We start from the raw sequence: 72,089 nt of genomic DNA, 5'->3' as shown, positions 1-72,089 counted from the left end.
ATCTCAATACCTCAATCATACCTCTTCAATACGTCGATATATATAAACCTCATTGCCAATATCATTTCACTTCCATAACAACTCTTTCCTCTAGTCAGTCTCCTCGAACAAGTACAGACAAAATCCTAGTGCAAACTTCAATTCAGCATCCCATACAATCCGAAGACACACTGTCCACACACAACCTCTGTGTAATCCATCTGACCCAAATTTTCTACTCATTATAAATTATAAGATACATTTTGGTTCCTTGTCCATCATTAAATAAAAGAAATGCATACATGACCTCTAACAGCCTTTAGTTTGAATAACTTTCAGTAAGTAAGTACGATTACGAAGTGTTAATGATCATAATATTTCACAGTGTGTACACCACTTCAAGAATTATGGCAAACAGAAGCAAACATGTGGAGTATTTCTTGTGTCAAGTGTCACTTCCTATTTCAATTACTCACGAAAAATGCAGTGTAATAACTGTCAATGGTCTAAACCTAGTGTTGGTATGTCATGTCATTAGCTTCCTTCCTATTAGCATACATTTATACAGCTTCCATAAAACATCCAGCTCATGTGACTTCAATGAAGTTTCTTGTAGCAACGTCGTTCGTAGCATTATAGCAGTTCATTTTCTTATCTTAAAAATATCAGGCACTGAGCGTAAGCAAAACATGCAATAGTGAGTAAATATACCAGTAGAGAACAGAATGTCAACAAATGGATACAGCACAATTAATCAGGTGACAATTATAATTTAAATAAATAAGCACAGCAGGCACATAATTAAAAAAATGTGACATCAGTGAAAAAGCATAGCAGCCAAGCGATGCATAATATACGCAAGTAATAACACTGTTCATTAATAAAACATTGTCAAAATCAGTAAATGTACACAAGCACGTTGCTTCACAAGTAAATTCATAGAACATGAAATGTAGCACAAAGTATGAGTCACGTAATCGCAAGCAGCAAATTACGTCTAAAGTACGTACCTAAGTGGAAATATGTTACCTGAAAAATAAACTCAATTAATAGTTACCCTTTTTAGTTTATTAGTTTCATCTTCGAAATTACATTCTTCCTGAAATTTTCTCGATAGTAAGTCCTCTTAACGTCGGACACACACAGAATTTACCTGAAGGTCTTAAATATTTTACACAACCGTATCCTGAAAAAGACTGAACGTTAATAACATAATTCATAAAGTCACCATAGCTTTATACAGAATTTAGTCGGAAAAATTAGACTGTGTATTTGTTTACGGCTGTCAGTGCATTCACACTGTGCGCTCGATCAGCTGTAGGCGCGTGACGTATGAAGTAATTGTTTGCGGTCAACGACTGCCTTTTGCGGCGCGCAGACTTCACTGTTGCTTTGAGTATCTGCCGCCGCCGGAACACGGCGCGGTATCCTTGCATTCTCCACCTGTTTACGTATAACTGTTGGTTTCTCAAAAGTATGTCATTCCACAAAAATTTTTACGTTCGATATATGATGTATTCCCTTAGAGCGCCGAGATTTAAGAGTTTCTACTTCGACAGCGTTATCATGAATAATTTTGCGATTCTGTACGGACCGTTATAAAGCAGAAAAATTTGCGACACAAGCCTTTTCTTTTATGAGACAAACGATGAGACTTAATTAACACCTTTTGACCAACTGACAAAATTTTTAAACGACCAGGACGTTTAGCTGATTTCTCTCTTCTAGCAGCCGCAGATGCAATATTTCGTAGAGCCAGGTTGACAACTTCAGAATGCCGCAGTTTCCGTGAAGGCGGAAAAGGAACGATTTCAGAAATGCGATTTGTTGGTACTTTATTTTTTAATATCAATAGAGGCGGTAAAGAGGTTGAATCATTAGGGAGTTCATTCAGAATGTTTTGAAAAATATGAAGATACTGATCCCATGTTCTGTGATTCTGATGACAATAAAGTCGACACAATTTATTGATTTCCTTCATCCATCTCTCTGAAGCGTTAGATTGAGGGTGAAAAAGTGAAATGAAAATTGGTTTAATCTTACGACGCCGTAGAGTACGAAGCCAAATTTTAGAGCGAAACTGTGATCCATTATCTGATATAACCTTATCAACATGACCCACTTCTTTAAGAAAATGTTTGATGAAAGCATTAGATACTGAACGAGCTGTTGCTTTGCGTAAAGGTGTAAAACACACATATTTTGATGTCAATTCCACTGCTACGAAAATGTATGCAAAACCATTAGTAGAACGAATCACTGGACCGAACAAATCGACTGCAGCCATCTCCTTTAATTTCGCTGGAATGATAGGAAACAACGGTGCTCTGTGAGAAATCGTTGGCGGCTTAGCTTTTTGACATAATTTGCATTTGGCAAGAACAGATCGAATACGTTTTTCCATATTACTGAAGTAACAATTTTCTCGTAATTTATGAAAGCATTCTCTGGGACCAAAATGTGCATAACTGAAATGTGTAAACGAGGTGTGGCCAAATCATACAATCTAACAAAGCGTCTAAGAAAATTACAGACACAAAGGAAACTACGAACATTACGTTTTGTGGTAGGAACAGCATAATTACGAATTGCGTCTAGTTTCTCTGGATCAGGGAGAATACCTTCTGTAGAAATAATGTGACCGAGAAATTTCACCTGAGAACGACCAAATTCCGATTTTTTCAAGTTCTCTGTAATGCCAACTCCTGCAAAAATACGTAATAATAAATCCAAAATTTTGTTATGCTCACTCCAAGAACATTTAGCAACAAGAATATCGTCAACATATGAAGTAATATTGTCACGAAGATAAACAGGTAAGATTTCGTTTAAACTACGAATGAGTGCTGCAGAAAATATAGTAAGTCCAAACGGTAATTTCCGAAGTCACTTTTGAGTAAAACAGTCAAATCCGGTTATTGTTTACCTACTGTCTAGATAGATGGATAGTAGAAGAGTTGTTTTTATAGATGCAAAGAATAGTGAAAGAGTAGGCAGCGGTGCAGAAAACTAAAAGGGAAATAGCACCACTACAGCTCGGGGCCCTGTGAACGCTACGCACATATTCACTTAGTGTAGTGAATCCCCTGAGGACTTTAATAGCTGCACATAAATTTCAGTTTGTGACTTAGTGGCAAATTCGGCGGGAGTGCGTACGTAAATTGATCTAACCATGAACATGGATGTATGTCGTTCTTAGAATTGCAAAAGATCTTAAATTTCCGAACAGTCAAGAAGTGTTTACAGTCAAAGCTTCCGCCTCGCGGCGACAAAGACCTACCGCGTCTGTTCCAGTCCCAATGTTGATTATTGTCAAGTTCGCGCGCCTGGCGCTCTCTTGTTGCTTCTCGTAAATGAAATAAATTACTTTCTTCAAAGCCCTCTGCTATCTGTGATTCCAAATTTCTTTTGCTGTCTTTTCCTACGATTTCGCCTTCAATTTGTTTGACTTGCATTCGTAATGCCTCAAATTCCCTTTTAACGCGTTCATTAAATTTTCCCTGATTTTCAACATGTTTATTTATGTTCTGGTACTCTTCGGTTTCTGAAAATGGTAATGGAGCTGTATCATCCGAATCTCTGTCCCCATGTAAACTAAGATTTGTCAATTTATCTGAAATCTCCTCAACTCTTTCCGATAAGTCACCTATTTTTTCTTTCTGTTTACCTACGTCTTCCGTAAGTGTCGCGACTCGGGTTTCAGTGTTGACACATTTCGTAGTTAACTGTTCATATTGTTGTGTTAGGTTATTTAATCTGTCATTTGGTACGGATTCCTCGATTCTCTCAAATATTTCTTCCTTATCGTGTGCACGTCGTAAATTTAACTCTGAAAATTTTTGTACTATCACGCGATCTCTTTCTTCCTGTTCTCTATCTTGTTCCCTTTGTCTAATCTCTACTGCAATTAATCTATTATTGTGAGAATTCAAAATCGGTTGTACTTCTTCTCTAATTTCTTTCTTTAACTCATCTTTCATGTTTTTGAAACATGTCCCTATTCGCGAATCTAACCGTGTTTCCAAAGTTCCCATCTCTGTTTTTAATTCAGATCCAAACCGTGTTTCCATTGTTCCCATCCGTGTTTCCATTTGTGAGTCTAACCGTGTTGCCAAAGTTCCCATCTCTGTTTTAAATTCAGATCGTAACTGTGATCCCATTGTTCCCATCTCAGTTTTAATTGTTCCTATTTATGAATCTAACCGTGTTTTTAATTCAGATCCCAAATTTAATATTGCACCCATCAACTGCTCCATAATAGCCGGTTCGAAATTCTTTTCGCCCCTAACATTTCCCGCGAAACCAACTTCTTTCGTCATGGCTGTAAAGCTATCTGAGTTCGATACTATTTCAGAATCTTCTATCGTTAATCTCGGATTCTGTGAATTTTCTGATTGAGAAAAATTTTGAAATGGTTCCGGACTATTTTCCCGACTTATTACATTGTTTTCAACTCCATTATTCATCATACTGTTGTCCTGTGTTGGCGAGTTCGCCATGTCAACAATTTTGTCATTCTCACTGTCCATCATTTTTGCCTTTTTCATCGACCACGTAATCATTTACAAAACATACAAAACTCGTCACTATATGAAAATTACAGACAATGACACTTTATCTCCAACAATACCATTCACACGAAATGTTTCCCTCAAACACGATTAATCGAACAATTGAAATAATTGCACTAATTGTCAAACCCGTAGACAAGACAACAGAAATGAAATTTGCAAAAAAAAAATACCATTAGAAGAATGACAATTACCAAATCTACACATGCAATATAGACTACAATTACTAAACTACAAATTACTACAACAATCCTACTGTCTACTATTTCTACAATCAGAATAATTCCAAGGGACGATCCTGGCAGGGTCGCCACGTGCATGGGGGCTTAATTAAAATATAAAATGCAAATAATTTTTAATTTTTTGTTTTAGTAGCTGTCTGTTCGGTTACGAAGTCTCGTAAACGGTTGGCCCTGACTAGTATTATTACGCAATCTGACTGCATAGAACAACAACAAAGAATGAAATGGAAATTTTCATTAACACAATTAATTAATTAAGTCCCCAGCAACTATAAAACCTACGAAACCAAAGCACAAGTGTAACTGTTCTGTGTGTGGAAGTATGACTCAACGTACGCATCTGGCACGGTTCTTCTTCAACAACACAAGAAATTTTAAATATCATTTATACTGAATTAATTAAAGAAAATAGAAATACCATAATTACTCAAGAAAACCAGAATTACACTCTAATACAAGAACACAAGCCAGATGCTTTGTTGACTGAACCTGTAATGACGCATTATTCAGGACATTGAAATAATGAGAAAGAAAAGAAAAGTAGTTTGTTACCTTAATTTATATTGATGAAAGGCACTCTAGACATTACAATCTCTTCACACCGACTCGCTACTATCACATCTCAACAAGAACTTTTCAGTATCACATCTCAGCAATCACTGCCTACTAGCTCATCTCAACAAACACTCCTCACTACGACATCTCAGCACTGACTACCACGAGTTCTCCCAAAGCACTGCCCACTACGAGTTCTCAATAATCACTGCCAGTGGAGGCGGCGGAACAATACTCTCTAGCGCGATCTCTGGCGCTGTGGCTCAGTGTAGCCACCTTTCAACGTTTGCTGTTCTTTGTCCAATTTGTTGCTTAATAATTCAGATTCTAAATACCTTACCTCCCAATTTCAAGTTGCAATGAATTGCTTCTATCTTTCTCAAATGGGAGTTGTTTGACATTTCAAAAGGGATTCCGATTTCTAATTTCTGACCACGTGTGCATTTATGAATTATTCTGCCGTTATAAGTTGTGAAGATGCTAGTTTTCGATACATACTGAGGCAGTCGTTTGGGTGTAAGGAATCGAATTTTTTCAGCATTTCAAACATTTTTGTTCCAACTCTTGGAAGTTTCTTAGAAGTAAGTTATCGGGTGAAAACTTCATTGGAATTAATGATGGCAGTCCATTAGTTCTGTAGTAAAGAGTTTTGTAGTAGTGGTATGCACCACAACAAGAAATATTTTTAGTTATCCGAATTGGGACCTACCTCGTTTGAACAGTGTCTTTCTGGAAACAATCAGACGGAAATTTTACTACCGATCGAAGTATGAAGTTCAGGGAGTACTAGACTGAGCTTTCCACCAATTACCAGCTATTTTTACCTTAACGATTTGTTTACAATACATTCATTGTGACTGCTCTATGTGGTATACAAATCAGAAATCTCGTCCAAGAATTTTACTTTCTCTCTGACTGGAATCAATTGTCTTCTAGACATATATAATGGTCTGAATGTGGTATGAAATGGACTTTTAAATGACATTTTCATCATCGCTAAGAATGTCCTTTGGCGTTGTTGTCGCCTTCGATCCAGAGACAGGTTTGATGCGGACCTCCACGGTACTGTATACTGTGCAAGCCTCCTCATCTTCGAATAGCTGCTGCAACCCATGTTCACTAGAACCTGTTTACATCCTTTGGTAAATCTGATAAATTTCTATAAAATAGTGAGATCTTTCGTTAAGTGGCACGGCCGTGGTTCTTCCTCAAATGTTTCAACAGAGAAAATGTACACTTAGTTTGTAGCTGGAATTTTAAATTTAATTTAAATTCATTGTATACCCACTTCAGGTTTCGTGAGACAACATGAGCCCAATCTCCTTACTCATGGATCGAATCACCACACAAATGGCACAAAGTTGATAAAACAACTTTAAAAGATAAAAAGAGAATATAAAAAAAAAACACAAAGAAGATTTGCAATAATATACGGAATGTGCATATACGTAAGATAGCAAAAACGTTCCAGTAAACGTTTGTCCGAAAGTGAGCCATTTTGTAGATAACTGCGAATGAATGCTTGAAAGCTGCCACTGAGTTCAGTATGGAATAATTACGTAGTCAGTACAAATGGACCTGAAATGTAAACTGAAAGGTGCTGCATACGAAAGGACTACCAGTACATTTTGCTGCTGACGTATGACAACACTAACGCGCCAATATCGATAGAGTGAGCGAGGCCTATACCTTGGCCTACATGATTATCTGATCTCAGTCCTCTGTTAGGCATCACCTGAAAAAAAAAAAACTATGCAGCACTCTCTTCCATGCAACTGGAGAACTGGAGCTACGAATTGTACAATCTTAGCAAGCTGTAAGAAATGATCTAGAAGTGTCTGAAAGATTTTTTAACCCCTTGCACAGACGGGTGCAGTATGTGGAACACCTCTAACAGGTACAAATATACAGTAAATTGTAACATATGAGTGGCTAAAGTAATACTATATGTCTTCTAATGAAAGTTATTGGAAAAATTAAATACCATTTAGATAGAGATTTAACGGAAAAATTTACATTTAAAACACATTTGTACTGTCTAGGACAATATTTGACACTGAAGTCAGTGGCAACTCGTAAACATACATTCGCAATTATCTGGCAAATCTTTCGTTTGTGGACCAATACTTAGAAGAATATTTTTGGTTGGTTGATTGATTCGGGGGGGAGGGAGTCAAACATCTAGGTCGTTGGCCCCACTAGAACATTTTGTTTGCATTATGATACAGGATGTAATGGGCGTAAGTGCAAAAAAAAAAAAAAAAAATGGTTCAAATGGCTCTGAGCACTATGGGACTTAACTTCTGAGGTCATCAGTCCCCTAGAACTTATAACTACTTAAACCTAACTAACCTAAGGACATCACACACATCCATGCCCGAGGCAGGATTCGAACCTGCGACCGTAGCGGTCGCGCGGTTCCAGACTGTAGCGCCTAGAACCGCTCGGTCACTCCGGCCGGCGGCGTAAGTGCAGATATTTCTATAATTAGTACCTCAATGTGCACATGCACCAGTGCGTCGGTTGTTTTTCCCCAGCGTCGAACAGTCTTGCTACAAGTAAGTCAAAAATTTTACGCCCTGATGTTTTCTGCAGGGCCATAGCTGCACCACTAAGTGGACTGCGCCTGCCATATAGACTAACAATTTTGCGTCTACTTGTCCACGCTCAACACCAAACCTGCTGGCCAGGGGAAAATGAGCATTAATGGCTTTCCCTTGCCACATGTACTTGGAGGCATTGTCCTTCCTAAAAATTTACGACTTGTAACAGCCAAAATTATGTCTGTAAATGACGTAAATACTGACGTAATGTTGTTCAGGACACTGTCCTCAGTCACCAATAGAGATATCTGAAGTTACACCCATTACACGCAGTATACTTTCACCTGCGCTACTTTCCACTATTAATTATGATACACCCTGCGAAACCTGAGTTAATCCTGGTGTATAGAATGTTCAAACAACTTACGGGAATGCAGTTAGGTTACGTTTCCGGCAACCGCTGATATTTCGACAAGCGCAAACCGTCTCATTTTCAAGGCAAAAATGCGGGAAGGAAGCGCAATAAAAGGGAATTTAAACCCTCTGTTTCCAGGCTATATCGGGAATGATAAAACACACACACACACACACACACACACACACACACACACACACACACACACACACACTATACATTTTAGCGTCATCATACAATCAAAGATGACCGACGTCAGAAGTTATCAAATGGTTCAAATGACTCTGAGCACTATGCGACTTAACTTCTGAGGTCATCAGTCGCCTAGAACTTAGAACTAATTAAACCTAACTAACCTAAGGACATCACACACATCCATACCCGAGGCAGGATTCGAACCTGCGACCGTAGCGGTCGCTCGGCTCCAGAATGTAGCGCCTAGAACCGCACGGCCAATCCGGCCGGCCAGAAGTTATCGATAGTGAATATTAATACCCAATGTGTGAGACAGCAATAACTCTGCCCCTCTGGTTTTTGACAAGGGAGAGAGCAGGATTCTACGCAGTAAGTAAGTGAAAACCGGCACCTCTATTTATAAGATCTTGCTAATTTCATTTCAACCGCTTTCTTAACAACACTACCCTAATAGCTTGTAGGTCATGCCAAAATCTCCTTTCGTTGTACGCTATAGGATGACCGGCGCCAAGGCAATTTTCTGCAACAACAGATTTGCTTGACTGATGTAAGCGTGTGTGACGCTTATGTACAGTACAGTAGTCCTCCACGGTCGATTCTGATGATCTGCCACAGCTGCAAGGAATACGACAGACACCCGCATTACGGAATCCAAGATCATTCTTTATGAATCCTAAAAAGGCCCTAAATTTAGATGATCGTCATAAAACGCATTTCACATCACATTTTCGTATATTATGACCAGTCCTATTGGAAATGCTCCCTGTGTAAGGTAAAAAGGCCCCAGACTGGTGCCATCTCGGCATTATATAATAAATATTGAATCGTTATTACTAACAACGTATTCTAGGAAGGGCAAATGTAATACTGTTCCTTTACAAGAGCTGTAGCTCTTAAACTAACTTCTTGTACCTATCATAAGGCGTTGTGACTAATCTGTTTTATGCCACTATCCAAAGCAAAAATAGATTATTGGCTAAAGATGTTGATGCAATAAAAAAAATCAGTTTAATGCAGTACTTTTACTCAAAAACGGAGATTTTCTGCTTTAAGATATAAGCAGAACAGCAGAAATTACATAATAGCTGTGTTTCTAGAAGTAGTACCTCATTCGCGTGTTTCAGGCAATTTCAGTGGGGTGAAAGCCTCAGTCCACTTACATCCGCTCGCATTTGACCTGCTTCGTTAGTCCGCTTTCAATACAAATAACAGAAAATTACTGGCAGAGAATAGAATCGACGTGTGGTGTTAGCGTAGCACGGTTCGCTCTGTGGCGACTGCCTCGCTCCTAATGCCGCCCGGCCGTGCTGTATTGACTTTGTAATCGAAACTGCTGCGCGAAGCTGTGAAGCGGCCGCCGCCGCCGCCACTTCCCTGATTACTAAACCAAACAAGCGCTGGGGGAAGGGGGGATGGAGGGGGGGGGGAGGAGGCGCTGAGCTGCCCCGTGTAATGTCTCCTGGGCATTGGCTCTGTCCTCGCCTACTAGCCGTACGCTCGATTCTCGCTTATTTACAGAGGAGTACGAGTAGTTGAAAAATATTCCTTATCACACTAAATCAGGGGTATTTTCCCAAGTGTGGTAAGGTTGCTCAAGTCTTACCCCTTAAGGCAGACTTGCGGTATTTGGCAAGGTAATTTAAATTACACAATCTGTTTTGTTCGCTGAATTCTGTTTTTTAAGCTATTAAAATACTTTTGTTAAAATGAGTTTTCAAACATTTTTAAATTGTAGCGTGTCTGATTTTCTTATCCGTACCCCCTGAGCCTAAGCTGTCAGCGTCGACATAATAAATCCACGGAATAATGTAACAAAACGCCACAATAACAAACTACAAACTAGAAACGTAAGGTTACTTCAATAGTTACACGTAATGAAATTACACACAGGAAACAAATATAAATTCTTAACAAATTAAAATCCTTAAATTGGCATATCGAAAATCGGTTGGTATGAAGGGAGACACCACAGAAATATTTCTTAACTTTACCTTCCACGGCAGCGCATAGGTCATGTACCAAACATTTAGTTTCTATACGCTGAATCCCTCTCGATCTTCCTTACATAGTTGACGTAACCATTTCACTCAATCCTCAATTTTTTAATTCTTGTCAAAATTTTCATCTATCTGTCTCTTTACCATACACTTTTGTACAGGTTTCTTCTTTTTATTTGCCTTTTTTCTTTGGCTTCTATTTCCTTTCTGTAACAACTTGACATTAATTCCATAGCTAGTTTGGGTCTTTTCGTATTTTTCTTGATAAATTTTGTTATACACGAGACAAATGATAAAATTTTGAAGTAAGACTTTATTTGTTGATGGTAGTTTCATTAGCTGTTCCATATCGTTTTCGGTTCGACACTCTCGAAGTACCGTAAGGATCTAGACTGATCATTAAATGGTGTTGCAAATTTAGGCGGCCTTCCAGCTTTTCACGTTGATGCTTTAGGTCCATCAGCCAGTTCTCCGTCTGACTGATCAACAAGACGTACAGTCGTAGCTAACAAGTCCTGTTCTTTGACGACTTTTCTATCACACAGCCACAAGCCTGTCGCCTGAGAGTCTTTTATTGCTATGTCTTTAAAAACTGATCTGGGGCGTGCATTACCCAGGAGTTGTGCAGTGTTACCTTGTTTCATGACACTGCTAGGACCAGGACGCAGCCACGAAGATGCCTCTACGTTTTAGCTGGTTTTTCAAGTTCTAAAGGAAGATCTGTCCAATGGCAGTGTACGATGAGTCGTATGAGCAGGAAAGGATAGGATTATAACATAATCACAAGCCAGCTAAACTGCCTTTAAATTTTAGGTGTGTGTGATGTGTCTACCCAGTAAAAGCAAAATTTGTTTCTGGTACCTTTTTTCTACTTTTGTACGTTTTATGAAATGTCCTAGCGGTTGGACAAACAGTTCTGTTGTTCCAGAATGAGATTTTCACTCTGCAGCGGAGTGTGCGCTGATATGAAACTTCCTGGCAGATTAAAACTGTGTGCCCGACCGAGACTCGAACTCGGGACCTTTGCCTTTCGCGGGCTGTGGCTAAGCCATGTCTCCGCTATATCCTTTCTTTCAGGAGTGCTAGTTCTGCAAGGTTCGCAGAAGAGCTTCTGTAAAGTTTGGAAGGTAGGAGACGAGATACTGGCAGAAGTAAAGCTGTGAGTACCGGGCGTGAGTCGTGCTTCGGTAGCTCAGATGGTAGAGCACTTGCCCGCGAAAGGGAAAGGTCCCGAGTTCGAGTCTCGGTCGGGCACACAGTTTTAATCTGCCAGGAAGTTTCATATCAGCGCACACTCCGCTGTAGAGTGAAAATCTCATTCTGGAAACATCCCCCAGGCTGTGGCTAAGCCATGTCTCCGCTATATCCTTTCTTTCAGGAGTGCTAGTTCTGCAAGGTTCGCAGAAGAGCTTCTGTAAAGTTTGGAAGGTAGGAGACGAGATACTGGCATGAGTAAAGCTGTGAGTACCGGGCGTGAGTCGTGCTTCGGTAGCTCAGATGGTAGAGCACTTGCCCGCGAAAGGCAAAGGTCCCGAGTTCGAGTCTCGGTCGAGCACACAGTTTTAATCTGCCAGGAAGTTTCATATCAGCGCACACTCCGCTGTAGAGTGAAAATCTCATTCTGGAAACATCCCCCAGGCTGTGGCTAAGCCATGTCTCCGCTATATCCTTTCTTTCAGGAGTGCTAGTTCTGCAAGGTTCGCAGAAGAGCTTCTGTAAAGTTTGGAAGGTAGGAGACGAGATACTGGTAGAAGTAAAGCTGTGAGTACCGGGCGTGAGTCGTGCTTCGGTAGCTCAGATGGTAGAGCACTTGCCCGCGAAAGGCAAAGGTCCCGAGTTCGAAACTCGGTCGGGCACACAGTTTTAATCTGCCAGGAAGTTTCAGTTCTGTTGTTATCCAACAATTTGTCAAGCATCCAGATGCTGTGTTTGGTGGAGTTCCACTTTTTTAAGACATCGTAAAGTCTGCTGTGCTTGAATGTTAACATTGGAATGTATGACTTCGACTACTGCATTCATTGCACATACACATGTCGTCGTAAACCCCTTTCTCCGCTTGTGATTGCTCCCACTTGGTGTTTGCCTTTTTGGGGAATTACTTTAGACGTTTTGTGAACTGTGGATAACATGGTTTCATCCACGTTACATATCTGCTTAGCAGAAAACTCATGTTCGTCTCGAATTTCCCCATATTTATCAAAAAAACCCATTAACACGCTTTTTATAAACCCTTTCTATCGTCCCATCGATATTGCTTCGGGAACTCCCAAGGACAAAGTGGAATGATATTCCATAAACCTGGAATACCATTTATTACCGAATACCTGTTTTTTCTTTACTGAAACGAGGCGGTAGATGATATTTCTCAGCAACTTGGTAGTCAGATTTATTTAATTCGTTAATAGTTACTCTGTAAATTATTCATGTGCTATGTTAATTCATCTTCTATCTCTACTGCCGTATCATTACGTCTTCCAGATTTTGATATTTTATTTAATTGCTTCAAATGACGACGCAGTGTAGACTTTTGATATATCGTTGCGTCTTCTACTTGCTTCATTAAATCCAATTTCACCATTCCGCTCCGCCCGTATCCTCTTGATTCCACTTATTGTACGCTCTCTTCGTAATATTGGTGATATTGAAACACACAATTTTTAATTGGTACGTAATTTCCAAAAACGCGGAAGTCGTACCAGTACAATTAACGAATTCTCCACAGGTACGACGTAGGCAGTGCGAACTCTGTGGATTCAAACCAGAACAACAGACATAGCCTCAAAGTTTTGTGCAGTTTGATTATGCTCAAATAAATGGCAAAGTACCACGAAAATATACAATAACAGAAAACAAGTACCTTATTATGTTTTTCTCTGAAATTGCTTACAAATGAACGAGTAAATGTAATAGAAATAGTCAAACAAACTTACCCGTTAATTCTTTTTCTGCCACGACAGCCAGCGTATCGCTGAGTTGTTTTTCGTTACTCGCACGGCTGTTCATTTCAGATTTACATCATTTTATGTCGCAGTTTGTAAATATGGAATCGAATATTAATGGAGTACGAGTTGTGCTGTAGTACGATTGACGCAACTTTACCGTATGCGATATGCTCTAAGTGTGGTGTCACTGCCAGACACCACACTTACTAGGTGGTAGCTTAAATCGGCCGCGGTCCATTAGTACATGTCGGACCCGCGTGTCGCCACTGTGTGATCGCAGACCGAGCGCCACCACACGGCAGGTCTCGAGAGACGTACGAGAACTCGCCCCAGTTGTACGACGACGTTGCTAGCGACTATACTGACGAAGCCTTTGCTCTCATTTGCCGAGAGACAGTTAGAATAGCCTTCAGCTAAGTTAATGGCTACGACTTAGCAAGGCGCCAATTGTATCAGTGCATGTATCTTACGAGTCTCATTTGTATAGTCAAGAGAGATGTACCAAAGGAAGCATTAAAAGTTAAGTATATTCCAAAGATACGTATTTTCTTTATAGCAGTCATAACGTATCCTGTTCCAGACTTGACGCCAGTCGGCGTGTGTGTACGCGTGCCTTTCGGCTTCCTTCTCAGTGTGGCGTACTGTTACGTCACAACAGATTGGCGACGAGGATTACAGGATCGTGTTCTTTCTACTTGCTTTGCTCTGCATTATTTGTGTCATGGTTTCGCCACAATCTCCAGATGTACTGTCAGAATTTTATCGCTTGCAGAATCAGCAGACGCAGGCGTTATTGGATGCCCTTGGACAGCTCGTCCAGGGTCAACGTGCACTGCAACACGATGCGGCCGCCGCCGCTTCATCGCTACCGCAGCCACACCAAGCAGTTGCACCGTCCTTCCGTCATTTTGATTGAACCCAAGAGTCGTGGACTGAATGGTCCCGACAATTTGGATTCCATCTAGCCGCCTACAGAATTCAAGGTAATGAGCGGCAGCCGTTTTTGCTTTCGTGTGTCGGTGTGTCCACCTACCGTGTGATAGTGAAATTGTTTCCCCGACGCGACATAGCAACTCTGTCCTACGAAGAAATTTTGTCTGCTTTAGATGCCTATTTCAAAGAAACAGTTAATGTAGTTGCAAAAAGGTATACGTTCTTTCGTACCAAACGTACGGCCGGTCAGACTAATAGGGAGTGGGTTGCAACATTGCAAGGACTTACTAGGGATTGTGATTTTGCATGTGAATGTGGACTTCCGTATTCAGATACTATGGTGCGTGATGCTATAGCACAGAACGTTTCTGATGTTCGCATACGGGAACAGATTTTGAAACTCGTTAATCCCTCCCTTCAACAAGTGATAGACATATTAGATAGGCAAGACACACTTGACTTTGCTCAGGAATCATTTGAAACTTCGCCAGCAGTGTGTCACATTGACCGGCCCGCCGGGCGCGCGGCTCGGGACGCTAAACGGCCCTCGCGCACGTCCGCGCAGCTGCAGCCTAGCTCGCAAACACGTGTGCTGCGTAAGCATGCCAATGCAGTTCTAAAATCATGCCCGCGGTGTGCAGCTAGACATTCGCGTGACAATTGCCCGTCACGCCAAGCTATTTGCTTTTACTGTCATAAGAAAGGACATGTTCAAAGTGTTTGCCAGAAAAAGCTAAGATCAGACAATCAAAACCATTCCAGGCCCTTTGCTTCGCGCCGGAATCGAACCAGGGACAATCAGGCTCGTGGACCTTCGCCCATGGACATTCATGTAGTTAATTCCACCCCGTCCAGTGCCACTTTCTCTAACAGTGACTGTGTTCGTCCCACAAAATGTGTGCGTCGACGTCGCCGGAACTCCCGTAAAGTCGCAAGTGCTTCTGTACCTGTATCAGTTCAAATTGCACGTGAAAGTCGCTCTTGTCGTCAGCAGGACAATAAACTTTTTGTAGACTTAGACTTTGGAGGCAAAGTGATACCATTCCAGCTCGATACCGGAGCTGCAGTTTCATTGCTCAATCAAGACACGTACAAACAACTGGGCAAACCTCCGTTGCGTGCCGCGAATGTTCAGCTCAATAGTTATTTAGGACAGCAGATATCTGTGTTAGGACAGTGCAGCCTTCTTGCCACATACAAGGGACAAACAAAACTTGTGTCATTTTACGTTCTTCGTTCTTCTACTGCAGTGAACTTGTTTGGTTTAGATTTATTTCAGTTGTTTCACTTGTCAATCGTAAATCAGGTCCTATTAGTGAACCAGACTGTGCCTTCAGCCAGTGTTTCTAGTCTATGTGAAGAATTTGCAGACATTTTTGCACCGGGCCTTGGTTGCGCTAAGAACTATGAAGCACATTTGGAACTCAAAGTGGACGCGCAACCGAAATTTTTCAGAGCGCGCAATGTTCCCCACGCATTGCGTGATGAGGTCGCAAGAACTTTACACTATTTAGAATCTCAAGGTGTAATTGCACGTGTGCAGGCTTCTCTCTGGCCCTCACCCTTAGTAATTTTGCCAAAACCTTCCGGAAAATTGAGACTTTGCGTGGACTTCAAGGCAACTGTGAATCCACAACTTGTGACTGCAACTTTTCCTTTGCCCCGCCCGGAAGATCTTTTTGATAAACTGTGCCCGGGTAAATACTTTTCGAAATTGGACCTAGCAGATGCGTACTTGCAAATACCAGTGGACGAAGAATCACAGCGCGTCTTGGTGGTTAACACGTATCTTGGATTGTACCAATTAAAAAGACTGCCATTCGGGTGTGCATGCGCCCCTGCATTGTTTCAGCAATATTTACAAACTGTTTGTGCGTCGGTCCCTACTGCAGCAAACTATCTGGACGATATTGTGATCTACGGAAAGACAGAAGCCGAACATTTAGCCAACGTACGAACGTTATTTCAGGTCTTGCGACACAATGGTCTTCGCTTGAGGAAGGACAAATGTGTGTTTTTTGCTCGTGACTTACCATATCTGGGCCATGTCATAAATGCACAAGGCATACATCCGAGTCCCGAGCTCCTCCGTGCCATACAGGAGTTGCCTTCGCCACAGAACTTGAAACAGCTCCAGAGTGTGTTGGGAAAAATTAATTACTATGCCAGGTTTGTGCCGCGCGCTTCTTCCATTTCAGCTCCGCTTCATCGCTTACGCCGTAAAGGTGTTCCGTTCGTCTGGACGACGGAATGCGAACGCGCCTTTCGCCGGTTGAAATCGGCGTTGCTTTCAAATACTTGCCTTACGCCATTCGATCCCCAGAAACCCCTTTTGTTGATGGTCGATGCATCGGAATTCGGGATCGGTGCTGTGCTTGCGCACAAAGATGGATCGCATGATTGTCCTATTGCCTTTGCTTCAAAATTGCTCTCGTCTGCGCAACGCAATTATTCCCAGATAGAGAAAGAAGCTTTAGCTCTCGTCTTTGGTGTTACTAAGTTCCATGATTTCTTGTATGGTCGTCACTTTACCATCATCATAGACCACAAACCTTTGACATCGCTTTTTCATCCGCACAAGCCTGTACCTCCACGTACAGCGCAGAAATTCATTCGCTGGTCTCTTTTCCTCTCGCAGTACCGCTACGATATCTTGTATCGGTCCACTGCTAAGCACGGAAACGCTGATGCGTTGTCCCCTTTGCCTGTTGCTGAGGATAAAGCATTCGATTCTTCCGAACTTGCTTGCATGTTCATTGATTCGGAAACCGATGACGTGGTCGAATCGTTTCCGATTGATTTTCGTCGTGTAGCTACAGCCACAGCTGCTGACCCTGTCCTTGCTACCGTTTTGCGTTTTGTTGCTACGCAATGGCCCTTGTCAAAGTCACGGATCGAGGATCCGTTGGTTCGCCGATTTTTTGCTCACAAGGAAAGACTTTTTGTATGACGTGGTGTTTTGTTGTTGCGTTCTGATAATGATCAGTCCAGAGTCGTGGTCCCACGTTCGTTACAGTCCTCTGTCTTAAAGCTTCTTCACCAAGGACATTGGGGTATAGTGCGAACGAAACAACTTGCTCGTCAGCACTGTACTTGGTTCGGAATCGATGCTGCGATTACGAATATGTGCTCTTCTTGCGTGGCATGTGCCGAACAACAATCCGCCCCGCCGCGGAAATTCTTTGCATGGCCGACAGCCACTTCCCCTTGGCAACGGTTGCACATCGATTTTGCTGGTCCATTCTGGAATGCTCGATGGTTGGTTGTGGTGGATTCCTTCAGTAATTTTCCTTTTGTTGTCCGGATGTCTTCCACGACGTCATCTGCCACCATCCAAGCGTTGTCCGCTATTTTTTGCATTGAAGGTCTTCCCCAGACTATTGTTTCCGACAATGGCCCACAATTCATGTCCGCAGAATTTCAGTCATTCTGCAAGGCCAATGGTATTCAACATCTGACATCCGCGCCGTTTTCGCCTCAGTCAAACGGTGCCGCTGAACGGTTGGTCCGGACTTTCAAGTCACAGATGTTGAAGTTGAAAGAGTCGCATTCTAGGGAGGACGCATAGTTGCTCTTTTTGTCTTCGTATCGCTCTCAGCCCCGCGAGGGTCGCTCGCCGGCTGAGTTGCTCCATGGTCGTCCTCATCGAACCTTGATGTCTTTGCTGCATCCGCCGCATCAGGTTCCAGTGCAGCGGCAGACTACTGCTTTTGCTCCTGGCGACATTGTCTTTTATCGCACCTATCGAGGTTCACGGCGTTGGCTAGCAGGGCGCATTCTTCGCTGCCTCGGCCGCGCGATGTATTTGGTTTTGGGGGCCTCTGGTGAGGTGCGTCGGCATCTCCATCAGCTGCGCCTCTGTCGTCGCACGGGTTCTGCCGCTTCCCGTCTGCTTTCTGCGACGGTGCCGTCCGGTCAGCGCCCTGGGGACCCATCTACTGGCTCGCCTCATCCCCAGGTGTTACCGACGCTGCCTTTCATTTTGCCCCATGGCGACGCGCCGCCGCCGCCGCCGCCGCCGCAGCCGCCGCCTGTTCTCCCGCCGGCGCCGCCCGCAGTGGACGCTTCGCTGCAGCCGCCCAGCGCCTCCCTGTGTCCCGCGCCGCCGAGAGCTTCCCGTGACCAGCTGTCCTCCACCATGGAACTCTTGTCCGCTCCAGCCCACATGGCGTCATCGCGCGTCGGATACCCCGACGCAATGGAGGTCGACCCTTCGGCCCCTTCTGTCTCATTACGGGCGCATACACCGCATGTTGACGTGCACCCTTGACCAGGTTTTCAGGCGTTTCCTAACTCCCCTCGGACCGAATGGCCGGGTGCGGGTGGCACAGCCTCGCCTGTTGTTAGGCTCCCCACCTCATCGCATACGTCAACATGGGGTCCTCCCCACGGCGGGCGGAAGCCTTATAACACGACCGTTCGCCGATTTGCGGGGGAGGAATGTGGTGTCACTGCCAGACACCACACTTACTAGGTGGTAGCTTAAATCGGCCGCGGTCCATTAGTACATGTCGGACCCGCGTGTCGCCACTGTGTGATCGCAGACCGAGCGCCACCACACGGCAGGTCTCGAGAGACGTACGAGAACTCGCCCCAGTTGTACGACGACGTTGCTAGCGACTATACTGACGAAGCCTTTGCTCTCATTTGCCGAGAGACAGTTAGAATAGCCTTCAGCTAAGTTAATGGCTACGACTTAGCAAGGCGCCAATTGTATCAGTGCATGTATCTTACGAGTCTCATTTGTATAGTCAAGAGAGATGTACCAAAGGAAGCATTAAAAGTTAAGTATATTCCAAAGGTACGTATTTTCTTTATAGCAGTCATAACGTATCCTGTTCCAGACTTGACGCCAGTCGGCGTGTGTGTACGCGTGCCTTTCGGCTTCCTTCTCAGTGTGGCGTAGTGTTACGTCACAACACTAAGAGTTTCTTTGCTCATGCAGGGATACTTGATGGCGAGTGTCCATCCTAAAATAGGATCAGAAGGACTCTGAAACCGTGTGAAACTGTTCGCTGACTAAGGGATAGGAAACTATCGTTGCTAGGTAAATAGATAGGAAGTTGTATATTTCCGCCCCGGACTTGACAGCCGCCTGGATTCCGTTAGGATGTCAGTCCAAAGGTTATTCAGGTACGTCGCATCGAGGTGAAGCCAAACTCTGAGGAGCTGATCGCTCAATTTCACCAAACTGCGAGGTACTAATGTCGGCGTTTTACCCGCTGCTCCATGTCCCACATATTTTCCATCAGGTTAATTCAGGTGATTTTCCAGCCCATTCTAGATATAGAGGTCTAATAGGTAACCAGTCACATATTCTTCCAGCTCGATGAACTTTGCTGTTGTCGTCATTATGTGCATGTGTGAGCAACGGCCTCTTGCGAGGTGACCGACTACAAATGGTCATTGCATGTACTTCAGGTCGCAAAGTTCTCTCGCTAACGGATGAGGAAGGGCCTTCGTTCATTGCCTGCAACAATGCCTGTCGAGTTTGGAAGCGACTTTGACTCGCAAGCCGTGAAGTGCGTCTCTGGTCCTTCTCCGTCATGACTTTTTCCAACCACAATTCTGTCGTCGTGTTTCGAGGCTACGTGTGTTACATCAGTGATTGCAGACACGTTGAAGAGTCCGCCGCGAAACTCCAGCAAATGCAGCAACTATACACACCGTATGGCCGTGGTTACGGCCAAACACCATTGCTCCTTTTTGCCACTAATATTTACCCACGTTTGGTACAATGTCCGCTTGAAACATAAGTGTCTAACTGGTCACTATTACCTTATGCCCACGTAGAGGCAGGACGGAAGTGGCTGAGCGCGTGACTCAACCGCTGTTCCATCTGTGAAGGTTTAATGATTCATCTGTGCGTACACACTGGACTAACTAACTTTTGTGCGGTAAGCTTACTTCTTTAAATAGGTCTACAGAGAGGAGGTCCTCAAGGACGTCGAACATGCCATAGTGACAAAAATACGTAGCACATACAAAACATTTTATATGCTAATGGTGCTTCCACAGATCCAGAGTGAAATGGATGTGAACATACAATTAGTCAAAATCCTGAACGTATTCTTATCATAAAGGTAGTATCATAAGCGTCACAAACGTATAAATGTCGCTACAGTAAAGCGCACAAGATAATTCTTAGGCTGTTTTCTCCACAGATAGTCAAACAGAACACAATTTGCAACACTTAACTTACGCACATTGCATTACCGCAACGAAGATCTGCTAAATGTCTGATTTTACGTAACATTCAAGTTATTTGACATTAATAAAGCTATAACCATCAGTTGGTTCCAGCAATAAGTTCTTCAATGGCGTCTGTAATATATCGACACCTCAACTCATAGCCGGCCATTGTGGCCAAGAGGTTCTAGGCGCTTCAGTCAGGAACCGCGCAACTACTCCGGTCGCAGGTTCGAATCCTGCCTCGGGCATGGATGTGTGTGATGTCCTTAGGTTAGTTAGGTTTAAGTAGTTCCAAGTTCTAGGGGACTGATGACCACAGATGTTAAGTCCCATAGTGCTCAGAACCATTTGAACCATTTTTTTATTCGGGGCTGAATGCGTAGCTCTGCGTGTGCAGCCCTGTGCTGACACGTTCCTACTGGAGGAGATCGATGTGCATACTCAGCATCGATTCGGGTAGGCCAAAAACTGATTTCTCAGTAGTTCATAAAAATCGAAAGCAAGATAAATGCTCTACCGGGAAGGAAAAATGTAGCACCCACAAGCATGAATTCATGTTATTGACAAGTTACGTCACGGGTAGTTCATCATTGTAACAAATTCGTACCAAATGAAACGCACGTCACAGTAAAGAGTGCCCAAACACTTGCAAATGGTTCAAATGGCTCTGAGCACTATGGGACTTAACATCTGAGGTCATCAGTCCCCTTGAACTTACAACTACTTAAACCTAACTAACCTAAGGACATCACACACATCCATGTCCGGGGCAGGATTCGAACCTGCGGCCGTAGCGGTCTCGCGGTTCCAGACTGAAGCGCCTAGAACCGCACGGCCACGTCGGTCGGCAAACATTTGCATCAATGTATAATTTACCCCCTCTGGCAGAAACGTAGGCGTGTATTCTCGCATGCAACGATCATAAAGCTGCCGAATGCTTTCCTACGATAGACTGTCCCAAGCATTTTACGCCTTTTGTTGCAGTGCGGCAATGGTTCTTGGAGGCACGGGGAAACGAGCAAGTTCCTGCTTCACTATGTCCCGTACGTGTTCGATTCGCGAGAGATCTGGTGATCATGCCGGTCAGGGCAGTTGTTGTACACCACGAAGAAAACATTACTTCCCAGCAGCCGGATGTGAAATTGCATTGTCCTACTGAAAAAAGCACATTACCTTCCAGTCGAAAAACTGGTAGCAGCACGGAGAAAATAACTTGCGCAATTTAACGGTCACTAGTTACATTAGCCTGTAGAAATGCCAAAAGTGACCGAGAATAGTAAGTGATGGTCCTTCACACCATATGAATTGTGTGAGTCGTGAAAATTGCACTTCGGAATGGGCCGCCGTGTACTTGTACGTCCATCATTCGATCAAGACCGAACTTACTCTCATCACTGAACCCAACAGAGAGCCATACCGCTCTTCAGTCGACTCTTTCAAGACACCAGAGCAGTCGCGCTTGGCGGTGACGTAGTGTGGATGGTAGCTCGCCCAGAGGCACACGCGACCTTTATCCTGCCGCAAGGAGACGGTTCCCAATGGACCCTGATGATACGGCAGGTACGACTTGTACCCGGGTTTCGTCCATGGATGACGTTCGGCCACCGCTGCTCGCACAATGCATCGATCTCGACGTGCGACTGCACTATACAGACGTCCAGAACCTGGTCCAGAGGTGTGGGAGTGTTCCACACACCACTGCTGAAAGCAACGACACACTACCAATACATTGTGCCCAACATGGGCAGCAGTCCGTTGATACGTCCATCCAGCTTCATGCAGGCCCACAATGTGACCCCATTCAAATGGCTGAAGCTGTTAAACTGGAGTGAGGGGCATGGTTGTACCCTAGTATGGATGTTCCAAACACTGTTCACCTCTGAACTCACACAGTCACTGGCTGCAGAGTGAAACCAGACGGCGCCATCTGACTGCCTATGACCACCACAAATGGATTACTGACATTACAAGCCCTCGGTACCCATACATCATACCCTGGAATCACTGTACCCTTGAGTGTGTTGCATTTTTCTGGCAGTGTGAATCACACATTTAGCTATTGTCGATATTTTGGTAGCTTTCTTGAACAATTTGTGGGTAAATTCTTTGTAATTTGATAGTAAAGAATGCCACGTGGTTCATGTATGCATAATTATGTTTTTCCTTCCACTATGAGTTGTTTCTGGAGTTGGAAAAAATCATTAACTTGAATAAAATCTCTCTGAGTTTATGTACATTTCCTGTTTAGTTGGTAGTTGAAGCATTAGGATTCTAAGCAGCATGGCATGCGTTCGCACAGTTTGCAGTCAAGCTGTAGCAGAGGTTCTACAATGATCGTCTGCCTTCAGCAATCATGTTCAGTCATACGAGCTGCTTTCCCAACCAGCATTTATTTCTTCAGCAGTACTATTAGTTCAACATTTTCTGCATGATCTTTTACCTGCAAATATAAAAGTATTCTGTATTAAACATACATAAAGGGAAGGAAGTAAAAGCTGCGCGAAAGGAAGAGAGAGAGAGAGAGAGAGAGAGAGAGAGAGAGAAATTTGTCTGCCGAAAACCCTGATATCGTGATAAATTTAATACAGTAACTGACAAACTAGGATTTGATTCCTGTGACAGAAATTAACAACATGTTCACAAGATATTTCTGTCATACTGAAAGAAAGTTATAAGTTTCCATATCCCGGTTCGATTAACGAGGAAAACACCTTGACAGAAAGTGAAAGTGTAGTTTTATACTTGATTTGAAAAGTAAGTGTTCTTAAATATTTACACTACTTTTACTCACTTAACAATATGTTGCATTGTGGTTCTTCTCTGCTGAAGGTATATTGTGTGGAAATCATTGTGCCAAAGTGAACCTTGTAACGACAGAAGTGGTTTTAATAGTAAGTTTTCATTTCGTGTATTGAGATTTTACTCTACATAGAAGGTAGGCAAATATGCCGACTATGGTATTAGATTTAGTGACTGTTCAAGAAATTTACCTAACCGCTGAGATGCGAATGATATTTGGTCCATACAAATTTATTGCAGGGTGCTACACATTTAATCACTGCTTTATAGTAATTTCTACTATCGTGAGAAAATGTGCACTTTGTTTTTAATTACCTTACAGTTTAACATCAATACAGAGTTCCAAACCTTTCAAATCCCTAACCATTAGGCTAAACGCAATTTGTTAATATCATTGGTAGATTTATTTTTAAAGTGGCTACATTTCAGTTAACAAATGAAAAACTGAAAAGCTTTCTCTTGAATTCTGAACAAATTCCATGTGCGCAGTTCAAGTTCAAAGAGTAATATTCAGGTGACCAGTTAGTCACAGGGATCTATTTGTTTTTGTTACAAATTAACTTCAGCAACAACTATAACAACAAATTATTTGCACGGAGTAGATATTATTACAAATCGAAAGATTTCGTCACCAATAAATTCTTAACCTCCTTTTAAACTGTTTTTCATTAGTAGCTATACGTTTTATGGCACCTGATAACTTAATGAAACAATGGATATTTTTCTGGACTAAAGTAAGTGACTTAAATTCTTTATGTAGATCATTCTTATTTGTGGCTTAGATTCCACGAAGTGGTCTTGGTTTATAAATGATTTATATTATTTACGATAAATTTTATTAAAGAATAAACATAGTGGGAAGATTTAATTAGTATTCACAGTTCCTTTAACAGACCTCTGCATGTCGTTCTTGAAATCGCAAACAAATAGATGTATTATCCGCATTTTGACTCAGAAAACTTTAGTTTGGGTTATTTATGTGCCCCAAAATATGATTCCATACGACTGAGAATAAGGATAAGAACTGCAGAACTCCTTAGTATTGGCGTGATGAATGGAAACTCTCATAAGAAGGAAATAACTGGAATATAATATCAACAACACAGAGAGAGAACTTGAAAACGTACAGTTACACTATTTATAAATGAGGAAACAGGGTATACGATTATTTTATAAATCATTTATTTATTGCTATTTCTCACAGTTTTGCTTCCGCCATTACCTCGTCTCCTACCTTCAAACCTCCACAGAAGCTTTCCTGTGAAACTTGCAAGACTAGCATTCCTAGAAGAAAGAATATTGCCAAGACATGGCTTAGCCATAGCCTGTGGGGTGTTTCAAATCAGCGCACACTCCACTGCAGAGTGAAAATTTTTTTCTCAAACATTCCACAGGCTGTGGCAAAGTCATTTCCCCACAATATCCGTTCTTCCAGGAGGGCTAGTCGTTCAACTTTCACAAATTCAAATGGCTCCAAGCACTATGGGACTTAACATCTGAGGTCATCGGTCCCCTAGACTTAGAACTACTTAAACCTAACTAACCTAAGGACATCACACACATCCATGCCCGAGGCAGGATTCGAACCTGCGACCGTAGCAGCAGCGGTGTTCCGGACTGAAGCGCCTCGAACCGCTCGGCCACAGTGGCCGGCGCACAGCGCGAAGAGGTATTTTATAATATGCAGTGTTGGCGCAAGTTATCATGTCCATAACCTAGACTGCCCTCTGCAAAAATGTCACAATGTGTGCCGAATTTTTTTTTTCTCATCGACGAACACACCTGGATAGCTTCATACATTATTTCTTTTTATTGAAATGCCATGCTACCTAACAGCATGGCTTTTGGTTACAGTGAGGCTACCTGTAAGCTGCGGGTAAGTAACTTTTTCAGCTATTCGTAATTTATTGTCCACAAACCATTGTTTCATCTGCGTGAAAGTCTCATTTGCTCTCTCCGCTCTGGAATCAGCAGACACTACAAAAAGAAAACGTCATCACATCAGAAATCTGTTTAGTCGACTGAATTAACTCCATCTAATAAACCAAAGATAGGTTCTATCGTTTGGTCTCAGAATACAGGTACGTATATTACTCCTAAGGACAGCATTTTGTGCGTGTCTTGATCACCTTAAGCTTACACCATAAAGTGAGCCGTTTATTTGTTCAGCCTCTTACGACGATCCATCAACGTGACCTAACGCTCTCAACCGAGTGTGATGTAAATTAATATTCAGTGCGAACGCGTTTTTGCGAATCTCTCCTCTGTATTATCACAGACTGTATGAAACTGTCCCTGTGTTACCACAGATTGCACGCAACTGCCTCTGTGTTCCCATAGATTGCATGTAACTGTCTATTTGTAGTGGAATAGAAGGACGTGTGAGGGTCTATTTGTGCCTTGCTGCAGCGAACCAAAACACTGAACTTCTGAAGTGTCTTCAAGTGACGCTCTCGTCCATGCACAGAAGTAGCACTTAGGTGATGAGTCCGTTGTTCTTTCAGTGAGGCTGTAAATGAATTACTAGTCAACTAGCTAGGGCTCACTACGCTATTAAATGAAAATACAAAGTTTATCGAGATGCCAGTGGCTTTTTTTAGTGACACTTTCATCAGAGTGAGCCACAAACTGATCAAAAAAAGTTGTAGTTTATCCATATAGTTCACTAAAAAAATTATCGTAAAATTTAAACATTGTAGGAATTGCAACCACACATTAAATTGTACTTCTTAAGCTGCAGTGGATACACCGGTTCCCGTGAGATCACCGAAGTTAAGCGCTGTCGGGCGTGACCGGTACTTGGATGGGTGACCATCCAGGCCACCATGTGCTGTTGCCATTTTTCGGGTACACTGAGCCTCATGATGCCAATTGAGGAGCTATTCGACCGAATAGTAGCGGCTCCGGTCAAAGAAAACCATCATAACCGCCGGGAGAGCGGTGTGCTGACCACACGCCCATCCCATCCGCATCCTCACCTGAGGATGACACGGCGGTCGGATGGTCCCGATGGGCCACTTGTGGCCTGAAGACGGAGTGCCTTTCCTTAAGCTCTATTCCTCCCTTCTTTTCTCGCATCGACATCTATTCGAACTATCTGACGTGTAGCTGGTCGCCCCATATCACGGAGCCACTGTAGTGACTGGAGTGTGGAACAGCACTACCAAATTAATCAGTACAATGTACATCAACATTCATTTCTTGCAACATACACAAACCATAACATCCAGTTTAAGATGGACATTAAAATGAATCTTTCCAGGATGAGACTAATACACAATAGAGTCACTTCCCAGAAATAAGCGCCGACCAGAGTTAAGTCCGTTACCAACATCGCTGAGAGCTATCAGCTGCGGCGGCTACTATCCTCGTTGACTACGTACTGTAGACTGCTGACTCCAGACTGGGAGTTCCTCTCTTCAGGCTGCTGCTAACACTCCTACTTCATACGAAACACTCACAGACTAGATACGAACTGCAACTAACTCACTGGGGCACGAGTTAAATAGCCGAGCGAATTGATACTAGGAATCTGCACGCCGAGGGATGGGCGCTGCGCGATAAAGTGTGTCCCACTCGTTGGCTTCTCAGACGTGGCGATGTCGTCCCTCCGCCCGACTGCTGAATGCGATGAGGCGTGCAAAGCAGTGCGGCTGCCATTGGTCGCATCTGTGGAAAACCGCCGAAGTACAAGCAGCGCTGGCTTTGCCTTGATGTGGGCAAAGACTGCACGCCGGCCTGATGGACGGGCAGACTACCCAGCAGGGATAGTGGTGTGGGACACAACACTCATGTATGGCACCTCGTCTAGAATTTATTGTACAGCCCTTGTATAGAAATGAACTGGACAGCCCGAATCATTTTGCTGGGCGTACATTCAGAGGGAATCTCAAAACACGTGAACGGATTTCTCTCCACTACGTTATTCAAATGTTATTAAAATATATACTGGCCATTAAAATTGCTAAACCACGAAGATGACGTGCTACAGAAGCGAAATTTAACCGACAGGAAGAAGATGCTGTGATATGCAAATGATTAGCTTTTCAGAGCATTCACACAAGGTTGGCGCCGGTGGCGACACCTACAACGTGCTGACATGAGGAAAGTTTCCAACCGATTTCTCATTCACAAACAGCAGTTGACCGGCGTTGCCTGGAGAAACGTTGTTGTGATGCCTCGTGTAAGGAGGATAAATGCGTACCATCACGTTTCCGACTTTGATAAAGGTCGGATTGTAGCCCATCGCGATTGCGGTTTATCGGATCGCGACATTACTGCTCGCATTGATCGAGATCCAATGACTGTTAGCAGAATATGGAATCGATGGGTTCAGGAGGGTAATACGGAACGCCGTTCTGGATCCCAACGGCCTCGTATCACTAGCAGTCGAGATGACAGTCATCTTATCCGCATGGCTGTAACGGATCGTGCAGCCATGTCTCGATCCCTGAGTCAACAGATGGGGACGTTTGCAAGACAACAACCATCTCCACGAACAGTCCGACGACGTCTGCAGCAGCATCGACTATCAGCTCGGAGACCATGGCTGCGGTTACCCTTGACGCTGCGTCACAGACAGGAGCGCCTGCGATGGTGTACTCAACGACGAACCTGGGTGGATGAATGGCAAAACGTCATTTTTTCGGATGAATCCAGGTTCTGTTTACAGCATCATGATGGTCGCCTGTGTGTTTGGCGGTATCGCGGTGAGCGCACATTGGAAGCGTGTATTCGTCATCGCCATACTGGCGTATCACCCGGCGTGGTGGTATGGGGTGCCATTGGTTACACGTCTCGGTCACCTCTTGTTTGCTCTGACGGCACTTTGAACAGTGGACGTTACGTTTCAGATGTGTTACGACCCGTGGCGGTACCCTTCATTCGATCCCTGCGAAACCCTACATTTCAGCAGGATAATGCACGACTGCATGTTGCCTGTCCTGTAATGGCCTTTCTAGATACAGAAAATGTTCGACTGCTGCCCTACCCAGCATATTCTCCAGATCTCTCACCAATTGAAAACGTGTGGTCAATGGTGGCCGAGCAACTGGCTCGTCACAATACGCCACTCACTACTCTTGATGAACTGTGGTATCGTGTTGAAGCTGTATGGGCAGCTGTACCTGTACACGCCATCCAAGCTCTGTTTGAGTCAATGCCCAGGCGTATCAAGGACGTTATTACGGCCAGAGGTGGTTTTTCTGGGTACTAATTTCTCAGGATGTATGCACCCAAATTGCGTGAAAATGTATTCACATGTCAGTTCTAGTATAATATATTTGTCAAATGAATACCCGTTTATCATCTGCATTTCTGCTTGGTGTAGCACCTTTATTGACCAGTAGTGTATATTAAACTGAAATCTGGTCTTAACAGAGATTAGCCTATTATCGGGAGGTTTTACTTATGATTACTAACGAAATATGAATTACACTTTAACAAACATTAATGAATGAAAATGTTACTTTTGGCTCGCTGGCCAGGGAGTCATTCTATCATAACTGCCAATCATGGTCCATTCCTCATGAAAATGGTAATCGTTCAACCATCTTTGTATGCACCCTAATCCACTTTCCGATGTCGTGCGTCAGCTAATATATTTTCTCTCAACTGAGAAGTGTGGGGCTGACTTTTCTGGCTCCCACGAGATGTTACATTCTGGAAAAGTTTTCAAGGGTATTGTAGAGTGATTTAGAAACCCAGAGAACTTTAAAAACTCCTGTACATTGCAGACGATTATACAGGGTAGAGAACATCAAAACAAATACATTTAGTTATGGTATATATATAGTTCCTGGCGACAATTTCTGATGCTACGGACGATTTATACAGAAGATAGTTTAGCATGATAATTAAAGCAGTAACATTCACAGAAAGCGCACGAAAGTGCACCCATTTTCCTGTATGCACGGAGTACATCGTCGGATAATTGATTGTCGTATTGTTCGAAATTACTGGCATGCATCCAGTGGTACCAGCAGCGTCGGCAATTCTAGCGACGAGGTGTTCTTCAGTTTCCATATCGGTTTCATACTCCATATGCACCATTTGTTTCTTATGTCCAGAGAGTAATAAGTCTGACACATGAATTCAGATTACGTGGGTGGCCAGGTCACGTGGCCACCTAGGCCGATCCATCGATTCCGAAAGGTAGCTATTAGACGATTCCTCACGGCAATGCTGAAATAGGCTGGTGCCCCATAATGTTGAAGTTCATCCTTTGTCTAATATTCAGAGGTACATCCTCCAACAGTTTTAGGAAAATATATTGCACGAAGATGCGATATCTCCGTCTGTTGAGTCGGAATGTAAGAATGTATGGTCCATTCAACCTATCACCAAGAATGCCGTCCCAAATATTAACCTCTATGTACTTGGAGAAATGCATGATACACGCTGTGCTACCTTACAATATATTTATTCACTACCAGTTTTGAGCAATACTGACAGTGCTAGCACGAAAATAGAAATAAGAGTGAAGACTGTGGATATCAACACACATTTTAATCGGAATTATTAGTCGGAAAAATTAAATATACTTACGAAAAATATCTATTGTGACAACTTCACATGCCGCACATGCTATTTAAACAGAAAAGTATACTCCATTATTGACATTAAAACGTTAAAATCATACTTAACGCCATATTACCGGCTCAAGCAAACAGAAACGTTGAAGACAAGAGAACATGTAACAGCAGTAAGTACACAGTACCATTGCTCAGGCACAACAACACCGAGTAGGTTAACACACAAGGTTTGATCAAAGAAGCTACAAGCCAAATTCAAACATAAGGACAAAGAACAAGTTCACAATCACAGAGAGATACATATGCACCCAAATTACAATAAACCAAATAGAACAAAAGAAGATACAAATGTTTAAAAATTTTTCTTTTCTTTTTCATCTTTTTTTTAAAATAATTTGTTTCCTTCTTATTATGGTTATTTTTCTATTTTCTTCTTCACTTCTTTTCAATACAATGTTATGTAATATAATAGTCACATGATACTATTACAATGTTACATGATATAATGTCACACGATAAAACAAACCAACAGTTTGGTGAAAACCACCAGATACAAAAACGTACAGAGACACATACAATAATATGGAATACAACAGTCACGTGATACTGTTGCAGTATAACATCGTACTACAATGCCACTTGATAAAAACAAACTGACCATTTGGTAAGAATTACATCATATAAAAATTTACATAGTTATGTAATACTGAACAGTTATATTAGGCGATCCAACTATCATGAATCATTCAGACTGGCAGTAGCAAAACAACTCAAACTCAAAATCATGTCAGAGGTCTGATGATACAAATAGTGTAACCAAATGAAGAACAGCATTCTGCATACAATATTATGTAATTCAGTAATAGCATGATACTATTAAAGAATCCAGTTATGTTACAATATCTTAAGAAACCAACGATTTGGTGAGAACACCATTATAAAAAATTAATATATACATGTAATGTTGAAACATTATAAGACGCAAGACCACTAAAAACAGAACATAAAAACCATACAACAACCTAAACAATTCCAATGTCAAGTCCATATCACAAGTTCAGGGATAAAAACAGTGTAAGCAATTGGGACAACCAACACTACAATCATTCGTAATAGTGTCATACGAAACTGTAATTATTCATATTCTTACAACATGTGTGACCTACTGTTCATAACTAACCAATTTTATTAAACTAATTTACCAGTAACTTGAACCTGGTGTATGCCTAATAGACTTTATATTATCCGTCAGCATCTAATATGTACACATATGTTATCATATCCAAACGACCCAACTGTGAAGTTATTCCTACTTCATGAAACTCTAAGAGTTTCAAAAGAGGGGGAAGGGGTCAGAGATATAAGTAAAGTATACTCTACATCTCCACGGCCTATCCCATGGTGTACACACATATTACTAAATATTTATACTATGTGTGGGGATACATTTTTGTAGGTGGTTCATAACGGCAAATGCAAGATACATATTAAAAGTAGCTAAACATTTCTACATCACGGAATTGTAAAATTGTAAAAAGGGTGGGAGAGACGTGAGACATATAAAACCCACGTATCAAAGGCGTCAGCAACAGCATATATAATTTGGGGGGGATGTCCACGGTATGAGGCGTTAAGAACACAACTAGGAACTATGGTTAAACACATTAAGTAACTTACAAAAAATGGTTCAAATGGCTCTGAGCACTATGGGACTTAGCATCTATGGTCATCAGTCCCCTAGAACTTAGAACTACTTAAACCTAACTAACCTAAGGACATCACACAACACCCAGTCATCACGAGGCAGAGAAAATCCCTGACCCCGCCAGGAATTGAACCCGGGAACCCGGACGTGGGAAGCGAGAACGCTACCGCACGACCACGAGCTGCGGACTAAGTAACTTAAAAACACTGTATACCGATAGGTAATCATTAAACACTGGTGTCCAAAATTAAAGCAACAAATGGAAATTTTGAAAGGATGTGTTTATTTTGCCACAAAACAGTATAAACAGAGGATAGTAAAGTAGAAGCAATGCAAAGAATTCAGAACGTAAACAACTACAACGTACATAACGGTAGACAAAAATGTTCTTCGTTTTTTCCAACTTTGCACACACATTCCAACAACTGGTTAATGTGCTCAATATGGGGTGTGACCACCTGTGGCAGCAATACAGGCCTGACAACGAGGGGGAATACTGTGAATGATGTCATCAATCTCTTGTTGAGGCAATAACGCCCATTCTTCTTGTAGATCTGCTCGCTGTGTTGGAGAGTGGTTGGTGGATGCTGACGTGATGCAAGCCATCTCCTTAGTGTGTCCCAGATATGCTCTATGGGATTCAAATCGGGAGAGCAAGCACGCCATGCCATGCGTGCAGTATCTTCCGTTTCCCAGAAAACATCAACCATCTGTACTCTACGAGGTCGAGCATTATCGTCCATCAATACGAAGTCTGGGCCCACTGCATCTCGCTACAAACGCAAACGAGGTGATAAGAACTTGTCACGATACCTGACAGCAGTTAAACCTTGTCGATTCACACGTACAGTTTCATGAATAGAAGTTCGAGTGGCAAACACAATCCCTGCCCACATCATTAGGGATCCTCCACGATCTCGGTCTCTTTCCACCATGTCTGGGTCTCGAAATTGTGTTTCACGTTCCCTCCAGATGCGAATCCATCGAGAATCACTCTGGAGCCTAAATCGGGACTCATCTGAGGATACAACAATGTCCCACTGTTCGACTGGCCAGGTGGCATGTTGTTGACTACACTCAACACGTTCCCTTCTGTGAAGACGCGTCAAAGGTATACAGTAGGTCTCCGACAGTAAAGGCCACTCTGCCGAAACTTCTGTGCACAATTTGCCTCGATACAACACGTCCAGTGGATGCTGCGAGCTCACATGCTCGTTGCCGCGCAGTACTAAGGCGATATTATTGTGCCCTTACAGCCAATGAAGGTCCTCTCTTCTGAAGCCACACGTGCTCGGCCCTGCCCTGGTATTCGGGATACAGTTTTGGTCTCTATAAACTGACGCAACATCCGAGAAACAACAGTGTGATTTACACTAAGCCATCGGACCACATCAGTTTGTGACTGTCCTGCTTCCGTTCTTTATAAATTTGGAAATTTGTGGTAAGTTCTATGGGACCAAACTGCTAAGGTCATCGGTCCCTAGGCTGACACACTACTTAATCTAACTTAAACTAACTTACGCTAACGACAACACACACACCCATGCCCAAGGGAGAATTTGAACCTTCGATGGGGGGAGCCGCGCGAACCGTGACAAGGCGCCCTAGACCGTAGGGCTACCCCGCACGGCCTCCGTTCTTTCTATGGCCTTCCACTACAGAGAATCTCGTGTACTAGAACCGTGTATTTTGCGTATGTCCACTCTATAATTAGTTATGGCATATCCTTCTGGGGATCAACAGAGCAGAACTGTCAAACAATGTTTAAGTTTCAAAAAAGGGCCGAAAAGTAGCAATAGGACCCACTTCACGCAGTTAGTCAAATCTCTGGGTATATTGACAATTCCGTGTGAATACATTTTGCAGACAGTAAGGGATCACCAATTTAGTACTGGAGGGCAGCGTGGAGGGTAAAAATCGTAAAGGGAGACCAAGAGATGAATACACTAAGCAGATTCAGAAGGATGTAGGCTGCAGTAGGTACTGGGAGATGAAGAGGCTTGCACAGGATAGAGTAGCATGGAGAGCTTCATCAAACCAGTCTCAGGACTGAAGACCACAACAACAACAACAACAATATACATAAAAGACACATTGACCATTTTCCGATAAACAGTTCCATACATGCCCATGAAACCAGACACAGACAACACTTACACCTCTATCGGGAAAACAAATCAAAAACACAAAGTAGCATGTTATATAATGGAATTAAATTGTTCAACAATTTCCCACAAGGGATCAAAGACATAAGCGAAGTAGATAACTTCAGGAAATAAAAAAAAATCTCTTCGAAAAGTGTTTTTGTACTATCAAGGATTGCTTGGAATGACGTAAATATATAGATATATGTAAAAATTATTAACTGTGTTATTAAGTAGTTTAACAATGTATCTTTATGTTACAATATTGCCGGCCGGAGTGGCCGCGCGGTTCTAGGCGCTACAGTCTGGAACCGTGCGATCGCTACGGTCGCAGGTTCGAATCCTGTCTCGGGCATGGATGTTTTTGATGTCCTTAGGTTAGTTAGGTTTAAGTAGTTCTAAGTTCTAGGGGACTGATGACCTCAGAATTTAAGTCCCATAGTGCTCAGAGCCATCTGAACCATTTGTTACAATATTCATGAATTACGATTGTAATAATTATAAATTTGTGTACCTATTGTATATACTTATGTTGACAACAACCATACAATCCTGATTGTCTACGTATGGATACATAAGTAAAATAAATGAATCTTCTCTGTGCCATACTTCACCATCTGCGACTCTGTACACAGTGATTGTGGATGTGGGACTAGCCGGCAAACTACCTCGTTTTATAGATGATCTGACATCAATGGCATGGTTGTCCATTGACTGGAATGCCATCTTCCATGCAGAAAAAGACTGTATGGACATCTGGTTGACAGCTTGTATGATTATATCGTGAATTAGACACAGGGTGGGGAAACAACCATTTGTTACTTTAATTTTGGACACCAGTCTAATTTTGCCAATTGAAACACCATAAGAAACGTTGGATGACAATAACAAAATACATATCATTAATACGAGGTATTACTTACATTACTCATTAATAGCTATTTATGCAAAGTTACACTGCCAAAACTATTTTGATCGAAACACATATAGAGGGTGAAAGAGTGGGAGGGGGAAATGTAAACTGAATAAACTTTTGAATATATCAAATCAGTTTGTTCATTAAGAAATCAAGCTTCTAACAGGTTCATGTTACCACCTTTATCTACTCTGTTTAATAATTCCATTTTCTCTGCATTGTTACCTAAAGTGTACTTGTTTTCTCTCATGTGGGTGCCTGTTACCTTTTGAAATGATAAAATTATATTTATTCTTTTAAAAAAATGTTTAATTTTCTCAGAGACCTAACAACAATAAGAAAGAACTGCATATTTGGGGTTTGTTTCTCATTTACTTTTCCCTAGGTAATTTCAAAGTAATCAGTTTTTTCCTTCTCTTTTAATCTGTTATTGTTTAAGCTCATTACAGTCTGTGGATCAAATTCGTTTCTATCAAGTATATATTTCAATGTGTTAAGTCCTTTTCCAAAATTGTGTTCTGATAGCGGTAGCCTAATCATCCTGCAGAGCATTAAATGGAAAAAAGCATGCTTGTACTTTTCTGGGTAATGTCCACCCTCATATTTTATCACCCTAAGGTCCAGCCTGAGATCTTTTCCGTCCATCTTTAGTTCTTCCATAATTTTGGCGAGTCGCTGCCCATGCATCCTCTTAACATACCCATACCATCTTAATCTCTTTTTTCCGATTTCTTCTCTCATACTTTCCAGTGGGATGTGGAAACCCGCCTAAAAGCCGCATCCAGGCTGGGCGGCACACCAGCCCTCGTCGCTAATTCACCGGGTGGATTCGAACTGGGGCGGGCGAGCCTACCCTAGTCTAGGAAGCAACGCATTATCGCTCTCGGCTAACCTGGCGGGTTTGCTGGTGAACAGATAATTCTAAATAATGTTGAAAGTAAACTGCAAACCTGAACTTACTGTGACAATACTATAATATGAAGATCTATACTGACAAGACAGTAGTAACAGCATTTAGAGGAGTTGGACATGATCAAAAGCTGTCATTTATTGCAACATAGCAGAAGATGAAAAGTTTTAATTGTCTTGGATATCAATACTTTATCTAATATACGTGATGGACCTCCTTGTACAATATTCCGGAGGTAAAGCTTCCACTCAATAGGATCTCCAGGAGGGGAATACAACGAGGACTCCAGAGATTAAGGCAAATGGAAAAGGAAGGAAGGAGAAGAAGAAGGAAGACTTATTGACGATTGGGACTTGGCTTGTTTTAAACCTTCTCCAGGAAGGGAAATTAGAAAACGCCAAACATGAAATGACAAGAAACAAATGGGATGTACTCTGAATGTGTGAGGTGAGATGGGGAGGTTGTGGAGAACTAGAAAGTGAAGACTTCCGGTTGTACTATTCAGGTGAAGATAAAAATGGAATGTATGGGGTTGGAATTTTGATAGGTATAAGACTGAAGGGCAAGGTTATCAAGGTTGAATATGTTAATGGAAGAATAATGATGATGAGACTGAAATGGAAAAAGAAAGACTTAGTTATCATCCAGGTCTATATGCCAACAAGTAATCGTTCAGATGAAGAGGTAGAAGAATGTTATGAGACGATAGCAAACTTAGCAGAGAGGGAGAGAGAGAAAAGAAATGCTAATATTGTTATAATGGGTGACTGGAATGCGGTAGTTTGTGAAGGACCAGAAGGAAAACCTCTGGGAAAATTTGGACTGGGAGAAAGAAATGAGAGAGGGCAAAGATTGTTGGAACACTGCAGTGAAAATATCATGGTAGTTGGAAATACTCTATTAGATAACCACAAAAGAGGACGGTATACTTGGATAGCTCGATTTAACAACAAAAGATACCAAACTGATTACATAATGATACAACAAAGATACCGAAATTGCCTAAAGGGTGTCAAAAGCTATCCAGGGGCAGATATTTATTCAGATCATATATTAGTAGTAGCTGAGTTTCTAGTTAAATTGAAAAGAACCTGGAAAGGACAGAAGAGAGAGCACATTAACTTTCAGAAACTGAAAGACAAAGGTAATTGTGAAAAATTAGAGAATGCACATTGTGAAATCATGATGCAAGGACAGGAAGCGAAATGCACAGAAGGAAGATGTGGTCGTTTAAAAAATGGAAAAAATGGGATCAAAAAGGCAGCTAAGGAAACGCTTGGAGACAAGGAAAGGAAAAAAGTAAAGAAAGAATGGGTAATACCAGATATGATAACCAAGATGGATGATTGCAGGAAATGGAAAAACTGTAAACACAGAAGAAGGGAAGCGCAACTACAGGAGGTTAAATAATGAATTAAGAAGCGAGACAGAAAAAGCCAATGAGAAATGGATGACTGAAAAATGTGACAAGATAGAGAAATTAGAGAAAGAAGAAACAACAATGAACTGAAGGAAGTAGAGGCAGCAGACGATAAAATGGTGAGGAACCCCAAGAAATAATGAGAAGATGGGAAGAATATATAGAATGGCTATACGCTGCAGACAGCCGACCAAATGAAGACCTTGGGATAGAAGAAGAAGACAAAGGAAATGCAATACTATCTAGTGAGATTGAAGAATCTATGATGGAGATGAAAAATGGAAAGACAATGGGAATTGATGAGATTCCTGCAGAACTGTTAAAGTCATTGGAAAAAGAAGGGAAAGGGGAGTTTATTGAATTGTGTAATCAAATATATACGACAGGAAAATGGCCAAAGGACTTTACAGAAAGTACCTTAATACCTGCAGAAAAGAAAAAGAACAGCAAAAAGTGTGAGGAATATAGAACAGTGAGCCTGATATCGATTGCAGCCAAAGTCTTGCTGAGGTCGCTCAACAGAAGGCTATATGGGAAGCTAAATTGGTTATAGAAGATGAACAATTTGGTTTCAGGCGAGGAGTGGGGACTAGAGATGTCACTGGGCTACTGAAAGTGATAGGAGAGGGGTACATGGAGAAGAAAAGGAAGGTGTATATTGTGTTCATTGTTCTTGAAAAGGCTTTTGACTGTGTCAGATGGGACAAACTGTTGGAAATCCTAAGGAAACATGGAGTTGACTGGAGGGATAGACGGCTAATTAGAAATTTACATTTGAACCAGAGAGCAAGAGTAAGAGTAGGAGGTGTGATGAGTGAAGAAATAGGACTGGGAAGAAGTGTAAGACAAGGTTGTTGTTTGTCACCAGCACTGTTCAGTATATATCTGAAGGAAATTATTAGTGAAAGTTTTGATGGAAGGAGAGGAGCTTGTAATGGGGGGGGGGGGGGGGGTCGGAGAGAGGAGTGTATAAGATTTGCAGATGACATGGTTATGGTGGCAGAGAGTGCAAGGGAGATGGAACAAATGTTAGATGATCTAAATACAAAATTAGAAGAATCTGGAATGACGATTAACAAGAAGAAAAAGAAAAGCATTGTAATTGGAGGAAAGGGGAGAAAATGCCGTATGAAAATAGGGGGAGAGGGAATAGAGCAAGTGAATAACTTAAATTAATTGGGAAGTGTAATGATGGATGATATGTATTGCTCAACAGAAATTAGGAACAGAATTTCAATGGCAAAAGAAGGATTCGAGAGGAAACAGCAATTACTTTGTGGACCACTAAACAAAGACCTGAGGAAAAGGCTTGCCAAATGTTACATCTGAAGCGTTGCACTATATGGTGCAGAGACCTGGACATCGATGAAGGAAGACGAAAGAAGATTGGAGGCACTAGTGATGTGGATATGGAGAAGAATAGAAAAAGTGAAATGGGAAGACCGAGTAAGGAATGAAGAAGTATTAAGAAGAGTTGGAGAAGAAAGAAACATGCTGAATGTTATCACAAAGAGAAAACGGAGCTGGATTAGAAATTGTTTGAGAGACTGTTTATTGAAGGAAGGAATAAAAGGAATGGTGGCGGGAAAAATGGGAAGAGGAAAAAGAAGATGTCGAATTCTGGACAATATAAAAGGAGACAAATATTCAGAAATGAATAGACTGGCTATGGACAGACAAAAGTGGAAGAGGCTTAATCCATGACAAGACCTGCCGTAAGGCAGAATACTATACTACTATCTAGAAGATCAAAACGGAGATAAAAAGCTTGTAAAATTCCAATGTATGGGTGGTAGTGAAAAAGACTTAAAAAGTAAGATGTGGAAAGATACTGAAATTACTCTTTATACGACTACAATATAGTAGTTCCTGTACTTCTCTACAGCAATTAGACCTGGATCCAAACAGAAAGACAGAAATAGATTGATACATTTGAATAGAGTTTCCTATGAGCTGTGGAAGGATGTGCAAAATTAGATAAAAAAGACCGAGATATTAGAAAAGAGTTAAAAGTCGAACCAATAAACGACGTAATGGATGAATAAAAAAAATCAACTGAATTACCATGCTGGAAGAATGCCAGTGCGGCGTCTACAACTACAAGCCGTGAAATGGGTATCATGCGGAACAAGAACACTTGGGTAAAAACCAGTAAGAGACGGCACAAATGAGACTGTGTCACGAAGACGTGACAGCTGTCACGCCTAATCCCTGAAAGTGAAGAAGATGCCTATGTCTCAGTTTGGTTTTCACTTTGTTGTTCACTACTCAAGCGACTATCACTTTTTCTCGTCACGGATTACGACATACACAGCATCACCTATTATGTCCACTCCTCGTACAAAATCGGTATATTTTCCCCACTCAAACAAAATATGTTCAGGCTTACCGGTCAACAGGTGCCTGCCCGTAATTTTTCTAATTATACATAAATATACAGGATAATTGTCATCTGCCGTCCAAAATTATACAATTCATTTTGGAGAATTTATATATTTTTGTTGTAGTGCTTCACAGATGTTTGGGGAAGTCCCGCGCACCAGCCTTGCTGTGCTTCTCGCGTCACAGCCACGTTGCCACTCACTAGGCATCCATTCCGTTAGTGTTTCTTGTCAGCGATGTTCTGGTCAGTAACGTTTCGCACTTCTGATAAATTGCTTATACGAGGTGTGGCTAGAAAAAAACCGGACTAGTACTGGTGAAACAATAAAACGAATGCAATAAGGCTGAAAGTCGCGTGGCCTGTCACGTGACTCTCGCTCCGCCTACTGCTCGAGTTTCATCTGCCTCCTGCACTCAGTCTGCCCGTGGCGTCTGTTTTAAGTAGTTGACGTTTTGTCTGTACGTCGGAAAATGTTGAGTGTACAGAAAGAACAGCGTGTTAACATCAAATTTTGTTTCAAACTAGGAAAATCTGCAAGTGAAACGTTTGTAATGTTACAACAAGTGTACGGTGATGATTGTTTATCGCGAACACAAGTGTTTGAGTGGTTTAAACGATTTAAAGATGGCCGCGAAGACACCAGTGATGACACTCGCACTGGCAGACCATTGTCAGCAAAAACTGATGCAAACATTGAAAAAATCGGTAAACTTGTTCGACACTTTCCTTGTCAACTCCTGTTAACTCAGACACTGCTCTGATTGTTAAACGGCGATCTTGTCGAACAAGTTTACCGATTTTTTCAATGTTTGCATCAGTTTTTGCTGACAATGGTCTGCCAGTGCGAGTGTCATCACTGGTGTCTTCGCGGCCATCTTTAAATCGTTTAAACCACTCAAACACTTGTGTTCGCGATAAACAATCATCACCGTACACTTGTTGTAACATTACAAACGTTTCACTTGCAGATTTTCCTAGTTTGAAACAAAATTTGATGTTAACACGCTGTTCTTTCTGTACACTCAACATTTTCCGACGTACAGACAAAACGTCAACTACTTAAAACAGACGCCACGGGCAGACTGAGTGCAGGAGGCAGATGAAACTCGAGCAGTAGGCGGAGCGAGAGTCACGTGACAGGCCACGCGACTTTCAGCCTTATTGCATTCGTTTTATTGTTTCACCAGTACTAGTCCGGTTTTTTTCTAGCCACACCTCGTACACACCCAAAGACAAGTGCCTATGTACCATATCTCTCTCTCGATTTGTTGTAGCAATAACAGCACACTCCACCAACAGCCTGGGTAAGTGAAGCACCAATGGTGTGAGTGGCAGAGGGGTGTTAAACTTGGCGGAAGCCAATTTGCGTCTGGGAATTTTGTGTCCACTTGGGCGCAAAGTTGGCGTTCCGAGCTGGAAATGATACAAGATGGAGCCCCCAGGCGAGAGTGTGGGGGAAGGAGGGAAAAGAGATACGCAACAGCAGTACAGCCAATCACAACGGGACCCCAACCCCAAACACGTCGCTGGATGTCAGCCACCGGTGGAGGGATGCGGTGGAGAGTGCACATCCGGGCCGTATGAAGGCCTCCATCCTTTTAGCTTTCCAGAGACGCGCCCTCGTCTTGCTGAGGGGATGTGTATATTCGCTCCTCACGGCGGAATTGGATTCATCCAACAAGATTACCGGTGGCGAAATTCGGAAAATACGTCAGCAACACAGAACAGCCTCACTGCAAAATACGGAGTGGTAGATCTGGTAACCCCGGCATCCCGTACGGTGACAATAATCTGAGAGTTAGGAAAAATCCGGATGAGAGCGAGCAGGATTCGCACAAAGTTAATTATGTATATAGATAGTCCATCAACCTCGGGAATCGAGAATTTAGACGATTTTTGCTTGTTATTGATACCGATACTGGCAAGATATCATGAATGTCTGTATCTTTTGATTGCGTTGATGTAGAAGCTTTAATATTTTACACTGCGAAGGGAACTGATACGTCAGCCCGTTCGTGAGGAAAAGGGGTTTTAACAGACGGACAGGCAGACAGTCAGTTAACGAATGACAACAAAAAATAATTTTCCTTGTGATATAATTACAAATTAACAATTGTCGGACTTTTTCCTTTACTTGTGCTGTGGAAGCTTGCTTCTTGCCAAATTACGTGATTCAAGATGAACGGGAAGAACCACATTCATGAGTGAGTCTTCGAGCATCAAAATATGTGACATAAATGACCGAATCTTTTGATTGTTTTGACTTAAAAGGTTAAATGTTTTGCATCGTAAACGTATCTTAGTACGTGACATAAATTTCATTTTTTCGCATTTTTTCCTTTGCTCTTACTGTGAAACCTTGTACTTGTCAAATTTCATCATTCTAGGCCAGCGGAGGGTATCGCATAGGTTTTGATGACTGAGTTTCCGAGTATCAAAATATGTGACATGAATTGCCGTATCTTTTGACTGCACTGATTTACAAGCTTTCGTTTATTAGAGCGCCATGGGACTAAAGACCTCAGCATGCTACATAAATTTCAACCTGGCAGTCAATCCGTTCCTAAGGAGAAATGGTCTTAAGAGACAGACGGACGGACGGACAGTCAAATAACAAATCACAAAAAATTTATTTTCGTGAGATGTAATTACAGATTAACACTTTTCAGATTTTTTTCCTTTGCTTGTACTGTGAAACCTTGTTTCCTGACAAACTTAATTATTCTAGGTCAATAGGAAATACCCTATACGTTTTGATGAGTGAGTTTTCGAGTATCAAAATAAGTGACATAAGAGGTCGCATCTTTTGATTGCACTGACCTACAACCGTCAATTTTTTTACACCACCGAGGGACTGTAGACCTTACCGATTGAGATACGGAACCCCAAACTGCCTAATTTCAGACCAACCATTTCCTTCTGCATACCAGTCGAAGCTCAATGCGATGACTTCACGTCACGGAACGAACTGGTCCAGAACTAAGTCTGCATGTTAATCAAAAGTGGATGACACAAAAATACGGCACAATTTTGATTAGCTGCATTTTACCTGTTCTAATAGACAAATGATTTAGCGGTGTAATAAACAGCAAATAAAGTAATTTCGACATGTGTTTCCTTGGGTTTTGTCGACTGACTTGTTATAGACGTGGTTCTCGAGCGAGACGTCGGTCAGTTGCTCCGATTAAATATTGTGCGAGATTTCACAACGACGTCCGGTGTGTTTTCTAAGAACTATTTCCACTCTTTACAATCGGTGACGATGTGTGAAAGGTGTGCCATGAGAATCAGGGAACAGTCCTGTTTTCCTTGCTGGAATCTCTGCTATACGGTTCCGATGTGATATCGTTAACGTGATACCCGGGAACAACATACGTCGATGCTATTTTTTCTGCAGATATCACGGGAGACGGAGTGGGAATGCATTGGTCGAAGATCTTGTATCAACAGCGGCAGTTAAGCTGCAATATCAATCGATCTAAACGCCTGCTGGTGATGTAAACCTGCAACACAGTACGATCTGCTGGGATGCAGAATCGAGTGGCTACAGGCGCACTGTTTTGGTTATTCAAGGAAAATTCTTAACATCTGAGTTAAATTCGCTCAAAAGACATTAATGTAAACAATGGGCATGAAATGAATCAAAGGCAATGACAAGAAATAATATCAATGAAAAGTATTAGTAATGCTGAACTAGCAACATAACGTGCACCTCCTGCTTACAGCTGTTGTTAGCGTTAACCAGTACGTTAACAATCCATGGACTACATACTGTATATGGATTAGCTATAATCCTAACGCAAGAAACAAATATGGACAGTATCATTGTAAATTTCTGCACATTGTTCTATACTGCTAGAGGAGAAACTGGTTCTTAAAGAATACTCTTACGCTCAGCATGTATTGCGCGATACCTAATATTGCACAGTAATATTGACAGCTGAGTAGGGTGTTGACGCCTTGCGCAATATCCTGAAGGAGACTGCAGAGCTTTAAAAATATTGACACTCGCTTAGTGTGTTGCTTAGTATATTGTATCGTCCAAGTGTAGATTGGGCAATAAACGGCTGTTCTTGCCGAGGTCGAGAGAAATTTAATTCTCTCCGTACGAATTTCCACAAAGAACTGAAAAAAGTAAATGACAAAAGGTCAAGCAGTATGCTGGAGAATGAAAATTAAATAACCATGAGGTGCTTTGAGATACCTAATGCATGACTGATTACGAAACGCCAGACACCTCATTATTCACAACAGCAGAGGAAACTGAAGAGCTTGGTGTCACGAAATTTTTATTTTACTTGCAGCAATTTTCAAAATTGGCATACAAGATGCCACACTACGGACATGAGGTAATATAAGCTGGCAATCAGTAATCAGTAAATAACCGTTTTATTTCGTTTATAGCTGTTGTTATAGTAGAGAAATACATAGAAAATAGCACATGTGCACGATAAATTACACTGTTCATTAGTTTAAATTGTAATAAAATTAGCTGTTGTCGTTTACGAATCTGTGCTGCAATGAATAGGCCCTTGGTTCCATAAAATGTTTACTGGAAACTTTTCAAACTTATTTCGTCCGTTTTACGATAAAGCAACTCAGTCGCAATACGTACAACTGCATCATCACCAAGCGCCAACACGTTCGCTACGAAGGCAGAGTTCTAAACTGATGTGTCCCTGGCATAAGTAATGCGCAATAATATTGTACCGTTCTTGGACTCCCACTCTTGAGCAATACATTGACACAATATTACTATGTAATAAGTAATGAGCGTGTGAGGGCCGGCCGGTGTGGCCGAGCGGTTCTAGGCGCTACAGTCTGGAACCGCGCGACGCTACGGTCGCAGGTTCGAATCCTGCCTCGGGCATGGATGTGTGTGATGTCCTTAGGTTAGCTAGCTTTAAGTAGTTCTAAGTTCTAGGGGACTGATGACCTCAGAAGTTAAGTTCCATAGTGCTCAGAGCCATTTGAACCTTTTTTTTTTTTTTCTTGAGCGTGTGAGGGCGCTTTTAGTCATCCTATACGGCACTTGTAGCGTTTTTCCAGGAAAGGCGACTTATCCCACCATGAGTGCTGCTCACTTTGCAGTTGACAGACAGACTATACCTCCCCATATTTACTGTCCAGTTCTCTTAAGTGAGAAGGCAAAAGTCCGACAAACTGCAAGGACAGTACAGAGCTGCACCGCACCCACGTCACAAGAGAGGTTCAAAGTGGTCTCCATGGGATACCATGCCCGTGTTCACACGTCTCATCAGGATTGCCGCACTCTTTCGAGCGTTCGGCCTCTCTCCGAGTAGCGTCACAGGCGTCGTGAACAAGCAGGAACTGGTTCAGTACACACTTGCATACACAACGCTTTTCAGGTGAGCCAAGAGGTAAAAATCCAGGAGGCTGAAGTCCAGTGATCTAGCAGGCCACGCTACAGGGCCTCCGCGTCCTGACCAGTGTCTGGGAAAGATGTTGTTGAGGTGTCGGCGAACTGTAATGGGGAAGTGCGGTGATGCTCCGTCATGCAGATACTACATGACATGTATTGCCAAAGCAACATTTTCAAGCAACCCAGGCAGAGTATTCTGCAAAACGCCCAGGTACGTTCCACCGTCGAGGCCTTGCGGAATGATAACCGCTCCAACTCTGTGGATACCAAGAATTCCTGCCCACACATTGGTCCTGAACCGATACTGATAGACAATCCAACGATTCCCCAAGGACTGTCTTTAACCCACAGATGACGATGTTGCAGACTGATGATGCCAGTTCCGGTAAAAGTTGCTTCGTCGGCAAAGAGGACTGATGTTAGAAATCCCATAATTGTCGTGATCTGGAGCAAAATCCATTGCCAAATTCCTTCCTGTAGAGGGAAATCCGCTTCTGATCATCCTTGCACTCATTGCAGGTGATAAGGTTCAAATGGCTCTGAGCACTATAGGACTTAACATCTGTGGTCATCAGTCCCCTAGAACTTAGAACTACTTAAACCTAACTAACCTAAGGACATCACACACATCCATGCCCGAGGCAGGATTCGAATCTGCGAGCGTAGCGGTCACGCGGTTCCAGACTGGAGCTCCTAGAACCGCACGGCCACACAGGCCGGTAGCCGGTGATAAGGTAGTAGCGGTTGTCATGTGGGATACACATAATCGAACTTTGGCTTACACTACGATGGCGGGTCACTAGCCTGGAACTTGTACTAAAGTTCATGTCAATATCCTGTAAAACCCGATCCTCCAGATATGGTGTAAGCACAGTCTCCCTGGACGTTCGCTTGTCTGAAAGGGCCCATGATCACACAAACTCCCAAAAGGGGCTTGAAATGTTGTGTGATGCGGTTGTTGTCTGTGAGGGCACTTGTTTTGTTATAGTCGTGCTGCATCTCGACCGTTTCCATCTGCTTGGTCGTACTCAATCACAATTTCGTGTTGTTCCCTGCATGAATACCGGACCATTTTGCTGTTTATACACTACTGGCCATTAAAATTGCTAAACCAAGAAGAAATGCAGATGATAGACGGGTATTCATTGGACAAATATATTATACTAGAACTGACATGTGATTACATTTTCACGCAATTTCGGTGCATCGATCCTGAGAAATCAGTACCCAGAACAACCACCTCTGGCCGTACTAACGGCCGTGATACGCCTGGGCATTGAGTCAAACAGAGCTTGGATGGCGTGCACAGGTACAGCTGCCCATGCAGCTTCAACACGATACCACAGTCCGTCAAGAGTAGTGACTGGAGTATTGTGACGAGTCAGTTGCTCGGCCACCATTGATCAGACGTTTTAAATTGGTGAGAGATCTGGAGAATGTGCTGGCCAGGGCGGCAGTCGAACATTTTCTGTATCCAGAAAGGTCCGTACAGGACCTGCAACATGCAGTCGTGCATTATCCTGCTGAAATGTAGGTTTTCGCAGGGATCGTTCAAATGGCTCTGAGCACTATGGGACTTAACATCTTAGGTCCTCAGCCCCCTAGAACTTAGAACTACTTAAACCTAACTAACCTAAGGACATTACACACATCCATGCACGAGGCAGGATTCGAACCTGCGACCGTAGCGTCGCAGGGATCGAATGAAGGGCTGAGCCACGGGTCGTAACACATCTGAAATGTAGCGTCCACTGTTCAAAGTGCCGTCAATGCGAACAAGAGGTGACTGAGACGTGTAACCAATGGCACCCCATACCATCACGCCGGGTGATACGCCAGTATGGCGATGACGAATACACGTTTCCAATGTGCGTTCACCTCGATGTCACCAATCACGGATGCTACCATCATGATGCTGTAAACAGAACCTGGATTTATCCGAAAAAATGACGTTTTGCCATTCGAGCACCCAGGTTCGTCGTTGAGTACACCATCGCAGGTGCTCCTGTCTGTGATGCAGCGTCAAGAGTAACCGCAGCCACGGTCTCCGAGCTGATAGTCCATTCTGCTGCAAACGTCGTCGAACTGTTTGTGCAGATGGTTGTTGTCTTGCAAACGTCCCCATCTGTTGACTCAGGGATCGAGACGTGGCTGCACGATCCGTTACAGCCATGCGGATAAGATGCCTGTCATCCCGATTGCTAGTGATACGAGGCCGTTGGGATCCAGCACGGCGTTCCGTTTTACCCTCCTGAACCCATCGATTCCATATTCTGCTAACAGTCATTGGATCTCGACCAACGCGAGCAGCAATGTCGCGATACGATAAACCGCAATCAAGATCGGCTACAATCCGACCCTTATCAAAGTCGCAAACGTGGTGGTAAGTATTTCTCCTCCTTACACGAGGCATGACAACAACGTTACACCAGTCAACGCCGGTCAACTGCTGTTTGTGTATGAGTAATCGGTTGGAAACTTTTCTCATGTCAGCACGTTGTAGGTGTCGCCACCGGCGCCAACCTTGTGTGAATGCTCTGAAAAGCTAATCATTTGCATATCACGGCATCTTATTCCTGTCGGTTAAATTTCGCGTCTGTAGCACATCATCTTCGTGGTGTAGCAATTTAATGGCCAGTAGTGTAGTAGGCCGCGTCAATCACGCAGCCTGTAACCGACAAGGAACACACAGCACGTGGTCAGAGGAACTGTCATTCGTCAGTGCCACCTACAGTGGCAGTGGTTGCATCTCTGGACACATGTCCATAGCACCCTTTTTTCCTCCATTTCCAGCGAGAAATCCGTCGCTGCAGTTTGTCGGTTTCATTAATGTTCACCCTGTGTAGTGGAGTTATTTTCAGATTATTGTATTTATTTACAGTTGTTTTATCCAAGAAAGCTCAGCATCTGGAGCTCTCAAGTGTATCACACAGTCCCGTTATCCCGTATAAGACCCATAATTTTCTAACCTTCCAGTACAGAGCTAGCACGCTCTTTGTCGCAGTCTCGCATTGTCAGTACTAGAGATCCGCAAGACAAAAGGAGCTGTGTGCAGCGTCTGTGTCTCTGCTGCGAGTGCGTGGGTGCGTGTCCGCCTGCTCTCTTGGCGCCCCTGCACGTACAAGTAGAGCTACAGAGCGGAAACCCGACACTCGCCCTCGCCCCTGCAACCAGCAAGAGGCGGTCGCGAGGACACGCACAGTGCACAGCGCTGAGCCAGCAGGGGAAGTCCGCCCTGGGACAGGGGGAGCCCCGCGACTGTGCCGCAAGTGTTCATTAGCCGTGCTCTCACGCAGGGCTGTGTGGCGGCGTGCGGGAGCACCTCGAGTGTTCCTGTGGGGGACTCGTACTGCCGCTCGTGGCCCACATTTAATAAATGGCAGCTGGGGCAGGGAGGGAGAGTCGGACGCACGCCGCTGTCCAGGGGATACGTGAGGCTGTACTTCAGCAAGGCAGTGTCGAAGTCGGCTGCTAGCCGTCTTTACACTCTTCTGTAAATTACGAGAGGCGCCCAATAACTAATGCAGCTTCTGTGAAGTTTGAAAGGCAGAAGACGAGATACTGGCAGAAGTAAAGCTGTGGGGACGGGGCGTGAGTCGTGCTTGGGTAACTCAGATGGTGGAGCACTTGGCCGCGAAAGGCAAAGATCCCGAGTTCGAGTCTCAGTCCGGCACACAGTTTTAATCTGCCAGGACGTTTCAACTAACGCAGCGCTTTTTTTCTGAAAACAGGGTGCTTGTATTCTGGATTCCAACACGCCTTATTATTCCCCACTCTCTTTGCTACAAACTCCTATTTTTCACGTAATATTTGTTCAGTGCAACACCCTATTTTTCAAGTTCGACGCCCTTTCGCCACATTTCTGGGAGGGTCTGTATGCCCCGATGGTACCATTCTGCTGGTCGACGTCGGAGCCAGCGACTTGCTGCATCAATAAGCTCCCCATCACCCACGTACCTGCAAAGTGCATCTTTCATTGGGTCAAACAGATGGAAGTTAGAAGGTACGAGGTCCAGACTGTGGGGTGGCTGAGGAAGAACAGTCCAATGAAGTTTTGTCAGCTCCTTTGCGGTGCGCAGGCTTGTGTGAGGCCTTTCGTTGTCACGAAGAAGGCGAAGTTCATTTGCATTTTTGTGGTGACGTCCACGGTGGAGGCTTTTTTTCAATTTCCTGAGGGTAGCATAGATGTGTACGACCGGCTGGCACGGGAAAGATAGGACAGGTTTGCAGCACAGTGCTTTTGTTCGCTGCCAGGTCTGCGAGCACATTCTGCAAGCGCCTATGAATATTTGCAATGCTGTGGGTTCCCGCCAAAGAAAACTCAGTCACAGCTTTCTACTTGGAACGCACCTCCGTTACAGCCATTTTGAAGGCTGCGTATAGCGCCGCCACCAGTAGAAACTTTATGAAACTACAGGCACTGACGCGAGAATACCTCCGTGATGCGCCGCAGCAAATTCCCCATTTTTCAGCCGAAACTGGTCGGAAAGAAATGTGTTGTGTTATGTATGAGGCGGGACTATGGGCCTCATGTAAAAAGGGTGACGCGGCTGAGTCACGCAATTTGACTCTTAGTCTAATCACAAGGCGTGGCCATTATTGCACGCGTTGATCACGTAGGCTGACGTGAGGATCAATGAACTATACTTGAAGGGATGTATCTGGAACATCTTAGGTGATTAGAAGTTAGTAGACAGGAATACAATTAAATACTTTGCTTTAATTCAGCATCAGTGGTGAACGTCGATCTTGACTTTGTACAATAATATTTACAAGTGCAGTTATAGACTGAACTGCGAATAGTGTTTTACAATTCTGATTGCTTCACACATATAGATAAATTGGCAATGCATAAACTTTATGTGGCGCCTGGCTGGGTCGTAGCTACTGCCTTAGCTGAAGGCAATGCTAACTAGCGCCTCGGCAAATGAGATCTCTGAAGCTCTAACAAGTGAACCATTCCTATTAAGGCGGCTGTACAACTGGTCAGTGCGCTAGCTTGTCTCGTAAGATCAGCCGATTGGTGGCGCTCGGTCTGCTAGCGTCGACAGTGGCGGCTCGCGGGTCCGATGTGTACTGACGGACCGCGGCCGATTTGACAGCCCAGTGTGGTGCCTTGCGGTAACACCACATGTTGCATAACTTATTGAACACTCCTCGTATTTGGATTACTACTTCGCAATTATTTAGACGAAGTGAAACTTGAGTGCCTCCAAATGTATCGAATGTGTAAGTAACTTTCAGGAACGCAGACGGCTAACGTCCACGAAAAGTTTCGTTATTTCGACAGGCGAACGCCCCGTCATTTTTAAGGTACAAATGAAACCGGAAATTTCTGTGCATGGCAGCTTAAATCCTCGGTGGGAGAGGATACACTGCCAAGGAACAAAGGATGGTGTAAGCAGAAAGACAAGATGCACCATATGCAACGAGTGCCACCACCGAATCTAAGACGACCCATATCAAACGTTTTCGATAGTGAAATATTAATCAACAAAACGTGACCAAGTAACGCTGACTATGTCCTTTTGTTGTCCGACGAGAGTGACAGCACAATTCCAGGCAGATTTTAAGCAACCACCCCTCCTTACCACAATTTCAAACGTCCATTGTAAGTTTAACGTCAAAAGCTTCCTTAGTAACTCTATCCTGCATTGTGACAAAAAATTAATTTCACCATTTTTCCTTGCTATCTTAAAGAAGTCACTAAGACTCAACTGTAACGTATAGATGTAATTACTACTTTAGAAAGTTTCCTATGTAGTGCAAATGACGCTAAAAAACTCAGGGCAAATAGGGGCTAGTGGTTAAAGTTGTGAAATAAAATGTTATTAGCCGTTGCATCCACTAATTATAAGGAAGTACATTAATACGTTCAAAAATATGATAAATTATTGCTGAACACGGGCCTTGTAGTTCATCAACGCTACTCTTTCTGCGTGACCTTAAATCGCACCCTAAATTCTCTCTTCTTTTTGCAAACGTAAAATCCTAACAGAACTACGTGTGAAACATCAAACCGGGTATACGGAGATATAAAACCGGCCATAAGGCCGAAAAGACTGGTGGGTTTTATAATTTTACGGGCAGTCGTGAGATTCGTAACCAGTGTTGCACACCCAAAAATACACGCAGTTACTTTGCCAACGCCCCAAACAGTTGGTCACATTTTGAGTAAGTGCAGTAACCTCCGTACAGATACTAAGGATCTCTGTTATTTACCCAGGCTGGTGTTTACACGTTGATATAAACTTTTCGAACTTGAACACACGTAAAAAGACCTCGTGAAGGCCCTTTGACGAATTTATTTTGATCCAACTCTACCCTCATCTAAGTGCTACGTCCATACACGGCACGTCTAACCACATTACTTTATCCATTTTCCTGGTTTTTGAGCTCCGTGGCTGTGCATTATGGTATTTTAAGAAATACAGCAACTAGCAACTTTATTATGTATTTTTATTTGTGTCAGTACGTGTTTCGGGCTTTCACCCATGTTCACTTGCTGTAAAACATATTCAATCTTCTGCTAATAGTGCTTTTAGCGATGTAATAACTGAAGATTAAACACGTGTTACGCCAACTGAAGATGGGTAAAAGCCCGAAACGCGTACTGGCATAAATAAAAATACGTAAAAAGGGGCTGGCCGCTGTACTTCTAAAAATAACCACTTTAGATTTCAGCATTACACATCGGTTGCAAGTGAGCCGCTGAAGATAACAGAACATAGCGTCGATGTCGAGTTAATCAGGGAACAATTTGTGAGGAATGGTGAACTTCTGCAGTTCTCAGCATGCATAACAACTGTAGGGCACTAGAAAGCCGCGGCAGCAATATTGTTTTCAACCGTACTTCTCTCATCACCAAAGCCACACACCTATGCGACGAAAATGCTGTGACCGTAGAAATATGTGCACTACAATTTAGTGGATTTACAATGGTATATACACTGAAGAGCCAAAGAAACTGGTACACCTGCCTAATATCGAGTAGAGCCCCCGCGAGCACGCAGAAGTGCCGCAGCACGACGTGACGTGGACTCGACTAATGTCTGAAGCAGTGCTGGAGGGAACTGAAGCCATCAATCCTGCAGGGCTAACCATAAATCCGTAAGTTAACTAGCGTGTGAAGACCTCGTCTGGACAGCACGTTGCAAGACATCCCAGATTTCCTCAATAATCTTCATGTCTCGGGAGTTTGGTGGCCAGCGGGTGTGTTTAAAATAAGAAGAATGTTCCTGGAACCACTCTGTAGCAATTCTGGACGTGTGGGGTGTCGCATTGTCGTGCTGGAATTCCCCAAGTCCGTCGGAATGCACATGAATGGATGCAGGTGATCATACAGGCTGCTTACGTACTTGTCACCTGTCAGAGTCGTACCTAGACGTATCAGCGGTCCCATATCACTCCAACTGAACTCGCCCCATACAATTACAGAGCTTCCACCAGCTTGAACAGTCCTCTGCTGGCATGCGGGGTCCATGGATTCTGAGGTTTCCTCTATACCCATACACGTCCATCCGCTCGACCAAATTTGAGACGAGACTCGTCCGACCAGGCAACATGTTTCCAATCATCAGCAGTCCAATGTCGGAGTTGACGGGCCCAGGCGAGACGTAAATCTTTGCGTTGTGCAGTCATCAAGGGTACACGTGTGAGCCTTCGGCTTTGATACTATAGAACGTTAGCCTAACGGGATGTGATGCTACAAGATGTGATACCAGAAGTGTATCTGATTGTGATCAGCAAAAAAAGGGCAGCCTAGTGCGATTGCAAATATTGTCGGTGCAGAGATAAGCATTGTCATTTCGCTGTTAAATCGGGAGGCAGCTTGTAATTAGGAATCCTGGGAAGTTAAACAACACGTGCCCACTAGCGCTCACATTTTCATAAAAGTTTGATACCAGAATACTAACCGAAAACTTTCGAAATATTGAAGGCAGGAGAGAACTGGAAGGCTGGGATTTGAAGCGAGAAAACTAGGATGCGCTTATTGTGGAAATTGCTTCTTTCCACCGAGATAACTTACCTGAAAACGTAGACCACAGGACGCATGTTTTTACTGAGACCCTGCAGCATCCAAAAAGGCAGTAGGGGGTTATTCGGACGACGTCTTCGAATAGTTAATGAGTTGTACGAAAAGATCCGAAAGACAAGGACATATCATGATTTGAGACACTCTGAAGAGTATTGGAGGCGTTTTCTGAAAGAGCTTCTGAAATGGGATTTATGGGTTCAGCTACACAATCTTCTCACTGGTAAATTAAGCCTGCCCACCATCCAATCAACTCTTCACTAAACTGATGTAACGGAGAAAAATGGCTGGAGATACCCTTTCTTACCCAGTGATTTCTCAAACTTGAGCAGTAATCACAGATTAGAGGTCCCTGAAAAGTTAAGTTAGGACTACACTAACAACGATCTCTCACTCCCTATAAGTAGCAGTAGCGATAGCCACTCTAAAACTTGGCAAAGCACCGGGTTCCAATGGTATCTGTTTGGAGGTAAAACAAACGGCTACTCTTGACACATCTGTTGGATGAGGCATTGAGACAAGGCAGGAAAACAGAGGCTTTGAAATCTGAAAGTGCAGTCACCGTAAAGGAAGGCCTCGATAAAGATCCTACAGATCTGAAGAGCTACAAGCACCTTAGCCAAAGTGCAGGAGTGGCTACTGTGTAAGCGTCTTCAAGAACACAGAGGTTTCGGACGGTTTAGCCCATGCCAATTTGGTATCCGATGATGCCGTCACTCAGGCTCTCCAGTTGTGGAAAGGATATGCCACAAATATTATGTATCAGATACACATAATGCGATTTTAAATATTTATGGTAGATTGCGACGATCGATTGCCCAACATGTCCCCCATTCCCAGAATAACAATTGTGAGTAATTTTGTGAATGATTAAATACTCCTTTGTCACATCGAAACACCGAGTGAGCAGCACCATAAAATAAAAATTTTCAGAGGAAAGATATAGAAATATATCTTTTATCGTTACAGGGGAACAATTTTCTAAAATTTCTGTTAGTTATTTTTCTTTTTTTTGTGCGAGATAGAACCTCGTGGTACATCAGACCTGGTTGTTTTAAACTTTGTGTGCCTATCGCTGCTGAAGATGCATAGAAAAGTTTGCGAATCATTTAGGATACATAAAACATCTACCTATAGAAGGACATAAGCCGCAAAAGAATGGATTCAGTCACATGGTCAGATGATATTTCTGTCAGTTTGTTGCTGCTCCAGGAACAGCATCTAGTTTCGCCAGCCACAGGTAGAAGTGTTCACAGTACCTCTCTGTCATGTTGGAAATGCACAGTTTATCTACAACGCGACGTGGAGTCTGCATCTACAGGGTAACAATTATTGAACTATGTGAAAAAAAGTAAAATAGTTGCAAACTACGGTGTGCGCTCACTTTATTCAACATGTAAACGTCACTACAGATATTTGAATTTAGGTTATGACATGTTCGATATGCCTGCCATCATTGGCGATGATAAGGCCCAGACGAATAGCGCAATTCTCCATGGCCCGCCGAAGTGTCGGAACGTCGATGCTGTCTATGACCTCCTGAATGGCTGTTTCCATCTCAGCAGTGGTTTTGGGGTTACTGCTGTGCACTTTGTCTTTAGTATAGCCCCACAGAAAGAAGTCACATGTGTTCAGACCCAGAGAATAAGGCGGCCAATCGAGGCTCATACCAGTGGCCTCTGGGTACCACAGAGCCGGCATGCGGTCCCCAAAGTGCTCTTCCAGGACATGAAACACTCTTCTGCTTCGATGGGGTCGAGCTCCGTCTTGCATGAAGCACATCTTGTCGAAATCAGGATCACTTTGGATAATGGGGATGAAATCATCTTAATCAGGATCACTTTGGATAATGGGGATGAAATCATCTTCCAAAACCTTCACGTACCGTTCGGTACCCATCATGCCATCAAGGAATATCTCACCAATTATTCTGTGACTGGACACTGCATAACACACAGTCACTCACTGAGAGTGAAGAGACTTCTCAGTCGTGAAATGCGGATTCTCAGTCGCCTAAATGCGCAAGTTTTGCTTATTGACGAACCCATCCAAATGAAAGTGGACTTCGTTGCTAAACCAAACCATACAGCTCACACTAATTCCCATCATGCGCCGCGGCCAACCGTGCAGTTTGAACGTCCTAACGCAAACCGTTCAGAAGTTATGACGATTTTATTTCATATAGTTCAATAATTGTCTCCCTGTACATCTATCCTCCGCAAGCCATCTCTACGGTGTATGAGGTATATTATCATTTTCCTCCTTCCCTTGTGACCCTGTAATACAGATGTGCTATCTAAAAATTTTCCCATGATGCCACAACAGACGGCAGGAGACCTACTTGTTTGTAAGACTTTAAGTGAACACACGCAGGTGGCGTGCACTGTCGAGTCTATAGGTGGCGCAGTTGTTACTAGCGACGCACCAAGAGCACGAGTGTGGCCAGAGGCAAGAGGATACAATAACATCAAAATCTGCCCCATATTTCGTCATTACGAATGAAGGTGTGCCCACAGTGTTACATGGAGTAATGGGAGTATTGTAGACAACAACGAAAACAAAGGCTTAATATCTGCAACGAACTGTAAGGTTGTTTTATTTTCGTTCGCTTTAGAAACCTTGTAAGGCATTATCCAGCGGCGTTCTCAGTGAACTTTGTTTCAATAATAAGTGTTGTACGTGACAACTGCAGATACCTGATCTTGTTATTATCCTCAGTCATCGTCACCTACGTAGGGTTCCATTCCCTTACAGTTACTGAATACCCGAGTGTCGTTGTTTAAAAAGTTGAAAGAAAAGTATTGAACAACTATCATTGCCAGTTTAATTTGTTTGCTAAAAGACAGTTGAAAGTAATTAATAATGAAGCCTAAGTAAATTAACAGCCTTGCTCAATAACATTTAGAGACGTAAATTAACAGCCTTGCCCAATAACATTTAGAGACAAAGTCATTATTGTGATTCTTGAGTTTCTCCCGGCGTATTTGACACTGTAGACCGGCAGTACACCCGTGGATATTTTAATTAAAGTCATTCTTGGTAATTGAGTGAAGAGAAACTAAAGTAACTAAAATTAAAGTAATTCTGACAGTCTTAGATCAAAGATAAGAATAATTAAGTTCACATATTTCGTATCTGCGTCCATTGCAGAAAAACTATTACGTGCTAGCATGGTTTGAATTCTGGCGTTGTCAATCCGCTGAAAGCTAATTTGGTTGGTTCAAATGTCTCTGAGCACTATGCGACTTAACTTCTGATGTCATCAGTCGCCTAGAACTTAGAACTAATTAAACCTAACTAACCTAAGGACATCACACACATCCATGCCTGAGGCAGGATTCGAACCTGTGACCATAGCGGTCGCTCGGTTCCAGACTGTAGCGCCTAGAACCGCACGGCCACTCCGGCCGGCCAAGCTAATTTTTTCCAATTATTTGATTCACAACATTCTTATAGTAATTACAATCCATTCAACGTACGAACTTGCCATGTCCAGGAATCTATTGCACGCAAGTAAACGATACTATGAGGTTACGTAAATTACTTTCCAAACAAAAGAGCGACCACCAGCAAGTCATTTACTTTTCAATAAGGAGTATAAACACCCTTTTCCCAATTATCATATGTAGGTAGTGACGATATAAGGGAATTGCTTTCTTTATTCACAATTATTTCGTAACGTAATGTGTTGTTAGAAACGTGTGTCAACCTTGTGTTGCCAAACGAACACCCAGTTACGTATTAATTGCTGTCCGTGTTATTGATCAGGTATTGGACAGACAGTGCCCATCTGAGCTGGCGACAGTATTAATTAATTTCTGTATTATTTCAATTAGATTTGCTGTGGAATCCTTGAGCCATGGGGTATCGCTTTTCGTTCATATTTTATGTGAGTGACGGCACTGTTTTAAGTTTTAAACCAATCCAGATAAGTAGAAAGTGCAAGAAAAGAATAGGTTGTTCATTAGAACAACTTCTTGTACACTTCGCACCGCTAACCGTTCAAACATTTCTTCGGAAACCATAGCCTTGTCCAAAATCAAATTCATTAGGCATACGCGATCACGATCATGTAGCATTAACCGATCGGTAATGGCGAAGTTAAAACCAGTTGCGGCGGCGCGGTTCTTTCCGACCCTTTACGACGAACCTGCACCTACCTGTGAACATTGTCTCAGCAGATCATCAGTAGGGAAGCCGAGTGAAACCTATTGTACTTCGAAGTGAACCAGGCTGCAATTTAAGTCACTAATCTACGTTTCGGGAGAAACACGAAATGAAAGCTTGGAAATTTTGTCCTCAATTAATATTTTCTGAAACTTACGTGAACAATTGTCACTGCCAAGCCCGTGCTAGTCTTAACACAGTCACTCACAATCCCTTTCACTCACGTTAGCAAGTTTATGGTGTTGCATTTCCCGGAAACGTAATAGCTACAAAAGTACTGATTGTTTTAGATCGATAATGCTCGCCAAATATTAAGTCTGTCGGTACCAAATGCAGTCACAGTTTTTAGCCACCGACCTGCTCAATACGCCACGTGGAACACGTCTTTTGTCGTCACAAAATTCACTTAAAAATTCCGAAATTTCTACACGCCCATCGGAATAATTATGCCGTCACTTTACCACACTTTTGATGTATGAAACACTGCTAGATCCGGAAACTAATCATTTCCATCGGAACTACTACTACACACGTCCGAGATATTTCATGGCTAGGCTTCGACTCTTCTCTAGAATACTCTGTCTTCTCTACCAGCAGTGAAAGGCGCGCGAAGAATATTGTTTTACCATTGGTCAGTTTACTTAACAGCCAATAGCAAAACAACATTCTCCCGCGTCAGTCCGCGCTTTTCATCCATAACCAATCGCAAAATAGTAAACCTCACGACTGCACTTTTTACTGACGTAATTATCTAATACGCTGAAGTTTTGTTTATGCATAAAGTTATTTACTATTGTTATTTATACCTGAATTAACTTTCCCTTTACCATAAACTTACTTTACAAATCAGTTCTACAAAAATCCCCTTTGTCCATATCCACACTTCTTCGAAATGTTCCCACACTAAATCCTACTACATAACTCAAACAATTATCTTCATATTAACCTTAAATCACGCTCACACATCATTCATACTGCTAAAACACATTTACAACATTTTACATACACAAAAAACATAATAACACTTTATGAAAATATTAGAACAGTTTATGAAAAATATTCAATCACTTTAGTGCCCTCTAGTGGTCACAATCGAAACTAAAATCACAGTCCCCCTATCGAATATTGTCCTCAATCGGCTGATACATAAACTACGTGCGCGTCCAGTATCGCGTCACCATCTGTCACTCTACAGCTCTGAGACACATCTCCCACTTAACCGCCTCCAAGGCAGGATCGTTATATGGCGCTACGCCTCGCAGCCCCTATGATTATAAAATTTGATTCCAAAAAATTTTAAAATTATACTAATATCGATCCTGACTTAAAATTACAAAATATTTCACAATAATATTCTCATTCTTATAGACTAAAATCACAAATCTCTTACTTCGGAGTTGGCAGTCTATAACTAACCTAGTCTAAAATCTTTAATTTCTTTGATAATAATCCTCTCTTACTTGAAAACATTTTTGCAAATCTCTCAAAAAACATTCCTAACTTTTTCAATATTTTTTTCATGTACTTTTTGAATGTCTTTTTTTCATGCACTGTGGTTGGTGTCCTACTATTTAATAATAGTATTTTGTCCTACCTTAACAAAACTGCACGTAACTATTGCCTCTTTATCACACACTTTTCCGTGAGTCTTGAGTATGGCACCTTGCATTGTAGCATCCATAACACACCTCCGTTCTCCACTTATTGGTCCCTCCATGGTTTACATGCATTGCTGTCCCTGAAACCATACTTCCGTCTAAGCCTACTTCCTTTATATACGCCCTAATATACAATCACTTATAGTATAGGAGATTATTTACATTTTTTACGATTTAGTTTAACTTGAATTCAAATGAAAGTAAATTAACAGAGTATTGTTTACTCAAATCAGCAAGATCAAATCTATTCGAAAATCTTTTCTAATATTTACTTCTTTTCCAAAAACTTAATGAATTTAAAAGAACTAGTTGCTATTGCATGCATAGGTTGTATTAATTTTTCTGTTTAACTTTCACTCAACTCGAAAATATTTAATGGTAAAAAACACATTTCCTATAAAGCAATTATTTACAAACATTTTTATAGTTCATAGTTAGCACTTTTTATGCAGTGTCTCTTTTCATCCCTCCTTCCTCATACTTTCACCACTATGTAGCAGAAATCAAGAATTGTATTTACAAAATATACATATATTCTCTACATTCATTCATACTCCACTCATAAAAAAATATTCTTCACCTAAATCTCCTTTACTAATTGCCCTTGTCATGTCCAGTTACTTTCATATTTGTACATGTCACTCAGCCATAAATCACAAACTGACCCCATCTCTCTCACCATAAAACTTACTCCATCTTAATCCCATGACTCCATCTTACACCTACAAAGCCAACTTCCCTGATAGAGAAGAATATTATAGAAGATAGATTCAGCTCAGAATGATTAGAAGAGGAAGACTGGCAATACGAAAAGGAAATGAAATAGCACTGCCAGTAACTTGAGCACCTGGTGTTCGTCAAACACCTAGCACTGCATAGGTTGCAATGCCCTCTGAGGCCTCCAAGCTTACCTTACATCTACCTCAAGGTCCACCCCCACATCATCTCCATACTCATTGTAGTCTCCCATATCCTCTGTCCTTCTACAACACCTAACTGGTATACTGGCTACTTCTTCATTGATCACATAGTCTTTTCGAAAAAATGGCACAACCACATCATTCCCATTTATTTCAAAAATTATACACTTTCTTTAAAATTTAATCTCCCTTTGTAATGGTTAAAGAAATCTACACCAATCAACATTTTTATACACAGATCAGGAATTATAAGGAAGTTATGGAATACTTCAACCCCATTTATTTTCACTGCAACAGAACTTCATGTCTAACAGGTTTTTTCACTTTTCCAGTAGCTACAATAATCTGTATCCCCATTACAGGCATAATTACAAGTTCATTTGCTTTTTGCAATGATTCTAACCAACCTTTACTCACAGCATATAAATCACTACCTGTATCTGCTAAACACTGCACCTCTTCATCACACACCTGCAGACTAATTATTGGTTGACTCAATACTTTCCTTTCCTTGCTAGTATCAGCACCCTCCTCCAACAAGTCGTTCACAACCTCTCTTAGATCGAAATCTTGCCTGTTTCCGGAAATAACACAGATTTTTGCAGAACCACCTTTACCATTTTTTCCCCCATATTAAGTATTCTATCCACTAGTGACAACTCAAAACTCCCTTCTGACGCTTCGCTATTCTCTATTATAGCCTCTCTCTCTTCTCTTTCTCCACTATTAATTAGTCGACCCCCACTTTGGTCACCATCTTCCTGCTTTTCCATAATAGCCTCACAAATGTCGTCATTTATAGACGCTAATATTTCCTCCACACTGGCATTACTAATTTCCTGTAATTCTGCAGCCTCTGTACTTTCTCCTTCCTCAGAACATGACTCGACTTCAGCTTGGTTGCTAATCACTTTCTTGCAGTCGGATTCTGTCACATATTCCACTAATACACCATCCCTCTCATCTGCAACACAGTTATATCTTGTATATGTCTATACAAAAAATCCTCTAAACCTCCATTAAACGTACATATTTTTATTAGCTCGTTTCGTCTGTTGCTACTACCTTCTCCTGTTCCTCCCTTACAGTCCCTGTCTGGTTACTATTAACACATACAAAAAGTTTTGCTAGCGGGCTCAAACTACTACTTCCCGTCTGGTAAATGCTAGCCCTTTCACAGACGGCATTTAGTATGACGGATTCTGTAATTCAGTATCCTTACTTACGTTTACCCCTCTCTGCTGTTGCCTTTGCGCAACATCACTCTCTCGCACTGGAGAGTACGATCGATAATCGTGCACCTGCTCTCCATTACTTCGTCTATCATTTGCAGGATAGCGCCACCTCCCGGCACCTCTGCCCCTGCCATTTCCACGGAACACGCCAATTCTGTTAATGTTTACATTATGTCGCGGTCCTGCATCGTTTGGTGGTCTGTCATTACGATTTGCATATTCCTCCTCGTGCAATAACTTCTCAACCCTCTCCAAATGACTAATGAACTTACGCACATCATCCCTCGGCGCTGAAATAAGTTTGTTCCGCCAGTGCATAGGCAGTTTACCTTCCAAACCCATAACAATTTGCTCTGGCTCGATTTTGTTGTTTAAGTATGACAAATTTGCCATCCACTTTAACGCGAACTTTTTTACACTTTCCCTTCTGGGATTAAACTTTTCCCCCGCCCAGACGCTATTTAAAAACTCCATCTGTTTTTGCTTACCCAAATATTCTTTCAAAAATGCCTCTTTAAATTTATCCAAAGTATCGTATTGTTCAGTAGGAATAACCCCCGAAGTTCTGGCCTCTCCTAAGAATTTTGACGTAATAAAACCTATTTTTTGTTTGTCTGACCACAAACTAAGTAACACACCTTCATAATCATTCCAAAATTCTTTTGGATGCACACTTCCTGTTGGATCGAAACGTAAAAACTGTCTATTAGTGACATATGAAATTTCAGATGATTCTACCACAAAACTACACCCACTACTGTTAATTCCATGTTTGCGGTTAGTTTCAATTTGGCATAGTCTACTGTCGTGCTCATCTAACCTACTTTCCACCTCTTCTACTTGGTTAGTTAGCTGAAGAACATTTTTTTCAGACTCGTTCTGACACAGTTTTTACTTCATTCATACATTTTTCAGATTCAGAACTGATTTTGCTGGCTAAAACTTTGTGATCAGTTTCACATACAGATTCTACAGCCGCTATTTTAACCTGTACTTTTTGTATACCTTCTTTAATTTCATCTACTCTTTGTTTGTTTCCAATAGCAACTCTATTCAGAGCCTCTGTTAATTCACCTTTTACAATGCTAACAGATCTTTTGCAATTATTCTGAACTCGAGAAATTTTGTCATCTACTTTATTTTCTAATGACTTCAATTCATTTTCCCACATTTCTTTTAAAACAAGTCTGCTTTTCAAGTTTTTCATTAAACCCACTGTCAAGTTTACTAATTTTTTCAGTAAAACCACTGTCAAGTTTTTCGAGTTTACTATTAATTTTTTCAGCCAAATTAGATTGTCCTTGTATATAGCCCATTAAAATGGCAAACATCACTGTTTCTTGTTTACCTTGTTCCATCGGAACTATACCAGATTTGGTATCCACATTTGACACGTTTGCCACATTTGATTCGGTAACATTAGTAACACTATCATCACACAACTGATCGTTAGTGAGTTCATGCTTAATGTCACTTCTGGGATTAGTATTATCCCCACTAGTTACATTAACAGACATACTTGAAGCAGACTCAATTCCACTGTCCGTAAATAACATAGAAATATCATCAAAAACATCCCCTTTTATTTTAACATCTACTCCTTCTCTCTGTTCAGGTGTGCTAGTGTATGAAGCACTCACACTGTCTTTCAGCACACACACACAACAGATGTAACAAAGTTGACTTATCTTTTGTCGAATGCTGTAGCCTCGGCGTGTTGAAACTGCGAGTCCGATCCCCTGCGGCTGCCGTCACAGTTTCCGGGCCCCCGCTCGTCGTGTAGGCTAGCCGCGCCGCCACCGCTAAGATGCCATCTGCTGCTTCGCTGAATTCGTGAATAGTTCGTTGGAAGAACTCCTATCTTTAAACTTCTATATGAGCTTTAATTTTTGTTGTCTTTTTCGCAGTGATCATTTCTCTAGACGCATGTGTGTGGGAGAAAGTAATATACTGCCAATTCTTCTCCGAACCTACATTCTCAAAGCATGAGGCACTGTTGACAGCTAAAGCCAGACAGGTTCACTCCATCCTTTCGACACATGGTAGCTGTAATGCTGCACCAGATCGTTTCCTCCACTTTTTTTTTGCCGCCACCAACACCACCTCAGCCGTAACATTACGCGCTGAATGTAGCACTTTACGTGTAAAAAGTTCTTTTACAGCTCACAGCTCACATATGCAGGGTGAACATTAAAAAAAACCGACAAACTGCAGGGACGTATCTCTGATTGGAAATGAGGGAAAGAGGTCCTATGAACATGTGTCCGAAAATGTATCGTTGTCCCGGCTGATGTAACAGTAATGTTATTAGCGAATCTTATCAATGACATACTTTCACCTTGAATTTTAATTCCGCTTTTGAACCTTTATTTTATTTCTCACTGCTTCTACGATGTGTAGATTGAGAAGCAGCGGAGAAAGACTACATCCCTGTCTCAACTTCTTTTAATCCGAGCACTTCGTTAAGGTTTAAAATGCAATATAAATTTAAACCTTAGGAAGTCTCATCAGACGGTATTCTCTGCAATGTAGCCGTTACGGAAGCGTAACATGGACAACTAACAGATCAGACAAGAAGTGACCAGAACATATTAAAATGCGGATCTATACAACAGTGCTGAAGATTAAATAGGTAGATCGTATTACTGGTAAGTAGTTACTCAGCTGTAACGGGCAGAGAGATGTTTAAACGCGTCTAGACTAAAAAAAAAAAAATGGTTCAAATTGCTCTGACCACTATGGGACTCAACTGCTGAGGTCATTAGTCCCCTAGAACTTAGAACTAGTTAAACCTAACTAACCTAAGGACATCACAAACATCCATGCCCGAGGCAGGATTCGAACCTGCGACCGTAGCGGTCTTGCGGTTCCAGACTGCAGCGCCTTTAACCACACGGCCACTTCGGACGGCGTCTAGACTAAAAGAAAGGTTCGGTTGATACGACATATCCTGAGGTGGGAATAGCAAATTTGGTAATGGAGGGAAGCATAGAATTGTAGAGCGACAGAAATCTCGACTATAGAGGGTGGGCTTACTGGTAGATGGGAGCTCCAACTTCAGGCGCGTAATGGGGCCCCTTAGGGATATGGCAGCAAGAGAGGGGAAGAAAACCAATGTGCACTCCGTGTGCATACCGGGGGGAGTCATTCCAGATGTGGAAAGGGTCCTTCCGGATGCCATGAAGGGTACAGGGGGCACCCATCTGCAGGTGGTCGCTCATGTCGGCACCAATGATGTGTGTCGCTATGGATCGGAGGAAATCCTCTCTGGCTTCCGGCGGCTATCTGATTTGGTGAAGACTGCCAGTCTCGCTAGCGGGATGAAAGCAGAGCTCACCATCTGCAGCATCGTCGACAGGACTGCCTGTGGACCTTTGGTACAGAGCCGAGTGGAGGGTCTGAATTAGAGGCTGAGACGGTTCTGCGACCGTGTGGGCTGCAGATTCCTCGACTTGCGCCATAGGGTGGTGGGGTTTCGGGTTCCGCTGGATAGGTCAGGAGTCCACTACACGCAGCAAGCGGCTACACGGGTGGCAGGGGTTGTGTGGCGTGGACTGGGCGGTTTTTTAGGTTAGATGGCCTCGGGCAAGCACAGAAAGGGTAACAGCCTCAAAGGGTGCGGGGCAAAGTCAGGACATGCGGGGACCAAGCAGCAATCGGTATTGTAATTGTCAACTGTCGAAGCTGCATTGGCAAAGTACCGGAACTTCAAGCGCTGATAGAAAGCACCGAAACTAAAATCGTTATAGGTACGGAAAGCTGGCTGAAGCCAGAGATAAATTCTGCCGAAATTTTTACAAAGGCACAGACGGTGTTTAGAAAGGATAGATTGCATGCAACCGGTGGTGGCGTGTTTGTCGCTATTAGTAGTAGTTTATCCTGTAGTGAAGTAGAAGTGGATAGTTCCTGTGAATTATTATGGGTGGAGGTTACACTCAACAACCGAGCTAGGTTAATAATTGGCTCCTTCTACCGACCTCCCGACTCAGCAGCGTTAGTGGCAGAACAACTGAGAGAAAATTTGGAATACATTTCACATAAATTTTCTCAGCATGTTATAGTCTTAGGTGGAGATTTCAATTTACCAGATATAGACTGGGACACTCAGATGATTAGGACGGGTGGTAGGGACAGAGCATCGAGTGACATTATACTGAGTGCACTATCCGAAAATTACCTCGAGCAATTAAACAGAGAACCGATTCGTGGAGATAACATCTTGGACCTACTGATAACAAACAGACCCGATCTTTTTGACTCTGTAAGTGCAGAACAGGGAATCAGTGATCATAAGGCCGTTGCAGTAACCCTGAATATGGAAGTTAATAGGAATATAAAAAAAGGGAGGAAGGTTTATCTGTTTAGCAAGAGTAATAGAAGGCAGATTTCAGAAAGGCAATCGTAAAATGCGTTTTAGACAGGTACGTGCCGAGTAAAACTGTGAGGGACGGGGAAAACCCACCGTGGTTCAACAACAAAGTTAGGAAACTACTGCGAAAGCAAAGAGAGCTTCAATTCAAGTTTAAACGCAGCCAAAACCTCTCAGACAAACAGAAGCTAAACGATGTATAAGTTAGCGTAAGGAGGGCTATGCGTGAAGCGTTCAGTGAATTCGAAAGTAAAATTCTATGTACCGACTTGACAGAAAATCCTAGGAAGTTCTGGTCTTACGTTAAATCAGTAAGTGGCTCGAAACAGCATATCCAGACACTCCGGGTTGATGATGGCATTGAAACAGAGGATGACACGCGTAAAGTTGAAATACTAAACACCTTTTTCCAAAGCTGTTTCACAGAGGAAGACCGCACTGCAGTTCCTTCTCTAAATCCTCGCACAAACGATAAAATGGCTGACATCGAAATATGTGTCCAAGGAATAGAAAAGCAACTGGAATCACTCAACAGAGGAAAGTCCATTGGAGCTGACGGGATACCAATTCGATTCTACACAGAGTACGCGAAAGAACTTGCCCCCCTTCTAACAGCCGTGTACCGCAAGTCTCTAGAGGAACGGAAGGTTCCAAATGATTGGAAAAAACCAAAGGTAGTCCCAGTCTTCAAGAAGGGTCGTCGAGGAGATGCGCAAAACTATAGATCTATATCTCTGACGTCGACCTGTTGTAGAATTTTGGAACATGTTTTTTGCTCGAGTATCATGTCCTTTTTGGAAACTCAGAATCTACTCTGTAGGAATCAACATGGATTCCGGAACATGGATTCGGGAAACAGCGATCGTGTGAGACCCAACTCGCTCTATTTGTTCATGAGACCCAGAAAAGTTCCACGCGGCTTTTCGCGGATGATGCTGTAGTATACAGAGAAGTTGCAGCAATAGAAAATTGTAGCGAAATGCAGGAAGATCTGCAGCGGATAGGCACTTGGTGCAGGGAGTGGTAACTGACCCTTAACGTAGACAAAGAAAGAAGGATCCTTTATTGTATGATTACATGATAGCGGAACAAACACTGGAAGCAGTTATTTCTGTAAAATATCTGGGAGTATGCGTGCGGAACGATTTGAAGTGGAATGATCATATAAAATTAATCGTTGGTAAGGCGGGTACCAGGTTGAGATTCAAAATTGGGAGAGTCCTTAGAAAATGTAGTCCATCAACAAAGGAGGTGGCTTACAAAACACACGTTCGACCTATACTGGAGTATTGCTCATCAGTGTGGGATCCGTACCAGATCGGGTTGATGGAGGAGATAGAGAAGATCCAAAGAAGAGCGGCGCGTTTCGTCACAGGGTTATTTGGTAACCGTGATAGCGTTACAGAGATGTTTAGCAAACTCAAGTGGCAGACTCTGCAAGAGAGGCGCTCTGCGTCGCGGTGTAGCTTGCTCGCCAGGTTTCGAGAGGGTGCGTTTCTGGATGAGGTATCGAATATATTGCTTCCCCCTACTTATACCTCCCGAGGAGATCACGAATGTAAAATTAGAGAGATCAGAGCGCGCACGGAGGCTTTCAGACAGTCGTTCTTCCCGCGAACCACACGCGACTGGAACAGAGAAGGGAGATAATGGCAGTGGCACGTAAAGTGCCCTCCGCCACACACCGTTGGGTGGCTTGCGGAGTATAAATGTAGATGTAGATGTAGAAGCAGAATTAAAGGGATACGGTTTGCAGTAGCTACGCAGAGGCGAAGAGGAGTACTCAGAATAGATTAGCGTGGAGAACTGCATCAAAAAATGGTCTTGTATTGAAGACCAAAATATCAACAACAGCTGACACATTTCAAAACTCCATTCTGCCACCTTGAGCTGCTATTAAAATGTTTTATTTACACATTTCAGTCGAGTGACTATTATCAGTTTCCGTATATCAAATAAAGTAATACATAAGTAACATTACAAGTTTAATCTGTCACGAATCTGCGACGTTGTGTAGATGTTAACAACAACACACACCTAATGAAATGTCACATACTCACATAAAAGTATTCACAGCAGCATGTTAGGTGATAAAATCGTTATCGTCAGGTGTAAAACAATGAATTACACACTGAAAATAAAAATATACAATGATATAGTGATGTGATTTGCTACCAAAACCAAATATTATAAAGACGTAAATGGTTCACATTTGCACAGAGTCACTCGTAATCAAATCGCAATTTAGCTAACTTCGGCAGTCTATAAAAATTGTGCTTGGTCGTATATTCACGTTAAAAGTGTAATCGTCGTTAACGTTGTGAACAGACTCATTCCACACAGACGTGACTGAACAGCTGATCACTGTTACTATTAAAGCCAAACGTGGGCATAGAGATCTCCATACATCGGCAGTGTCTAGCATCTTACAACTACTAATCTGTATGTGATCTGCTACGATAAGTCACGTGACAGTCACAACTGGTGTTCTATACGATGCATTTAGTAGCAATCTGCGCGTTGCTGTCACAGTTGCGGTGACAGAAAACAAAATGTCACTGTATGATGGAAGCAATATACATACGAATGTGTCCTTTCACAGTAATGCATATGAGTACATGTAAGCCATTACTTCTATGCGTTTTGTTTTATGTCACCGAAACTGTGACTGTAACAGGCGCAAATTGCTATTAGCTGCAACACATGGAACACCTGTTATGACTGTCACATGTACTATAGTAGCACACGACACACAGCTTAGTAACTGTAAGACACTAGTCACTATCGATGTACGTACACCTATGTGGTCACCTGCGGCTCTACAGTAAACAATTGTTCAATAGCCACTGAGTGGTATTAGTCTGCTTACAGCGATAATGACGACTGCAATTTTAAAATGAAATTGGAAAGATTACATAATAATGTTGCGGGTAGAGCAAACCAGACTGCCATTTCTCGGCAAAACACTTAGAAAGTGCAACAGGTGTACTAGAGAGAGAGGTTACACAACGCTCGTCCGCCATCTTCAGGAGTACTGTAGTGTGTTGTCGGATCCGCATCGAAGAGAATTGATGGAGGACATCGAAAAAGCCCAAAGAAGGTCAGCTCGTTTCCTATTAATGCGAAATAGAGGAGAGAATGTCACGGATATGATACGTCGGGTGGCAATCACTAAAACATAGGCGTTTTTTGTTGCGGCGGCATCTTCTCGTGAAATTTCAATCACTAGCTTTCTGCTCCGATTGCGAAATAATTCTGTTGGCGCCCACTTTCATAGGAAGAAATGAGTATCATAATAAAATAAAGAGAAATTAGAGCTCGCACAGGAAGATTTAGGAGCTCATTTTCCCCGCACGCCGCTCGATAGTGCAACGGTAGAGAAATGACTTGAAGGTGGTTCGATGAACCCCCCGTCAGGCACTTTATTTGTAATTGCACAATAATCATGGAGATGTAGTTAAAGTAGATGTAGATCTGTGAGTATGCTACCTAGCATATTTTGTATAGACTGACGATGAACCTCCTGCCAGGCACTTTATTTGTAATTGCACAATAATCATGGAGATGTAGTTGAAGTAGATGTAGATCTGTGAGTATGCTACCTAGCATATTTTGTATAGACTGACGATGAAATTTATATTAAGATGTGATAACAGGTAACTCTGTACAAATGTGAATCACTTACCTCTTCATGACATATGGTTTTTATAATGACTCATGGTACAACTTGCTTTTCACCTTGTAGTTCGTGGTTTTTTCACCCGACGAAACGATTTAACATTCCGCCTAACATGATGCTGTGAATACTTTTATATGAAGGTGTGACATTTCATTACGTATGTGTTGTTAACATTAACTTCAGTTAATAGAGTCGTGACAGTTTAACCTGTAATGATAGAAATGTATTATTTTATATGGTATAGAGGAACCTGATGATGGTCTGACGACTGAAACTGGTTGAGTTAATAAAGTATTTTGCCAGAAGCTCGAAGCGGTAATATGACATTTTTCTAATATACACTGAAGAGCCAAAGAAACTGGTACACCTACCTAACATCGTGTGGGGCCCCCGCGAGCACGCCTAAGTGCCCCAACACAACGTCCCATGGACTCGACAAATGTCTGTAGTAATGCTGGACGGAACTGACGCCATGAATCCTGCAGGGCTGTCCATAAATCCGTAAGAGTTTGAGGCGGTGGAGATCTCTTCTGAACAGCACGTTGCAAGGCGTCCCACATATGCTCAATAATGTTCATGTCTGGGGAGTTTGGTGGCCAGCGGAAGTGCTTAAACTCAGAAGAGTGTTCCTGGAACTACTCTGTAGCAAATCTCGACGTGTGGGATGCCGCATCGTCCTGCTGGAATTGTCGGAATGCACAATGGACATGAATGGATGCAGGTGATTAGACAGGATGCTAACGTCATGTCACCTGTCAGCGTGTCTAGACGCATCAGGGGTCCCATATCACTCCAACTGCACGCGGCCCACACCGTTACAGAGCCTCCACCAGCTTGAACAGGGTTCATGGATTCATGAGTTGTCTCCATACCCGTACCCGTCCATCCGCTAGACGCAATTTGAAGCGAGACTTGTCCGACCGATCAACATCTTTCCAGTCATCAACATCCCAATGCCGGTGTTGACGGGCCCGGGCGATGCGTAACGCTTTGTATTGTGCAGTCATCAAGGATACACAAGTGGGCCTTCGGCTCCGCAAGCCCATATCGATGATGTTTCATTGAATGATTCGTATGCTGGCACTTTTTGATGGCCCAGCATTGAAATCTGCAGCAATTTACGGAAGGGTTGCTCATGTGTCACGTTGAACGATTCTCTTCAGTCGTCGTTGGACCCGTTCTTGCAGGATCTTTTTCCGGCCGCAGCGATGTCGGAGATGTGATATTTTACCGGCCTCCTGATATTCACGGTACACTCGTGAAATGGTCTGGGGGAAAAGTCCCGACTTCATCACTATCTCGGATATGCTGTGTCCCATCGCTGGTGCGCCGACTATAACACCACGTCCGAACTCACATAAATCTTGATAACCTGCCATTGTAGCAGCAGTTACCGATCTAACAACTGTGCCAGACAATTGTTGCTATATATAGGCGTTGCTGACTGCAGCACCGTATTCTGCCTGTTTACATATCTCTGTATTTGAATACGCATGCCTATACCAGTTTCTTTGGTGCTTCATTGTATAAGAACTGTGGGCACCAGCTCCTAAAAATACACTACTGGCCATTAAAATTGCTACACCAACAAGAAATGCACATGATAAACGGGTACTCATTGGACAAATATATTATACTAGAACTGACATATTACATTTTCACGCAATTTGGGTTCATAGATCCTGAGAAATCAGTACCCAGAACAACCACCTCTGGCCGTAAAAACGGCCTTGATACGCCTGGGCATTAAGTCAAACAAAGCGTGGACGGCGTGCACAGGTACAGCTGCCCATGCAGCTTCAACACGATATCACAGTTCATCAAGAGTAGTGAGTGGCGTAGTGGTTGCTCGGCCACCATTGAACAGACTTTTCACTTGGTGAGAGATCTGGAGAATGTGCTGGCCAGGGCAGCAATCGAACATTTTCTGTATCCAGAAAGGCCCATACAGGACCTGCAACATACGGTCGTGCATTATTCTGCTGAAATGTTGGGTTTCGCAGGGATCGAATGAAGCGTAGAGCCACGGGTCATAACACATCTGAAATTTAACGTCCACTGTTCAAAGTGCCGTCAATGTGAACAAGAGGGGATCGAGACGTGTAACCAATGGCACCCCATACCATCACGCCGAGTGATACGCCAGTATAGCGATGACGAATACACGCTTCCAATGTGCGTTCACCGCGATGTCACCAAACACGGATGCGACAATCATGATGCTGTAAACAGAACCTGGATTCATCCGAAAAAATGACGTTTTGCCACTCGTGCACCCAGGTTCGTCGTTGAGTACACCATCGCAGGCGCTCCTGTCTGAGATCCAGCGTCAAGGGTAACCGCAGCCATGGTCTCCGAGCTGATAGTCCACGCTGCTGCAAACGTCGTCGAACTGTTCGTGGAGATGGTTGTTGTCTTGCAAACATCCCCATCTGTTACTCAGGCATCCAGACGTGGCTGCACGATGCTTTACAGCCATGCGGATAAGATGCCTGTCATCTCGACTGCTAGTGATACGAGGCCGTTGGGATCCAGCACGGCGTTCCGTATTACCCTGCTGAACCCACCGATTCCATATTCTGCTAACAGTCATTGGATCTCGACCAAGGCGAGCAGCAATCTCGCAAAAGGATAAACCGCAATCGCGATAGGCTACATTCTGACCTTTATCAAAGTCGGAAACGTGGTGGTACAAATTTCTCCTCCTTACACAAGGCATCACAACAACGTTTCACCAGGCAACGCAGGTCAACTGCTGTCTGTGTTGGAGAAATCGGTCGGAAACTTTCCTCATGTGAGCACGTTGTAGGTGTCGCCACCGGCGCCAACCTTGTGTGAATGCTCTGAAAAGCTAATCATTTGCATATCACAGCATCTTCTTCCTGTCGGTTAAATTTCGCGTCTTTAGCACGTCATCTTCGTGGCGTAGCAATTTTAATGGCCAGTAGTGTATATTATTTATTTTTTTTATTTATTTATTTATTGTTCCGTGGGACCACATTTAGGAGAAGTCTTCATGGTCATGGAACGAGTCAATACATGAAATTATAACACGATTGTAGAAACAGATAAAATGAAATATAAGAAACATATTCAGGCGGCGACAAGTCGTTAGTTTAAATAAAGAAAATCATGAATGTAACACTGGAATTTGCTTAATTTTTTAGCTCTTCCAGGAGCTCCTCGACAGAATAGAAGGAGTGAGCCATGAGGAAACTCTTCAGTTTAGACTTAAAAGTGTTTGGGCTACTGCTAAGAATTTTGATTTC

Source organism: Schistocerca nitens, chromosome 1 (genome assembly GCF_023898315.1).
Source record: "Schistocerca nitens isolate TAMUIC-IGC-003100 chromosome 1, iqSchNite1.1, whole genome shotgun sequence".
Taxonomy (NCBI): Eukaryota; Metazoa; Arthropoda; class Insecta; order Orthoptera; family Acrididae; genus Schistocerca; species Schistocerca nitens.
Note: the sequence above shows the minus strand (reverse complement) of the source record.